At 43.7% G+C, this 72,089-nt stretch overlaps 1 protein-coding gene across 1 annotated transcript; it reads right to left on the reverse strand.

Annotated features, from left to right (window-relative positions):
- Nucleotides 1-5,295: 5,295 nt before the first annotated feature.
- FDXR (ferredoxin reductase) lies at nucleotides 5,296-52,704 on the reverse strand. The gene is made up of 12 exons (XM_018568584.1): nucleotides 52,584-52,704; nucleotides 47,933-48,030; nucleotides 46,679-46,774; nucleotides 30,197-30,319; nucleotides 30,005-30,118; nucleotides 22,744-22,845; nucleotides 22,551-22,658; nucleotides 12,799-12,883; nucleotides 10,720-10,919; nucleotides 8,805-8,976; nucleotides 8,556-8,729; nucleotides 5,296-5,547 (listed from the first exon to the last, which is right to left on the reverse strand). Exons 1-12 carry the CDS (start codon nucleotides 52,669-52,671, stop codon nucleotides 5,417-5,419), a joined length of 1,491 nt encoding a protein of 496 aa, XP_018424086.1. The 5' UTR covers nucleotides 52,672-52,704; the 3' UTR covers nucleotides 5,296-5,416.
- Between the last annotated feature and the right edge of the window lie 19,385 nt (nucleotides 52,705-72,089).

Raw genomic sequence — 72,089 nt, forward strand, 5'->3', positions numbered from 1 at the left:
ATCAACTGTGTGTACTGTAAGTGCCTGTTTTTTCTGTGTTACACTGCTGACCTCTGCACTCTGCTTTACACAACTGACCTCTAAACTTTGTGTTGCACAACTGACCTTTAAACTCTGGATAACTACTGACCTCTGAACTCTGCCTTATTTACTACTGACCTCTGCACTATAGGGGGGGGATTTATGAAAGCTAGAGCAGCAGAATCTGGAGAAGTTGGACATAGCAACCATTCAGTTTCTGTCTTGTTTGTTCAATTATGATTTGAAAATGAAAGAGAGAAGCTAATTGGTTGAGCACCATGAGCAACCACTCCAGATTCTGTCTGGGCCGGTTTTAATAAATTCCCTTTCATGTGTGTTACTATGGACCTCTGCACCCTGCATTACAAACTCCTCACAGAAGAAGCAGAAGGGGAGTGGAACAAGATTGGGCGCGGTTGAGGAGCCCTGAAACCATGCTGGGTGACAGAGTCCTAGCTAGTGTTATTACACACAATTTTTGCTACCTACAAAGGCCTTCAAACTAGGGATGCACCGATACCAATACCAGAGCACTCGTGAAAATGCTGCGATACTAAAAACTGATACCGGCACTTGAGTTTTTCAAATTGATTTGGTTGCCTTCGATCTGGCACCTGCTGGGGACCTCGCGGCATCCTTCTGGGGAACCACGCGGCGCCTGCTTACAGTGCTTCTGCCACCCGCACATCCTCCCTATGCTGAGACCCTCAGCACTCCTCCTAATACCCTCCCCCACCTCTCCTGAGACACTCTGCCTAAGACATCGGGCCGGCACCCCGGAGCAGAGTGGCAGCACAGAGTATGTAGCAAATTCATATACTATTATTCTGCATTGCTGGGATTTGTTGTTCTCTATAGCCGCCGCCGGTGCCATTCTGCATTGCTGTATAATGTATTGCTGGGATTTGTTGTCCTCTATAGCCGGTGCCATTTTTCATTGCTGTATAATGTATTGCTGGGATTTGTAGTCCTCCATCACTGATATTATTCTGAATTGCTGTAAAATGTATTGCTGGGATTTGTTGTCCTGTATAGCTGGTGGTATTCTTTATTGCTATATAATGTATTGCTGAGATTTGTAGTCCCTCTACAGTTTGTGGTCAGTGGCAGAACTACCAGGGATGCAACAGTCGTGTGCATGCAGAGCAGTAACGAGGGATCCCTTCTCTACCGCTGTGATATAATTTTCTTCTGCCCATAAAATTTTAGGACCATGTCACTTTCAGGTGCGCATGAAGAAAATACATCAGGAAAACAGCTGATTTGGTTGGCCTGGCCGCACCGGAAGTGATACAATCGAGAAATTTTATGGGGTTTGAGAAAAATTATAGGACACCCGCTGTGAAATTGTCAGGCTCCTCCCACAGCTCACAGTCCAGAAGTCTGGACAGCCAGCGGCGGCCTACAGCTGGTGAGAGTGCCTAAGTACTGGGCATGGAGCGTAGAAAGGATGGTCCCTGGGCCAACATTGCCAGTCAGCCCCTGGTATGGAGTTGAATTGTTGAGGTGAAATCTTCTGGATACTATGCTTTCAATATGTTTGTTTCCATGCCTAAGCGTAGCAGTTTCTTGTCCAGACTTTGGTTACTCCTGCTGTATGTGACCCTCGAGGGGTCTTTTTAAATAATTCACAAGAAAGAATTTCAAAATACTAATTTTGCCATAACGGACCTCTTATGAAAATGCTAATGGGTTTGGCTGATTCAGAATGTCACGAATAGAAGCCTCCACTTTTCTATGACATGACATGACAGGTTAACTTTCAAACGGCCCTGTCAGGGTAAAAATCCAAATAAAGCCAGGGGGTCCTGAGATACTCACGGACGGTGATATTCTTCATATTGGCAGCAAAAATGTCTGTAGCAAGAAAACCCCCACTGTGTCCTTATCATTCAGGGTGCAGGTTGAAAAATGCATCTGGTGTGTAATGGGCCTTAATCTAAAATTTCTCAGATAATGACACATGAGGAACTTGCCAATATACTTAAAGGTAAACAACACTTCGTAAACACCTGGGACCCATCGATACAATATATCAAAGTGCAGACTGGTCCATGAGAGAAGGCTATTGTAAAGGCTGTTCTAGGTCTTCGTCTAACACACCATCCCCACCCCTGTCCTTTCTTTCATTTGTTTGACACTTTATCTTGTTGTTGTCATGGCTCTGTAGTTGCTAACTTGATGGCAGCACCAGTACATGGGCCCAGCACTGAGACTGGTATACAACAACATTAGGTTTTCCTGTTTTGCAATTTCAGAATGTACAACATTGCAGTGAAGATCGATGTCCTCACTGTTTTATTTATTTGACAGCTTGGACCAATGGCGCTTTGCCATTGGTCCAAGCCATTCACAGAGCTCTAACACAAAGTAGAGGCTGTTGCAGCTCTTGCCTCGCTATGTTAGGTTACACAAGCAGTGTGGAAGCCCGCTGCTGTGTAACCTAACTTAGTTGTCAAAAGCGGATGCAGCGCCGCCCGTAATTAACAGGCAGCGCTCCGTCCATGACAGGTTACACAGCGGGGAGGCTTTTTCTGTTGTGTAACCTGTTACAAGCCACTCTGAATGATTTGAAGCTGACAGCTTTTTCCTTCATAGTACAGAGCCTCACCTGCCTCCCCAGACTGCACGTCCCTGCAACATTGGTCCATGTACATCTTAACCAGTTGACATCCGCGGTGTTAAACCCCCTTCCCATCCAGGCCATTTTTCAGTATTCAGCGCTGCGGTACTTTAACTGACATTTATTCCGTCATGCAGCGCTGTACTGAAATGAATTTTATACCCTTTTTTGGGGACAGATAGAGCTTTCTTTTGGTGGTATTTATTCACCACTGGGGGTTTTATTTTTTTACTATATTAAGGAAAAATTACCAAATTTTAAAAAAAAAAACAGTTTCCCCTATATTAAATGATAAAACATTTATTATTACCCAATTTTTTGGTAAAATATAAAAGATGGGGTCACGTCGGGTAAAAAGACACTAAACATGTCAAGCCTTAAAATTGCGTGCGCGCGCGAAACCTCAAAAAACGATAATACCCAAAATTGGCCATAGGCGACGCTTTAAAAGCTGTTACCGCTCATCAGTTTAGTGTTATCAGTGATTGATGGCCCTAAAATGATTGCTCTCACTGCGACGTTCGCGGCGATATGTAACATGTGTAGCGCAATTGTAATTTTTGCGCGCTGGGGCACCGGACGCGTATTTACGTTTATAGGCGCGTAAACGTGGGGGTGGGGGAGTTAAACATTTTGGGGGGGTTTTTTCCCCTTTTTTTATATGTGACTTTTATTTTATTTTACTTTTTTATGTGTTACTTTTATTTTTTTTTATTTATATTTTTTTTTTTTGCACTTATTGTTATTGCTATTATATAGGGGGATAACAACCCCCTATATAATAGCAAAGGCACACTGACAGGTCCTCTTTATGGAGATATTAGGGGTCTCTAGGACCCCTAATATCACCTATGGACCCCAAAAGAAGCTGATAAAGCAGAGATCTGCTTTATCAGCTTCTTCTCTCTCCAGATGACTGACAGGTGAATGCGGAAGTGATGTAATACAATCACTATACAGTCAATACAATCAATACAGCCGCGAACGAGCACATATAGGCGATCGGCGGGCTATGGACCCGCTGATCGCCTATATGTGTAACACCCGGTAACGGGTGTGTGCACTGATCGGGTCTTTTCTGCCCGTGCGTGCCCGCTAGGGGGCGCGCGCGAGCAGAAAAAAATTGCCGTCTGGAGACGGCAACCCGCAGATGCAGCAGTGCCGTCCGTCCGTTTTTTTACTACGGGCGGACGGCAAGAGGTTAAGCATTGATCATTCTGCTACACGACTGGTGTATACTGTATGTGCATTAAAAAAAAAGAAAAATCTAAAAACCCAGATAAAGGTGTCTTGCAATAGAACTGTAGAGGTGCACAATCAACAGTATCTTTTATGGAAGGGATTGGGGGAAGGGAGAGCCTACATTCTAAGGATAACAGACTAATTGTGCACACGGTTATAGGAATATGGTGGCTGTTCCCTAGAGTGTGCTTTGTCTGGTTTTATTTGTCACCTCTCCTTCCTGCGGCTTCTGAAAGGCTCTTCAGCATTCAACACTTCTGGGTTTGTAGGAGGCCTTTGTCCCCTGCCACATGCTGTGATTCCAGCCTCCAACCCCTACATCCCTGCTGAGTTCTGTAGTCCACATTTTTGTTTTAACTTTATAAGATCGCTTTATCCTTTTTTAAGCGGGCTGCAGGGACCCGTAAGAATAAAGTAAATTACAAGTTGTACCTCTTTCACAGGAATTTTATAGACTGGGGCCTCTGGGAAAACAAAATATGGACTTTATATTGCAATAAATAAGAGGTCAATCCGGTCTTCACTTCAGCTCCCTCTAGTGGTGGCCCAGAGCAGCTGCTACAGGAAGAAACGATGTAAACAGACTGCTTTACAGTGTATTTCCACTTTTGCAGTCAAATTTGAGAAAACCCCTCTATATGTTTGTTATGTGTTCTCATTCACACAGCATAACTAAAAATAGTTCTAACCTTTCAGATGTTTTGTTGTAGCAGGGAACATGGCTGAATTGCATTTTTTCTGAGCACCTACACAGTGATCTGCCCATATAGAAAGACATAGGATTGACATTTGTCGATTGCGTTTCTCTCATTAAACTGATATTAAACCTTCATCTTTTGTTCTTTTTAAGATTAGGAGGCCCACACTTACATGAATTCACTGTTCTGCTTTAAAGTTTATTTATTTCCTCATCCTCTAGTTAGTCCTCAAACCCCTACCCCCCATGGCCTGTTTAGGGGTACCTATCAGGCACGGAATGGAACAGCATGCACACCCAACCACAATCAGTACAGATACCAGTGATTGCTTAATCTCTAGTATAGCTGACCCATGGCTACTATGTGGCATGTGCAGCTAATCCCTAGCCAAGCTGAATGCAAGTAAATGATCTGGAACTGGGGTAGGCAAACTCGGGCCCTACAGCTGTGGCCAAACTACAAATCCCATGATACCCACCATGCATCTGCTTCTGGGAGTCATGTCTGCGACTGTCAGAGCCTTGCAATACCCAATGGGATTTGTAGTTGCACCACAGCTGGAAGGCTGTAGTTTGCCTACCCCTGCACTAGAGGCACATAAATAGAAGCGTCCTTAAAAACAAACTGTAAATTAAAGTTAATAGATTTTAAATGCATAACATTGATATGGTGGCAAGTAATGTACAAGGAATCAAATATATTTATTATTTACAAAAAAAAAAATAGTTGAGGTAATTTGGTCCTATGAAGTCTGATGCTTTCCGTATTTATAAATCTAAAAAGGCAGTTATTGTAAAAGCTTCCTCGCTATAATAGTGATTCGCTGTGCACGTCACTGACAGACTAGCTGTAACATCTCCTCTGTATCCAAGATCTTTTCACGAGGCTTTCCTACTTCCGCACCACGGGCCGTCTCTACTGCATCTATCTTCTCCCAGTCAGAGAAAGACACGGGCTGGATACCTGTAAAGAGAGAAAAGTTCCTTCATAGTTCTTTATTTTACTTTTGTACAAAACGTAAAAAATATGCTAAGAAAGGAAAAAAGAAACATAAAAGAAACAAAAGTGAGAGGAAGGTAGATGTCACAGCAATCGGGGAGAAGTGCCGGTATATTTTTACAGCAACTAAACTGAAAAATTCAGTAAATTCATCTGTAGGCTTATGTCAACTCAAACAATTTCTTATAGTAAAGTGAACCTGGGTTCATGCAGGGCAAATCAACAGTTCCATCTTAATGGACAAGTATTGGGAGAGTGAAATGCACTCTTCCCAATACTTAGAGCCGGTATGAGACACTGCAATTGTCACACGCTAGCTCTAAAGATCGAGAGCTGAGTGAACACAAACCACTGATCGCTGTTTTCTCCCTGCAAATAGCGGTGACTATCAGTCACTGCTCCCTGCAGAGATTACCTCCTTTACTCTCCGTTCTTCCAGTGTTCTTTGGAGAGACAGAAAGGGGAGGGGGCGGGCAAAGCTGACTCTATAGAGACACAGCCAGCTGTCAATCAAGCGGCAGGTTAACACTGACAACATTGTTGGGATCCTTCTCGGCTGCAGTGGGCAATAGCCCACTATATTCTAAGTTTGGGAAAAAGGAGGACATTACCCCGTTTCCCCAAAAATAAGACCTACCTCGAAAATAAGACCTAGTTGTGACCATTCCCGGGGCCAGTGGTGGCATACGGGGCAACTTGAAGAGCCGTGGGAGAGAATCAGCGGTGTCAACTAAGCCAACCCTAGAGGAAGCGAGGCGGCAGTGAAGGGAGCAGAGCCGCATAAGCCGATGCTTCCTCTATAGTGCCCACTCCTGTCACAGGCGGAGTGATACTTTTGCGGAGTGTATCACTCCGCCTGTGGAGTGATACTCCGCCTGTGAGGAATCGATAGTGAAAGCGCGTTTCGCTCATTCTGGCCAGCGATTGGTTACCAAATTGCTCTCGGAAATGTACGACACCCCTGATCACCCTATTCTTAACTTTGCCACTCACTCCTGTCTTGTAAGTCTTCTACTGGTAATACGTGTGGATTGTTGTACATTAAAAAAAAATAAGACCTACCCCGAAAATAAGACCTAGTGCGTTTTTTTGAGCCAAAAAAATATAAGACAGTGTCTTATTTTCGGGGAAACACGGTAGTAAATGTCCTCCTGTGATCCAAAAGAGAACTAAAAAAAAGGTTTGGCTATAGTTCTCTTTTAAAGCTAACTACCAGCTAGCTAACTACGCATACTTTACTTTTTCACAGCATTGTTCGGCTGATTGGAGTTATAAATAGAAGTCCTATATAAGCTCTAAGTTAGGATTTTCACAGGGCTGATTACTCCTCCACCCCCGTGTAACAGCTATGAGTGCCTGAGTGGCCATTTGTCAAGCACAAGTGCTGTCACATAAGAAGGGGAATTTATTACATATTCCCCAATACCTGGAGGTACCAGATATTTTTTATCTTCGCTCTAGGCAGTGAACTAGCTGTGGTTGTAAGAAGGGAAGGCGAGCTGCAGCAGGGGCTGTCATGAAAAAGGTTAAAAAAAATCAGTACCCTTGCTGCAATACATGCAAAATGTTATCATATTCGGTTTCTTTAAACATGCTACAACTGTTAAAGGCATAGTCTTTAAAAAAATAAATAAAACACATTAAATAAAAGAAAAAAAAAATAGCTTTATTGATTTTTTTGCACTGCAGCCTGCAAAGCATTGCAACAGCGATCAGTGGGTCCATGAGTGCAATGCTCTGGCTCCTGCAGACTCTTTCTCCAGCCCCTGTCCATACTGAGGTAAGGACCTTCAGTTGAAGTAACGGGAGGAAGTGTCAATGAACTAAAAGTGCCGTGACGTCACTGCACTTGTACTCCATTGGGAATTACAAGTCCCACTGTTGAGCTGGTGATGAGACTTGTACTCTCTCCATTTACAGCTCCTGGCAAAGAATCTGAATGGATGACATAGCTGTGCATGGCTCCACACCAATTTCAAACATATATGGAATCACAGTGAGCTAACATCCTGTGGAGGAACACCTCTGCCTTATGTAAAGTAAATGTGCTCTGTAGTCCAGCAGAGCAGAACCAGACAGGGTTGATCACAGTGCAACTAGGAAATCAATGCAGCAAAGGCACCATGTTTGGAAGGTATGGAACCATAAGATCCCTAAAACAGCTGGTTTGGTGTTGCCCAAAGCTGGTCTGTTACTGGAAATTAGTCACATTGATCTTGAATTCAGTATTCACAGTTTCATTTACGAATCCTCCACTCACCTGCATTCTGGGATCATTTGACTCATCCCCACTGAACTCCAATACCACTACTGCTCTATCTAGAACACCTTTTGACGCAACCAAAATGATGGTTCTAAAATGGATCTCTGATGTCCCACCATCTGTAGAGGCATGGATCTTGCAACTCGATAGGCTATTTGCCTTCAAGAAACTTGCTTATCAACATCAAGGTATCTTTAAAAAATACTTGTTATGTAATAGCTGCTTGAACTATAGGGCTGGTTCACCAACTGTATTATTCTTTATTCCCCAGTTTACTATTTAAATACCTATATGCTTGACAACAGGTCTCTGTAATATATCTTTATAACATCCTTATACTATCTATGTACCCTGTAACTGTATGACTTTTACACATCAAAGAATACTGTATTGATTGGCAACCTGCCCTTAGTGTGCGAGTAACACAGAGGATTGTTCTCTTCTTTGCACCGAATGTGATGACTCTGTTCTTATTTTCTCAGTTTTTGTTTATATATGCAGAACTCTTTAAAAAAAATCTGAATAAAATAAAATTATACCTGCCATAGAACAAATATGGAAGCTACAATTGCTCACTGTTCTAACCATCCCCTATTCTATTCAAGAAAAATTTTTTTTTTTACTTTAGATAAATTGTAGGAGAAAAGAAAACACAAGCAGAAATTGAGAGCCACAAACATAAGCGTTGTTCTATATTTATTCTACATACCTCTGAGAAGAAGAAGCTCACTGATCGCAGAGGCTCCAAGTCGGGTCCCTGAACAGTCCAAAGCACCCGATTTTATGTCCTCCAACAAAGACTGTGCTGTGTCAAAACTGTCATTCATTGTTGTAGCGATGACACCGGTTGGACCTCTCTTCACCCAGCCACTGCAGTAAAGTCCTGCCAAAACAGATCACGTAACCAGCCAGAACACATGACACCATGGTACCAAAAGGGATATATAAAAACACAAACCTGGAGCACCCTGCACTCTGCCCAAGCTGTTTGGGATGATCCCATTCTTATGGAGGAAAGGAACACTTGGAGAGATCGGAACACCTATGTATCCAATGCTGCTGAGAATTAACCCACAGGATATGTCCTCCGTTTCTCCTGTAGAAACAGCAACTGCGTTCTCCCCATTGCCCTAAGGAGCACAAATTGTAAAGTTAACTTCAACTTTCCACTTCATCGGAATCTTTAATAACAAAATATAACAGTAAAAATTGATGATGTATGTGGGGGCAAACAAAATATTTGGAATGATGGATGCACTATGTTGCAGGGCCAGGGGGGAAAAGGATGGAAGGGAGCAAACAAGCTGTTTACTTTGCAAGGGAATATTCCCAAAATGTAGTGAATGAGGTAAAGCTTTGCTGATTTCCATCATCCAATAATGTGCAAGCTAAACAAAATAATTTTTTTTTTTCTTGCACACAAATTCTTTGCAATTTTTACCACATTCCCTCAGCTAAAGAAAACATCATTTAAAAGTAAAAATTCCCTTGCAAAGTGAACAGCCTATTTGCCTTTAAATAAATCAACCCCCAAAAAGTCCTCCATATATGTACAGAGAGGGGACTCATACTGGAAAGGTGATGTACCATATCAACATACCCATCAACACAGCAGTATAGAGCAACAGGCATGAGCTCTAACTGTTGCAAAACTGAAGGATCAGTTAAGATTGTGTCAGGAGCTTCAAACATATCCTTAGTCTTAGCCCTCAAGGTCTGGCAAATGGCCGCGATAGCAATGGCAGGTTGTAGATGTCGTCAGGTCCAAAAGAAGGAATGCTGCAAGCTTCTCATGAGCCATTAGTGGAGCAAGAGCTGGAAAGGCCTCCCATGCTGCACCACCCGGCTGCATAAGCAAGAGAAGTTAGGTGACCCTTGCGGGGAGTCGAGTGCTTCTACTCAGACCAAAAGTGGGGGAGGCAGAGGAACAGCATGCACATATAAAAAAGTGTGACGGCTGCAAAGTTCTTGTGACATAGATTGTTTTCTGGCATTGGACTTCAAGCTTCAGCCACATCGCGAGGGGAATCGCGAGGGACTAACAGCACACTCCTAGACGCTTGTGACACAGTAAAGACTGTTGCAGCGGCAGCCCCATAGAATGCTTGTGACACAGAAGTACTGCAAGCATTAACCCTAAATAGATAAACTTAGGAGGCAGAGTACACATGCCAGGCACCCTAGAAAAAATGGACTTAAAGCAGCAATGATAGCGCCCTGTGGATAACAGACACCTTCCAGACAGTCTTCATCCCTGCGGTGGGCATACTCCAAAGGAGTCTTCAGGGACAGTCTTACCCTGGAGGTGTATCAAGGCTCTGCCGTTTTTCAGACCTGCTAATGAAACGCGGGCAAAACCAAGCAGAGCCCAGTGCCCTAGTTTTACCTTACAGGTCAGTCCTGCATCTCCCTCATAGTGGGGTCCAGGTGCGACCTCGGAGGCAACGCCCAAGGATCAGTAGAATCCGAAAACTACAAAAGGGAGCTCTCTTGGTTCTACAGTGAACAAAAAAGCTTGATAACAAGTGAAAAATGGTTGGCGCTTTCCTTTGAAGAGACAAGACTCTCCTAGGACACTACCAAGAAACTGAAGCATGATGGGAGGGGTTATGCTGGCCAACAGTTTTTTGTTACCATTATTAAAGTCTCCTGTAGGTGGCAATACAACGCATATGTGTCAGAATTCCTTTTGACTTGTGTCCCTTAACAAATGATTCAGAAATAAGGTTTCTGCCTGTGTTCAAAGTAAGTTGTACAGGATGTTTGTGTCACAGATTGCCGTGTTCCTGGGGCACAACAGCACTTCATATACATATATACAGGCATTTTACAATAGCTTGTAGACCAGATTACATTAAAATAATTATCCACACCTCAAGTCTTGTGACAGACAACCTAACACCAGCAGCCCTTTTTCCATCTTCACTCGGCAAAACAGTCACAGGACTCCGGAGAAAGCGCAGGCCCCATTCCCGATCACTTTGGGATCTTCGCATAGCCTCTTTCTCTCCAGGTTTCTCCAATGCTGTCTTCATTAGTAGCTCTGTAAGACGTTTTCTGGGCCGAGGGAGATCTAAGGTAATAGAATGTTAGCAGAGCATGATGCAGCAGAAGTAATTATCACCATACACAATGTGGTTTTTGTTACAATGTAACTGCTCAAACAGATTTTTAAGCATGCTTGATAATATCGGTAGGGCAGGTTAAGAACAGCAGTGAGCGGGAAGGGCTGAAATGTTTGTGGATACCTGATAATCGCACATAACTATATGGACAGAGGTATGTGACACACCACCAAATTTTTGAGCTCAGGTGTTTCCAGAGGAGGCTAAATTATACAAAGTGATTTAAAACAATTCTGGCTCCAGTTTTGGGAACACCATTTTAACATTTGTTTGAACATGACTGAGTCTCCATGCACAAAGCCAGCTCAATAAAGACATGGTTTGACTAGTGTGATCTGGAGGAACTCTAGTGGTCTACACAGAGCTCCAAACACAACTCTTTTGAACACCTTTGGGATGAATTGGAATGCTGATTGAGAGTTAGGTTTCCAACAATTAGTATGTGACCTTACAAATACTCTTTTGGCTGAATAAGTACAGATTCTCACAATCTCCAAACTCTTATGGAAAACCTTCTCAGAAGAATGGAGGCTGGTATAGCTCCAAAGCTCTACATCAATGCTAATGGATTGGAAATATGATGTCCAGCAAGTTCATATAGGTGTGGGGTCAGTTGTCCACAAACTGCTGGTCATATAGTTTATTTAAAAATCCAAAACTTATTTTAGTTTTGGATAACGATAACGTAGGAGATAGATTTTCGGCTGTATCCCACTGGAGAGATTTCTCCTAATTTCCTGTACCGGAGACACAACAGGAAGAGAGAAGAAATATCCACTAAGCAAAAGGCAAAATCCCCTTAGACAGTTGTCACTGAAACAAGTGTTCCCATTGGAAGATCTCCCCTCTATTCTTGTAAAATGTGGGATTTTACCTCACATTCTGTACTTCTGGACAAAGATAGGGTGACTCTCCAAAGATAGCGAAAAAAGTGTCGGGTTAACCTCTTGCCGTCCGCCCGTAGTAAAAAAATGGACGGACGGCACTGCTGCATTGGCGGGTTGCCGTCTCCAGACGGCAATTTTTTTCTGCTCGCGCGCGCCCCCTAGCGGGCACGCACGGGCAGAAAAGACCCGACCATTGCACACACCTGTTACCGGGTGTTTCACAAATAGGCGATCAGCGGGTCCATAGCCGGCCGATCGCCTATATGTGCTCGTTCGCGTCCATATAAAAAAGTAAAATAAAAGTCACATATAAAAAAAGGGGGAAAAACCCCCCCAAAATGTTTAACTCCCCCACCCCCACGTTTACACGCCTATAAACGTAAATACGCGTCCGGTGCCCCAGCGCGCAAAAATTACAATTGCGCTACACGTTACATATCGCCGCAAACGTCGCAGTGAGAATCTCCCACACCCACTCCATCCAAAACTAAAATAAAAGGTTTTAGCCTTAGAAACACTTTAATGACCAACCGCTCAGTGTCTGCAACCCCCCTCTGTCAATCCCTGCACAGGCTTCCACTCACCCAGAGGATAAAATCCAAAATGTTAACAGTCACTTATAAAGCCATCCACAACTCTGCCCCTGGCTATATCTCAAACCTTGTCTCAAAATATCACCCTAACCCTCCACAGTAATAATAATAATGACCAGACATCAGATCTTGTAGTTTCGAAGAACAGAAACAAAGGCAAATTTAACATGAACACCCCCATAAACATAAAACTGATATACCTTTACCAAGTAATGTGTCACACAGCATAGACTTGTTTTAAAAAATTGAAGAGTACTCCCTAAAAAGGACAGAGCACCCTATAGTGATGTTCAAAAAGCAGAACATCTACAAGTGGAACAAACACCTAGCTGATCAACACTCCTTACCCTTTATAAAGTCCCCAACATTCTGATAATCAGAAGGATCAGTTACAGGACGGGTATTCGGCAGATGAATCATCTCACGCAACTCCTAAAAGATAAAGTCCAATAAATAAGTTTGTACTTTACTTACTATTAGATGTTATTGATTGCAAAGATTTACTTATAGAGCAGGAAGATCAGACTGGTGTGACTGGGCCACATGTGGCCCTCTGCCAATTTAGGGAATTAAACTGAATGAGGCACCATCTGTTCTCTAGGTGATAAAGGCTACACTTCCTTATGATATTTTACAGATGAATTCCTGAAATACAAATCCTACCAATACTTTTTATTAGTTTTGGACACAGTGAAGAAAAAAAAAAAAGAACCTGTCGGGTTTTTATATGCAGATTTTTGAGAGAGGATTTGTCAATCGTTCTCATCTTTAAAATGTCAAATGTTCTTGGAGTGGCTGCTCCCACAAAATACTAAGGGCCCCCCTGACCAGGGTAGGGGGTCCCAAGTGGAACGGAATGTAGAACAAAACGTATCTGATAGTAGAGTCCAATATGTTATTTCTTCCTAAAAAGTGAATAAAATGTATTATATTAATTTTTACAAAGAAAATACCGTATTGGAATCTGCTATCAGCCGTGGCACCTCCATTTTGTTCCACATTTGGGTTTAATATATGCAGACTGTATCCCAAATGTGGAGGTTTCTCTTCACTTTGTCAAGACATGAAGAAAGAAGAAGAAACATTTTGTGCAGTAAAATAAGGGTTAGAACCTCTATCAAGTTACTGAATGCGTCTTCCTTCCCAGCAACAACCACTCCCCCCATTTCTTGCCCTGCTACAGCTAGCAGCAGTCATATTCAACTGGACATGTTCTGTAACATCAAAGCCATTTCAAAATTAGAACAAAAACAAATATTCTCCTACGCTCTTTACTTCGCCATCACAAAAATACGTAATTAAATGGTTTCATCATTTCTCTTAAATGTTTTTGTTGCATAGATTTCCAAATACATGCGACATTTCACCACTGGTCCAAATGGCTTCCTTAATTCAAATGAGTGCTAGGAACATACCAAGCATTTATAGCCACATGGGTTTCCCAGACACCTTACTCCATTTACCAGGGTCCCAATGCAAGCTCCCGGCTGGTTGCATTGACTTACCGTGTCTTTCCTCTTCCCCCCGCCGAAGATCCGTACTGCGCATGCGCCCGCCCGAGAACCTTCAAATCTTCAGACAGGAGTAAGCGCCGGAGACACATGTAAGATTTAACCTTTTTGGTAACTTTTTTAATGTTTTTGCATATATTTACTGCTTGCTAGCAGTAGACAAATGCAAATAGCTCAGAGGGTTTAATTATCCTTTAACCCCTTCATGACTGAGCTAGTTTTTAGTTTCTGTTCGTAAATTACTGACACACTTTTGACATTTTTGCTGTGTGATTCTTCCACGTCAGTAATATACTTTCTTACAAAGTGCACCCACACATATTATATATTGTTTTTTAGAGGACAGATAGGGCTACATATGTATATCACATATGTGTGTCTAACGCCTCACTTAGGACAAATAAAATATAAGAAAAGAGGGAAAAACGTAAAAAAAACACTTTTTTCCCAGTTTTGATTTGTAGTATTTTTTTTAACAAAACCAGCACAGCTAAAAAAAAAAATGCAATAAATACATTCATTTGTCCCTTTTTTAAATTTTTTTACACTTTTAACAATTTTTTTTTTTTACACTTTTTACTATTTTTTTTTTTTTTAAAGATTAAAGTTTATTAGACAAAAAAAGTCTTGTCTTAAATTTAATGAGTAAAGCAGAAGAGATGGGGGGAGAAAGGGGAAGAAAAAAAGGGGGGTAGGGCAGGGGGGTGAGTGTAGAGGGGGATATTAGGTAGGCGGGAGCACGTCTGGGAGGCAGCAAGTCCCACCGAGTACCAAGAGGTCCGGGCAAAGTTGGCAGGACTGGGAAGGATATTGTGGACAGTATTAGGCTAGGCATGTGTCTGCTTGTAGGATCCACGGCGTCCAGATGGCAACGAATTGGGGGTATCGGTCATATAATTGCGCAGTCAGTTCTTCCATATGCATGATCTTATTAAGTTCCGTGACCCATTCTTTGGTTGATGGCACAATATTAGTGTTCCAATGTCTGGGGATGAGGATCCTGGCTGCAGTAAGGAAGTATCGCAGAAGGTCTTTTTTAATGGATTTAAAAGATCCTGGGAGAATATAGAGAGGAGCGCAACCTGAGGGGTACGTGGTGGGTCGCTTGCCATCACCTTGTGATATATGTCGAACACTGTGGTCCAGAAGGGTCGTAATTTGACGTAGTCCCACCAGACATGCAGCATAGTCCCCACTGCCGAATTGCAACGCCAGCAAGTGTCAGGAATGGTAGAGGAAAATTTGTGAAGAAGATGCGGGCTTCTATACCATCTGGTAAGCAATTTGTAGCTGCATTCCTCAGTGGAGCTGGACATAGAAAGTTTGTGGGTCAGAGAATAGGCTTTAAGTTTGTCGTGCTCAGAGAAGGAGCAGCCAAGGTCCCTCTCCCATGCCTGCATGAAAGGTGGGACAGCGTCAGTTGTGAGGGTCAAAATCAGTTTGTATAGGGTAGATATCGTGCGTAGGGGACCCGAGGGTTGGGCGCAGATGGATTCGAAGGCCGTGAGGGTTCTGTGTGGGTCGGAGCGTTTGCAGATCGAAAGGTAGAAGTATCTAAGTTAGAAGTAACTCAACCAGTTACCAGGCCGTTTTTCATCAGGAGCGGAGAGTGATATCAGGGGTTTCAGACCAGTGGGGGGTGAGGGCTGATGATAAGTATGCGTGGGAGCTAGTGGACCAGTGGAGGAAGGAGGGTCCAGAACATCCCGGTGGGAAGTTAGGGTTGAGCAAGATAGGGGTCATAGGGCCATCATGTGTTGATATGTGTTTGTGTTTGACCAACCCGTCCCAAACAGAGAGAAGAGGGGGCACCGCAAATGGCAGATAAAGTTGCCGGGGTCTAGTTGACGGGGTGATCCAGCAGAGGGAATAGATCGGCAATGACAATAACGAAAATTCCAACTGGACCCAATCCTTATGGGATGAGTTGTAAATTGCATCTAAAATTCTCGTTAAGTGTGAAGCCATGTAGTAGTATTCAATGTGCGGTAGTCCAACACCTCCATCATGCTTGGGACGAGTAAGAATGTCATATCTAACACGCGGTCTTCTACCTTTCCAAATATAGTGGATTAAACCTAGCTTAAGAGAGCAGAAAAAGGATTTAGGTACATCTATGGGGACGGTCTGGAACACAATATCTTACCATAAAGTGAGCATCTGAGGAAACGCCCGAACTCGTCCACCAGTGTGTCCGTAACCTCCACTGGGAGGGAGTTATGGAGGCCTATGGCCACTCCTCTGGTTTAACGGTCAGGATTATTGCTGGTGTACCATGTACGGTAATATTTAGTGGGGAGATTAGGAACCGCGCTGGATTTAAAACGTGTTTCCTGAAGGAAGAGAACTTGAGAGTGTTGTTTATGGAGATGATATAATAATTGGGATCTTTTGGATGGGCTATTAAATCCCTGTACATTCAGGGAACAAAAGGTCAGTGACGCCATGGCGTTGGTAAGGTCGGGCAAAAGCAGAAAGACAAGTGAGACTGCATGCTCCCAGACATGCTCCAGGAAGGGGACGAGGGAGAGGAGGGTAAAAGCAGGGGGGCTATTAGTGGGAGAGAAGGGCAGAGAAGGAGAGCAGGTAGAGAGGGAAAAGAAAAAAGTAAACAATACAATCGTATTACAACTAACATAAGGGAGAAATCCCTAAACATGCGCACCGCGAGTCCCAAAATCCAGGGATGGTCACGGTGAACAGAACCTATGGGGGTAAACATAGTTGAGTGTCCTCGTCGACCCGAGTCGTGTCGGATCACACCAGGACAGTGTGAGTAAGGAGGAGGAACCGATACACATATAATCAAATCAAAAAAGGATCTAACAAGCAATGTAGCCTACCATCACGCATTGGGGAAACAGCAAGTGCATTTATCAAGAACAATGTTAACCCTATGTGGGAAAAAGTGATTGGAGGGAAAAACCTGTGTCCACCTGAAGGAGGGTCGCGGGTCACCACTGAGTCCAGTAGGCGGTATCCGGTGTGCAGACTCAGCGTGGGTTGAGGTATGCAGAAGAATGACCCACGGCATAAAACAAGTCGCTGGCAGGGACATCAGTCATCCTCCCGGAGGGCATCAGGGAGATGGTAGAAGGTACGACAGCTGTAACGGTAAAAACAAATCAGACCATATGGTGGATAGCGACAGCTGCGTCTGACAACAGATCGCCTGTGTTCCTGGGAAGGGGCAACAGCGCATCAGAGAGTCCTGCAAGTGATACCCGGTGTGCAGTCTCGGTGGAAGCCGAGGTGTGTAGTAGGATGATCCAGGTCAAGGGAGAAGTCTATGACAGGCACACCAGGCATCATCTGATAAGGCAACTGATGCGAGGTAGAATACGAAGGCAGACTACAATCCAGGGTGTGGTATATCTGGTCGCAGGTAAGATCCAAGGATGTGGTGTAGTCACCTGTAGGTAAATCAAGGAGGGGAAGAGGAAGATGTGGGTCTACGGTCTCCGCGGGACCTCGGGGCGACCGTTTCCCAATCCAGGGTGGGTGGCGAGAATGGCTGGAGGTGGAGACCCGGGTCCGGCCATTGACCCAGGGTGGGCGCCGTGATTCCCATGGCTGCACTAAAGCTCTCCACGTCTGAGAGTGAGCGGAGGGTATGGAAGCGTCCGTTATGTTTAGCCGTGAGACTAAAAGGATATCCCCAGCGCTAGGATATATTGGCTTCTTGTAGTACTTTGGTCAAGGGGCGTAGGGCCCTACGCTTGGCTAGGGTGCGCCTGGAGAGGTCCGGGAACAGAGATATGTGGGCGCCATCGAAATCCAGGGACCCGATAGATTGGGCTTTAGTCAGGATTTCAGATTTTAGGCCAAAGAAAAGTACTCTGCAGAGTACATCCGTGGTTGTGTGTTGTTGGGCCTCCGGAATCCTGGGGTGCGATGGACTCTATCAATTTCGATATGGTCAGTCACTGGTTTATTTAGGATAGTATTGAAGATCCCTATCACGGATGCTAGGAGGTCGGAGTCACCCGTAGCTTCAGGGAGGCCGCGTATCCTGATGTTATTGCGGCGGCTACGGTCCTCCAGGTCATCTAGGTGAGTATACAGGTCAGCAATGTGGGAATGTTGAGCAATGACCACTGAACGGAGCTCCTCCACTGCAGATGTAATGGGGGGGAGAGTGGATTCCATAACATCCAGGCGGGAGTGGAAGGACTGTAGGCCCTCACGGATCTCTCTCATGTCGGCCTTATGGGCGGATTCCAGTTTGGCAAAGAGGGCCTCAATGTCACTTTTAGTGGGTAGTAATTGGAGGCACCCCTTGAGAGCAGGGGGAAGCACATCCCCGTCCATGTCCTCATCTATGTCCGACCCAGGGGGGTCCCCTGGTGAGGATGTGTGGACTGATGGCAAAGACTCACGTGGCGATGAGGATGGAGCTCCACGAGGGGATCCGGCAGCCATCTTGGATTCCTATGCCGGGTCCGGAGGCCGCTGGAAGAACGGCGGTCTCGTGCCGGTTCTGCGGGTGTATTGCGGCCCATCAGGTGTCAGTTTGGCGGCGTGTATCGGTTCGGGTGAGATGTTTCTCGGGTCGGCTGCGGGAGCTCTCAGTAGACGCGTCTACACGGGTCCATCGGCAAGCCACGCCCCCTTTTACTATTTTTTTAAACTTAAAAATGTTATTTTATTTATTTAATTATATCAAGCAGTCATTGTGAATTAATCTCACTATTACTGCTTGATAAATTAATACATTTTTGGTTATTATCAGGCTGCTTTAAACTTCAGAACAGCCGATAATAAGTTAGTGACACTGATCCTGCAGAAGTTCAGGATTCAGCTGTCACTAGTTTTCTGATTGTTACAACATTGATCAGCAAACTGAACATTCTTATTTCAGGAATAGATACATTATGTATCTATTCCTGAAAGTGAAAGAAAAAAAAAAGCCAGTATAGCTTGAGAGAGATATCTCTCGATCTATACGAGCTGTCAGAATGCCCGCATGTGTGCCCGCTCTGCTTTGGCTCTCAGACAACCGATATTAAAGGTATCGGGTGTCTGAAAAAGGTTAACCCTTTCATTAATGGATGCCTCTAAACTGAGGGATACATTAATGAATGGTAACCGCTGATTCTCAGCGGTTACCAGCCTTCTAGTGCAGCAAATAACTCGTCACGTACAGTGTACGTGACAAGTCATTTGGTCCCTTTGTGGTGGGACGTACAGTGTACATCTCCCGTCACGAAGGGGTTAAAGTCAATAGGTTTCAAATGCTGGTGAAATCACTTACAATGGATGCTGCTCCTTGATGTTAAAAAGTTTTACTTTCCTGCAGAATCAGCTGGTCCGGATATCCTGTTCTACAGTGACTCCTTTCTCCAGCACAGTGCTATGCAGTCACCATTGTGTGTGCTAGTAAGCTGTAAGTGTCTACACAGACACAGCAAATCAAGCTACCCCCCTGGTCCCATCTCCTCCCTTCTCCAAGTTAGTAAATTAACAATTAGTGGAGTCTGCTCTTTTCCTTGTGATCTTGTACTGGACAGGAAGTTCAGGGAAGCTAAGCTGAGAGACTTGGAAGCAGCTGATTGTAAGTGTTTAGGCAAACATGAAAAGCAGTGCTTTGCTGGGCAATGTATATTTGTTTGATCTAGATTCCTTATTGAAAAAAGTTTGTGAGTGTATTACTAATTTAAAGAGGAACTTCAGGATTTTTTTCAAATTTACCATTGCAGTGCGACTACCCCAGCACTGCAATGGTTAAGTGCTTTTTTTTATCTAGGGTCCAAAATAAAGTTATATTCACCCGATCCTCCGTTCCGCCTGGCTACTAGACTGGTACCCATAGCCTCTTCTCCTCCAGGCTCCGGTGGTCTAAGAACCCGAAATGTCATCATGTCTAATGCAGGTCCATTAGATGTGAGGATGGCAAGGGACATACCACAGCCGAAGCGAAGGGAAAGAGTGGTGAGCCCTGACTGATGCAGGACCAAAGATCAGGTGAGTGTATCTTCTTTATTTGCGCCCTTAGACCAAAATGAGCAGTTACCCCTTGCAGTGTGGGAGTAGCTCAACTGCAAGGGTTCATTTTAAAAAAACAAAAACTGGCGTTCTTGTTGAAGTGTGATAAAACACACTGCAAGAACATCTGCTACGAGTACTACGAGTCATTCGTGTTCATACTATCCTCATGTCCCTAGTGAAAAAATCTAAGAACATCTCTCTATCTATAAATAAAAAGGACCAACAGACAGGTGCTAGAAGCTGTAAATTCAAGCCAGATTTTACTTGACTAATCAACAATCTCATAGTTGTGGGGGCCCCGGAGCCACATGGCTGAATGAGGTGAATACATTTGATCAGATAGATAGGAAAACCTGTCAGTCACTATTGTTCCCCCCTGAAATAATTGTAACCAGCAGTATCAGTCCAGCATTGCTCACCTCTTATCCCCTATCTACATGAACAGAAATATTCTACTGAGCAGATGGTTCCTGTTCATGGACCCAACAGCTATTACTGTTGCCTGTAGGTGGTTGGATTGTGCATGCAGATCTAAATATTCATGTATGTATACTGGTATTACTGTAAAACATCCATATAAACATGACTGTAAACAACCCTCTGAAGTCACATAGGATTATAAGTCAATTATGTACTAAAGTGCACTGTTCAGGTTACATCAACAAATTATTGACAACTCTTTCCCTGTGTGGTTTATATACAGCACAATGTCATGGAAGCAGTCTAATGCATAATAATTAAAGCTAATGCATACATCCTATAGTTCCTACACAGGGACTATGCAGTTAATTGACCGCAAGAAATGTTTTCAAGATTTGCCAATGGAAAATCCAATAATTACATCTAGGCACGTTACTATTGCTATTAACAGTTTTAATGCAACATGGAATCATTAAACGTTTCCCCGCCGGCCGTTGTAATTAAACGGCCGCCCGGGAGCTTCTTGGATGTAAGCAGGCGTCTAAAAACATCCCGCTCGTGGTCCCCGCTGTTTAAATGATGGCTGTTTACATACAAGCGGTCCAGCAGCTGTAGAGCTGCTGGATCGCTTGTATAATGCGTGCTGGTGTGCGCCCCCCCCCCACGTCGCTGCCGATCCCGAGCTCCGCTGTGCCAGGTGCGGGCTGAGGACTCACAAGGCGTCCCTATCACCAGAGATCAGTGGGAGATCTTCCTTGATCACCTCCCTGTTCTCTGAATGCCGGGTCCTGAAGCTGGAGAGAAGCTGGTGAAGCAGAACTCTGCTTCATCAGCTTCTTTGGGGGTCCATAGGTGACGTTAGGGGTCTTAGAGACTCCTGATGTCTCCATAAAGGGGACTGGTCTGTGTAAACTGGCTATCATATGGGGGATCGTTAGTCCCCTATGTGATAACAATAAAGTTAAGTGGAAAAAAAAGGTTTTCCAAAAATTCAAGTTATAAAAATAATTGTAAAGTCAGATATAAAAAACAATTTTAATTTTTTTTAAAGTCGCTCTCATATACATACAAACATGAAGGGTGCGCCTACGTGCGAAAATGACGAGTGCGCCCATTGCGCCACACGTTACATATCACTGCGAACGTTAATCACGATTAACATTAAATTGATGAGCGGTAAAAGCTTTTAAAGCATCGCCTATGGCCAATTTTGGGTATTTTTTTTGCGATTTCATGGTCACACGCAATTTTAAAATGTGACATTTGGTTTCTATTTACCCGACGCAACCCCATCTTTTATATTTTAACCAAAAATATGAGTAGTAATAAACCGTTTGTTTTTTTCAAGATTTCCTGTACTTTTTTCTTATATAGTAAAAAATAAACCCCCCAGTGGTGATTAAATACCACCAAAATAAAGCTGTCTGTCCCCAAAAATGGTATAAAATTCATTTCAGTACAGCGTTGCATGATGGAATAAATGTGAAATGTATTCCGTATGTAAATAAATTATGAATGAAGTCAAAGTACTGCAGCGCTGAATACTGAAAAATGGCCTGGACAGGAAGGGGGTTTAACACCCTGGTCATGAAGTGGTTAAAAAAAGGACTATGGCATCAAATTTAAAAAATAAATGTGCTGCAGCACTTAATTATACTTACTGTATATCTACACTTACATTTTCTCTCAGTTCCCTTGAGTAGTCTCACAAATAACCTGTTCAGCCTGTAAAATTGCACCTAATGCAGCTTCCTGTGATCGGGTGTGAGAGATGCTGCACTAATCCTGAATTCAGAGCCCAATGTAGGCTGTGCTTGCTGTACAGCGAGACATCGCAGGGGGCGTGACTATCAGCATTGTCATCACCTGGCCACACCTAGTCCTGCCCACTGCTTTCTGAATTGACAGCTCTGTCTCTGCTACTTAAACCCTCCCACCGTGAGCTGCAGTGTCTTGGTTGGGAAGCATGTGAGACACCAATAGAGGATTTGGCTTCAGTTAGAGAAGGTAAAGGGAGTGTTTAATTTACTTCATGAGGCCTGTGCATCACATAGTAACTGGATCTGGGATTTGTTTAGCCTGTCATACAGGATCCTTTAGTTGAACTTTACTGGTTTACAATTAAAGATGTTTTGCTCTATAATAAAGCCCAAAAAAGACTGAGAATTTTGAAAATGCACCTTAATGGTAAATGCCACTTGCAAAGGTCCACGACGACCAACAAGCCAAACCTTCCTGATTCGACTGTTAGAAAGGCTGTCAAGGGCAGCCTGCGTGATATCCGTCTTCTATAAAATAACAAATATAGAAGTCAGGGATGAGACCAGTCACAATGCTGAGCAACTCAAGGGAGGCAATTAGGGCATCACTAACCTTTAATAGATCTATTGGTGACAGCAGGATTCTTGCGATGTCAAGTGCGACATTCCCATGTCCTAGGATGATGGCTGTGTCTGTGCTGAAGTCTGGAGACAACTATGACACAGAAAGGGTCATTTACATTTGGATAATCTGGTCCTTCTCACTCTAATCACTGTAAAGCCCAAGAAAATGCAATGTAGAATCTTAAACTAGCCTTCACCGAACAAACTGGGAATTTAACAGGTTTTAAAGGACATCAAAACCCAACCCACAAACAAAGATGTAATATATTGCATGTTAACTGTGCTTAGATGAAGTAGCTGAATTGGTTTCCTTTTTTTAGGATTTTTTTTTCACCTGTTGGTCCTGCCAATAACACCCTGTCCTATGGTCAGGGCCGAATTCCCCACAAGGCCACCAAGGCTCGCCCTCGGGGCGGCAGCGGCGTGTGGAATTCCCCGACGCCTGGAACATGTAGTTCCGGGCGCCAAGTTGCTTTCTACATTTAGTCCTGCTTTGGGAAGGCAGGACTAAATGTAGTGTGAGGATGCCGCATGTTCGTTTACAAGTGATCTCTGCGATGTCGCCGAGATCACTTGTAATAAGTGTGCAGCCTGTCCGTCTTCCACTCCACCTCCCGCACCTACCTCTCTCCTCGCTGGCTCCGCCCTCGGGACTCCTCCTGCCGCAGAGTCTCTCTCTCTTCACTGGTGGCCGATGCTGGGAGCAGAGCGACAGGGTTAAAACTAACCCTGCCGCTGCGAGTATACAGTGAGAGGGGAGAGTAGTCTTCCCCTCTCACCTGTCACACAGTGCTGTGCTAGAACTCCTGTCCTGGAGGTGACAGGGTCAATAAAGAGAACCGGTCACCTCCAAATGCTATCACACAGGGGCTTGTTATCTCCTGTGTAATAGCAATAAAGTTAAGTGAGAAAAAAAAATAATAATTAAATTTAAGAAACAAGGTAATTTTAAAAGTAAATAATAAAGAAAAAAATTATTAAAAAATAAGAAAATAATTATAAAAAATAAACAAGAAGATAAATTATAAAAAAAAAAGTAAACCATAAGATAAATAACATTTTAAAAAAAGTAAACAAATATAACAAATTCCTTTTATAGTATAGTTAACATACCAAAAGGAACAAAATAAGATACGTTCATTTTTAGGGTTTTATATACCCTTTAACCTTTATAATGTTCACATGTTCTACCCCAGGTGGCCAATCCAGCGTTCACACCTTCACACGTTCTAATAAAATACATGTCAGACCTAAAAATATACTAAAGCCTCCCAAAGGCAAACATTTTCTAAAAGAGATCTTACAGAATTAACATAATATCATAAATGTAGTTCTCATTGCCATAATACTCCTTCAGATTTTGCATGTAGCTTCAGCTGTCTATATATCTGGTTCATTTCAATGTGAAGGTAATCCCAGCTGACATATTTTTTCATATTATCCTCAGTTTGTGACAGGTTTACTTTACAATTGTGAACTTGGGAAATGATGAAAAATGAGGGTATGCAGACTTGTTAGCCTGGTTCTACAAAATTCATACCAGATTCTTATTTGAGGTAGGGGTCTTTTATGGCTTTAATGAAGGGATCCTACGCAAAAAAAAAAAAAGTTGGGATTCCCCTTTGCATCAGAGCAGGCTTGGACAGAGGCAATTTTTTTCCCTTTTCTGAATGGATACCACCCTCCCTGGATTAGTATCATTCCTTTCGATTGTGCTGCTGGTCAGCTCTCCTGCTCCATGGAAAGGAATGATGCTACGGGAAAATTTAGAGGCACCCCAGGGAGCCACAGCACCCTGGCTGAGAACGGATGCACTAGCCTGATCACCAGATCACTCTATCCTAGTTGCTGTCCTATACTAATGGGCATTTGGAAAAAGGAACATCTCATTTTAGTATTTATTACTTACATTCATGATAGCAGTGACTAGTGAATTAATGCCAGTGTGGTGCTGCAGAGAAAGGCAGGACCAGTACTTTATTTTTCTATTAATCATTATGAACATTTGTCTGTGATCAAAAAGATTTATTTATTTACAATAATTAATACTGAAACCAATATTTTTTGTTTTGGATAGTGTGAGGGGATAGAACCTATGTCAGGCTTTCTAATTCAGTCTGTATTCCCTTTAGAGCTGCAGCTAACGATTATTTTCAAAATCGATTAGTTAGCCGATTATTAAGTTCGATTAATCGGTTAATCGGATAAATAAAATACATTTTAAAAAATGGCTCCAGTGATGGACTACTAGTTTGTATTGAGGTTGTAGTCCATCACAGGAGCAAGCTTGGAGCGGTGGAAGTAAAAAAAATGGTGTGGTGTGCAATATAGTGAAATGGAAAGTGTAAAATTATACAGCAATGAATGCAGAATGGCAGCGGCTATAGAGGACTACAAATCCCAGCAATAGTACATTATACAGCACAATGCAGAATATCACCAGCTATAGAGGATTACAACAAATCCCAGAAATAGTACATTATAGCTGGCGGTATTCTGCATTGCGCTGTATAATGTACTGTTGCTGGGTTTTGAAGTCCTCTATAGCTAGTGGTATTCGGCATTGCACCACTGTATAATGTATTATTGCTGGGATTTGTAGTCCTCTATACAGCGCAGTGCAGAATATCACCAACTATAGAGGAGTACAACAAATCCCAGCAATACATTATACATACAGTGTATAATGTATTGCTGGGATTTGTATTCCTATGTATAATATACAGCACAATGTACCATCAGCTATAGAGGAATACAAATCCCAGCAATACATTATAGAGCACCATGTGGGTGGGGGGGGAGTGCAGGCTTACCTGAGCAGTCTTCCAGCAACTTGCTTCTGAGATCTGACCTGTCTATCGGCGGCTGTCATCCCCCCACACCTGCTCCTCCTTACTACATCTCCCCGCGTCCCTGTGCCAATCGTGGATGTGGGCGGGCGGTGAGTGTGAGGCGGGAAGGAGGTGCGGCGTGTAGAGCGTGGATGCGGGCGGGTCTGGCAGCGGGGAGCGTGAGTTGGGGAGGAGGGGCGGCGCGCAGCGTTTGTGGACCCGTGAACAGGGCCAACTGATCGGAAGCCGATTAATCGATTATTGAAAAAGTTGACAACTTTTTCAATAATCGATTATAATCGATTATGTCGATTAGTTGTTGCAGCCCTAATTCCCTTATGCTCCATCCTCTCTAGACATATCAGGAAGTTAGAGGCAATTGTGAGAAAGTTGTCACTGTGCAATGTGTGCTCATTGGAGGAATTCTCCAGGGAAACATTTGCCTCTCCTGCTCTGGTGACAATTATTTCACTGGGATGAATTTCCCTTTCCTTTCTCAGTGACAATGGCACTAGGACAAACAGAGAGGGTAAATCAACCTGGTGGGGAAACAGACAACAATAAAAGCCAACGGGGAAGAAAGTACTTCCTTCGATTTGCGAGCTGGAGCCATGGAAAACCTGATTCTTGTTGACAACCAATCAATCTGTCAAAGACAGGACTCACTTCTTCCAGAACGACAGAATGTTGCATGGCAGAAGTCTGGAGTGGAACTGGGCAAAGGGAGCTGCCTCTAAAGGCTACCATTAGCCCCAAGAATCTCATGCAAAAGCGGAGAATGGGACGACTTCTAGACTGGAGAGTTTGGACTTGAGACAGGTCAGTCTGAAGCTTGTTCTGTGGAAGACACAGTGGCAGGAGATATGTCCAGTATTGGACCCAGATACTCCAAGTGATGGGTCTGTTCCAGAGAGCAGTTCTGAAGGTTCAGGATACACCCAAACCACATAACATCAGCACAGTTAAGAGACACGTCCATTTGAGTCTTTGCCACTGTTCTCTTTACAAGAGGTTGTCTAAGTATACGTCTATGGGCAGGGCTAACACTGATGCCAGCAAATAGTGAACACCGAGGTGCAGACAAGAGGCCGAAGGGCAGGGCCATGAGCTGGTAGTGTATGCCCCATGGCAAAGTATAGGAATTGCTGATGCACTGGAAAGATGGGACCATAAAAGTGAACATCTTTGATGTCCACAAAAGTCAGAATGCCTCCAAATACCAGGGAGACTATGACAAATCTGGTGGATTCCATTGAGAATTTATGGACTCAAAAGAAAACATTCAGGACCATAAAATCCAAGATAGGGTGAATGTGGCTTGGTTGTGACTCCTTAGGGACTAGCACATTAGTCAAAAATTTAAATGGCTCAGAATCACACTCTGCATCCGATGGCTCGGAAGTCGTAGAGCTGGGTAAATCTTCTGGCCTCTACAATCAGAGTCAGCAAATAACTGGGTGATTCGGGTCATAAAATCTTGCATAACCGTGGTAAAAACTTTAGTGAGAGGGAAGAGCACCCAGCCACACCCAGAGCCAAGGATGGAAGAGACTTTAACGTTACAGGACAGCAAATGTCAGCAAGATCAAGAAGCATGCAGCAAGTAGGTACAGAGCAGTAAGACTCTGTTCACACCTAGGCGTATCGAATATGCGCATCTGTCGCGTGTTTCGTGACGCACGTCACCGCAATTCGCTGTAAAGAAACGCGCGACAAACGCACGTTTCCGGGGCTACTTGGCTGTATCCCAATGGAAACACGCGACAAAAACACTGCAAAGAAGCTCATGTACCTTTTCAGGCGTAGGCCGTTTTGTAGCGCGCTCAGACGGGCTGAAATATGGCAAGGTGTGAACCATACCCATAGAAAACAATGGGATTTTCATGTTTGAGCGTTTTGTAGAGCGTTCATAGAGCGTTGAACGCTCTACAAAACGTACAGGTGTGAACCAGGCCTTAGTAGAAACTGAACTGGGGGTACTTGGTACAGTGGGACTATTCCCCCCATATCCTAAAACAGACATGTTGCGGCCGCATGGGGGGTAATACAACATACTGGCTCAGGGTAAGAGGAGAGGCCTCAAGTGCTAACAAAACCTATACAGCTGTTAGCAGGTGACAGTCAGATGGCTGGAGGTGAAGACGGGCAGCAGGAATGAAAGGAGGATCAAAGTTCCACATGGCTCTTTGCAAACTGCAGTCAGCAGCAGTGAGGAGATGCTTCCTTGAAACTGTATGGTGAGAAAGAAAGTGAAGTGCTTGTGCAACACTACTCCCAACGGATGATGTCAGCACGGCGCCCCATAGCATTAACTCTTTTTTTAGGTGGAAATTGGGAATAATGGGGATTTATTGTATTCCTATATAGCTAGAAGTATTCTGCATTGCGCTGTATAGAGGACTACAAATCAAGGAATAGTACATTATACAGCGCAATGCGGAATACCACCAGCTATAGAGGAGTACAAATACCAGCAATAGTACATTATACAGCGCAATGCGGAATACCACCAGCTATAGAGAACTACAAAACTCAGCAATAGTACATTATACAGCGCAATGCAGAATACCGCCAGCTATAATGTACTATTGCTGGGATTTGTTGTATTCCTTTATAGCTGGCGGTTTTCTGCATTGTGCTGTATAATGTATTGCTGGGTTTTGTAGTCCTCTATAGTCGATGCCATTCTTCATCATTGCTGTATAATTTTACACTTTTCATTTCACTGTATTGCACACCACACTTTTTTTTTCTTTTTTACTTCCACCGCTCCAAGCTTGCTCCTGTGATGGAGTGCAATCTCAAGACAAACTAGTAGTCCCATCACTGGAGCCATTTTTAAAAATGTATTTTATTTTTTATCGATTAACCGATTAATCGAACGTAATAATCGGCTAACTAATCGATTTTGAAAATAATCATTAGCTGCAGCTCTAGTTTGCTCCAGTGGGTTCTGGATGCCATACTCCAAAAGCCAGGCTGAGAACAATCACACTGGACATCTGCAAACAGGGAGAAAACTCCAGCAGTGATATAGAAAACAGTCCTGACTGTAGAAGAAAAAAATAATAATAATAAAAATAAAAAAAAGCTAGCAAAATAATGGTCTTATCACATCAAAGCTAAAAGGCAAGAAGTCCATCCTCCTAGGACACTAGCAAAAAAAAACAGGAGGTGCTGATAGTAGCTGGGATTATCCTGGGCCAGCCTTGAGTTTTGTGTGTCCTGTAGAGAGCAACATAACCTGAAGGTTAAAGACTTTCTTTGTCGCTCAATGGAGGAGAAGGATATACAGTTTTGGGTTGAGATGCACTTTAAAGTCTAAATCAACCTTTTAAAAAAAAATGTTTTGCCGTAAAGGGGCCCCAGCAGCGTAAAAAACATTGTCCAGCATATAAAAATAAAGTTTACTTTATATGACATACCTGTAAGCCAAAGTCTGCTTCCCCAAAGCCTGTCCAAAATCTACCCTCCTGACAGATTTGCCCCGTACTGGCATAGAAGTTGGAACACGTTGCCCATGGAGTATGCTTCCAGCATAATAAAAATGAGAGGTCTCCCCCTGTCACTGCACTGCTAGTAATTTATACCAATAGGTAACCTGCAAATCTTTTGTCACGGTGCCCAGAAAATTACAAAAACATATAGACATATTGAAACATGCATACTAACACCCACACCTACATACACTCATGTGCATAATCTTACCTTCCATGCTGGCTGTACAGCCATAACATTTTTTACTTTGCTAATAATACTACATTTTCTGTTAGGGGCTCATTTATGCTTCTGACATAAAAGTAAACACATGCTTTGCCCATGCAGGGCAAAGTAAAAGTATCACTTTAATTGCGGCCCCACCAGTTACACATACTAATCTTCCTTTTACTCCCCCAACCCTCAGTGCAGGAAGAAAAGAGAGGAAACATTACACAGGCCTGAAGACTCTCCAACCATGTGACAGCTCTGGATACTTTAGCAGGCAATTTTTTAGCACTGGTACTATGTCAAAAGGAGTTAGGAGAATGCGTCATATGCTCCCTCATACCCAAAAGTACTAGCAGAATTCCTGGAGGCCCAGCTGCGCAAGGAAAGAAAAAGGAAGGAAGGTATGTACTGCTGGGGAGGGTACCATTAAAGTGAACCTATTTTCTGCTGCATTGGGTAAAGCACAGGTTCACTCTAACATGCATCTTTTTGTGTGCTTCTTCCTACATACAAAAGTCACATACTGCATGCTTTACATATGGTATCATTTGTTTTTATGGCAGATGCGCTTTCTGGAACATGCTGGCAAACTAAAGCAAACATGATTTCTTAAAAAAACACACATTGGTAATAACTGTACATCTTAAAACAATAGTAGAGTACTGTCCGTGTGCAGAAGTGTAAAAAGCCACGTTCTTTGCTGTCACTCACATGTCGGTTGTCTGGAAGGCCGTTGTACCAGCCTACAAAGTCCCTGGCAGAGTACACGCCTGGCAGCTCTTCTCCAGGAATCCCCAGCTGCCGCTTGTCTTCTGCCCCATAGCTCTGTCAGAGATAACGAAAGCTTAGTAGATAGAAAAAAAGCAAAACGTACAACTACCCACTGTCCTTCTCCTCGCTCACCAGTATTACAGCATGATACGCTGCCTGTAGTTCCTCTATTGTTACATCTCTCCCGACAGTCACATTGCCCAGGAAACTGCAGCGCTCTGTATGGGCCGTCTGTGTAAAAGTGTTGATAACATTCTGTATGGAGCAAAAAAGAAATGGGTAACAAAGGGGAGTTGAAGCAGGACACAGGTCAAAAAGATCAAACTATTTCAGTTGTATTTGTTATAACTAGGAATGCACCGATACCAAGTACAGTACTCAGTACAAGTACAGATACTTTTCCAGCTCCAAGACTAGACTAGAGAAAAATCCAAAAGTTAGGAGGCCGCCGTCATTTGTAAGGAGCACACGGAGCTCCTGGGATTTGTGCATCTCTGTTTTAATGTATGATTTTGTTTTTATAAATAAAAGGATGCACCAATACCAGTTTTGCAAGCACAAGTACTGGTACTTGCCCAAGTACTTACCAGTACAAGTACCGATACATTTTTGTTTGTCATGTGACAGTTTTTCTAAAACAATACAGACTAATGATTTCAGGACAGTGGTGGAGCGCCAGAGCCAGGTCCCAGCTGGAACCGCTGCAACCCTGGTAGTTCTCATTAAAATGCCATGTATCGGCATTGGTACTTGAAAAGTATCGGTGCATCCCTAGTTAGAACATAGGGGACTGGATCATTACAATTATTGGTTTCATTTCTATCAGTACAAAACATTGTGGTTGTCTGATTCAAGGCTTATCAACCAGCAATATGCATCCTTGTAAGGCTGCCTTCAATAACTGTGCATGGTGATTTTACTTATCGAATGAAGGGAATTTCTCATGAGAGACGAAGGCTGCCAAGCTCGACTTCATTCACATAGGACAATGCTAGTTTGTTGGATTTCATGTTAATTCTCTGAAATCTATACTCGAGTCACTGACCAGAACACTTATGCAGATCAGGAGCTCCAACGTCACTCTTCGGCACAGAAAGTATTAAAACCAAAGAACCACATGACAGGAATAAACTAACATTTTTTTAAATATGGTCACTAAGGGCAGCTTAAGTATGTTTTATGACAAGTCTCCTTTAAATCTGTCTTCATTTTCGAAAAGCAAGTAATGATTTTTGCACAAATAAAACTGCTTATGTAAAATCTAAGAGAATAAAGGACATGCCGGTAAAGACTCATATTCAGTATGTCTGGATACTGGCAATAACCGCACAGCTTACAGAGCTTACCTTTTTTGGCAAGTGATGAATATTAAAAAGGTGACTACTTAAAATTGCAATCCGGTTTCTGAACCAACCAAACATCCCACAAGCCTTCTTTATTACCCATATTAATTTGGTCCAGTGCTGCTACTTCATTTCTTAGGAAGCCAAGCTCTCTTGTCTAAACCTCAAAGATTAGCCTTTCAGCTGGGCTGACCATAGGGCTCTGCAACCAACTAATCGGTAATAATCAATGAGAATAGTTGTCAACTATTCTAATTCACTATTAGTTGGATCCTCTCGCTCTCTCCTCCATGCTGGGAGGAGGGCACAGTAAGCAGCGGGTGCGTGCAATAGCCAGCCTGCTAATGGCTATTGCAATTTGAAATGGCCAATAGCAGGATGGCTATTGCAGCAGCACACTACCTGCTGTATTCACATTCAGCTGCCGTCTGCGGAATCTTGCCACTGGCAGCTGTCATTCTCTTTTCGGTTTCGGCCTGACAAATTCTGATGCAGGAGGTGCAATGGCACCCCAAACGTACCTCCCACCCAGTGTGATTGCATGCACAGAAACGCACGATACCGCAATGCCCTGCATTCCAGTGGAGTGCGATTGCACAAATTGTGCATGCTGTTTTATAATGAAGTAAACTTTGTAACACTGCATTTGTGTATTTCATTTTAAATTAATTAAATTAACTTCCAGAAAGAAGTAGGAAGACTACTATAAATCTTTCACTAGTTTATTGCTAAAAGAACCTTATGGATACATTTCGTGTGTATATAAAAGACAAAAACAATGCACTGGCCTTGTGAAGAATATTAAGACACCATTTAACATAAAAGGTAAAAAACATTCACAATCCAATCAAAAGGACTCATCCAACCGATATCAGAATTCTTTCTTCCAATTCCGAATCTCTCAGTCCACAATCTGACACAACTAAGGACACTGTTACTGCTCCTGTATTGTGTGTTGCAAGTCGATATGTTTCTGGGATGAATTCTCTCCTTCAGAGGCTTTTTGATATACTTCACAAGTGCGTTTTTGCTGTTTTTATATTCTGTAGTGTAATTCTCCAATTTATGATCTAAAGCTGCAGAATGAAATATTTTACCAGCTGATACTAGTGGAAGGGGACTCATTAGCATATAGGTATTGCATCAGTATCAGTACCTTTTGATTGTGCTGAGGATATTGTTTTTCTCTTGTGTGCCACCCCCCCACCACAACGTCTCGCTCTCTCTAAAAAAAATTCATGACCAATAACTATGCTTCATTCTATAGCTCCATACACACCGACGCTAATCAAGTTATCAACCTTTTTTTTCCTGTGCATGTATTACTTATTCTTAATAAATAGTAGAATGTGATTCATGAGGCCAGACCAGCAAGATCCAGTTACGAATCCCAAAGTCACAGAAATGGGTTACCGATCCGGAAGCTGCAAAGTAGCAGACAAGCCTGGACGCAGCCACAAGCATTTGAGAAAATATCCGATGAGAAAAAAAAGTAAAGTACCACACATCTCCATCAGCACAGAAGAGACATCCATCCCCTACAAACACAAGCAGGAAATAGGATTTACTGGAGTGGAAGGGGTTATACGAAGGTCCCCACAATGCTGGCCAGTGTCCAACCACCTGATGATACCTGGATATTACCCATTTGTCTCAGTGTCCTGCACTGTACGATCAAGAAATTATTTTTTAAAATAAAAAAGTACAGTTGTCCTTTAAACCAGACAAAAATGTATTTTGTTTTTGAATAGCAATAAGAAGAGTTACAGCCGCTGTCAGGTTTTTAATGCTCTCTATGTGCTAGGGAAATTTCCCATGACTTCCTCTGAGGACAGGAAGCGGTGGCTAAACCCTTCAACAGGATCACAAACAAAAACAATGTTTTAGTAGGGTAATGATGGGTTATAATGTTATGCAACCTTTTCATTGCAGTCAATGCCTTTCAGGTGTACATAGAGACAGGGAGTGAAAAGTTCTTAATGAAGTCCCAGACAAAAATAAAAATACAGACATTGTAATTCTTTCAAACTTTATAAAAAAAACGACTGGCGTTATGCTTTAAGGATCAACAAGTTCTATAAAGTTGGATATGTTGCCCCTTTCCCCACCATACACATTAATAGGATGCATAAATAATACATGGAACCACACAAGGAATTCTGCTCACTCAATATAAGCCACCTGCTGAGATTTGCAGTGTGAGCAGACTACACATATATAAAGGGATAACAGGAATGTCATCTTTATCATACCACCAGTGCACACTCTTAAATTAAAGGAACATCCTGGGGATAAAAATAAACATCTTATTCCCACCCTGAAGGTAAGCCAAAATCTTACTATGCATATCTTGTGTTAGCTTGCAGCTGTACTTCATTTCACAGATCCGTTTACCTAGAAATCTGCAGCAAATTTGTATTCAGCAGCAACTGGTATAATACCTGCATAAGTCTAGATATTGTTTTAAAAAGTAGTAAAAGGTACTGTATGTGGACAAAATGTTTACTATTTTTTGATGAAAAATAATTGATACATGGATGATCAATACAATTTATATTGGAAGCATAATTAGTCAAATGTTATATTGTAAGCTACAATTTGTTTATTGGACGTTGTGAGCTACTTCATGCGCAACCAACGGAGAATAGAGTGCTGTGATGTGTATGTGCAGGTATAAAGAAGCACGACCTTTTCCCAAACGCATACAGTACATTTTTAAACCATATATACCGGGCTTCTTCATTTCCACATATGCGTCCAGTGCACAAATCTAACACCATTAAGCACAATTATAAATCTCTTTCATCACTGCAGAAATAAGCAGATCTTTCAAACTCCGTGGCATTAGATACAAAGCTGTGATCTTACCATCTGTCACCTCTATTACTTTGGCAGAAATTAGATCCATCCACTCACCATGGAAGTGGGAACGTTCAACTTGCTAACAGTCCACACTCAGGGCCCATTTACACCAATTGCGGTGCGTTCAAGAGCGGTAGCTGCTGGAACGCACAGCAGTCGCACACTAAACTCCCCCCTTCGTTCTGGGGCAGGAGGGGGCGTGGAGGTGCATTGAAGTCAATGGCACCGCAGTCACGACAAGCCTTCCCCCCCACAGTGCGATTGGACGTGTGGCAAAACACTGCCTGCGTTCTGGTCCAGTTCGAATGCAAAAAAAAAAATAACATACAAGTGCTCCGGCAGCTGTCCCCCATGCAGGCACGGGACTGGCATGGTGGGTGTTGGTGGCTGAATTAGAGGCAGATCAGCACAATTCCAGTGGCTGAGCTCCCCTCTGCTTACTGAAACCGAAAGCAACAAGAATGTTATCACTTCGTTTCATGCTGTCATTTCTCTGGCTGCTGTAGCCGAAGAAGAAGCTGGTGAAACACCATTTGTGCTTAATCAGTTTTTTGAGGGTCCATAAGTGACCCCTGATATCTCCATGAAGAGGACCTGTCATGTTTGTGCTATCACATAGAGGGGGGCTTGTTGGCACCCTATGTGGTAGCTATAAATTTAAACGTTAAAAAAAAAAAAAGTTTACAAAAATTATAGTGACATAAAAAAAAAGAAGCCCTTTACTGTCACATACCCACACAAACGTAAATGTGCCCACGTGCACAAACAAGAATTGTATCAATACAGGTTACATATTGCAGAGAACGTCGGAGTGAGAGCAATACATTCTAGGGCCATCACTCACTGTGAACTCTGAATTAATGAGCAGTGAAGAATAAAGTGCCGCCTATAGGCAATTTTGAGTACTGTAGTTTTTTGTAATTTTACGAGCGTGCACAATTTTAGGGCTTGACATGTTTGGTATCTATTTATTTGATACAACCCCATCTTTTCGATTTTACCAAAAATAGCTATTCTATTCTGTTTGCGTTCACTAAAATTGATTTTAGTGTATTTTGTCCTTAAAATATCGATGTGATAAACATTTTAACAATTATAATGCGACTTAAAAAAATACAACTAGCATTTTTTATTCTGCAGGGCCTCTGCTTTCAGAAAAGATATAATTGTTTGGGGGTTTTAGGCAGTTTTCTAGCCACAGATTCAGATTTTAACATGTGTGTGCACAAATAAAAAAAAAATGTTCTTGATACGGAGTGGTTATTATGTGGTTAAAGTGATATTAAAAAAGGCAAAAAAATGTTTCCCTCCCCCCGATGTTAATGTTAGCACTTACCTTAAATGATGTCTCTTTTTCCGATCTTCCTCTTCTTTCCCCATGTTTTCATGTGTCCCTCAAGCGGTGTGACATCACTCCGATCCAGCGCTCACTGCTCTGTCTCTCCGATCCAGCGGTGTCTGCAGGCGGGTGCACGCGTCCATAGACTTACCTTGCGTCTCTGCTCGTCTCCCGGCCGAGAATCGGAACTGCACATGCGCCCGCCCCAAGATCTTTTGCGGCCGTACGAGCAGTTCCTGATTCTCGGCGCGCGAACGAGCGGCGATAACGAGGTAAGTTTAAATGATTAAGCGTTTTTTTTACACTTCTTGCCTATATCTACTGCATGCTAGCAGTAGATATAAGCAAAAAAAAAAACGGAGGGTTTAGAACCCCTTTAATTATCACTCCTTTCTGAGAATAAATTCACTCCTGTCTACTGGACTTGTGACATACACAGGGAAGATCATACCATCGCACACCTGACCGGAAACAAACCCATAGGTCGGGTGGGTGCTGTAGTGACCACAGATGCCTCCGCCAGTAGCATGAAATCGATGAATAGTCACTCGCACGCCAATATCATACCAAGCCAATTCCTTTATTGACTATAGCAGTGTCACAATCATAGCAATGTTTCAGAACCAAGTGGTTGCTTCTTCAGGCACACATAATTATCTTTTATGTTTGCCTGAAGGAACCACTTGGTTCAGAAACGTTGCTATAATTGTGACACTACTATAGTCAATAAAGGAATAGGCTTGGTATGAAATTGGAGTGCGAGTGACTATTCATCGATTTCATACACAGTGAAGGGGTGCCCACTAACGATATGGTATAAAGGAGAGATTCCATAGAGTAGAGTAATCAGGACTGTAAGCAGAATCCTCTTTTTAACTGGACCAGGGATAAAACCTGCTGGAGATACGAACTGAATGTGAACTGTCAGCAGGTTGAAAGTTCCCACTAGTGAGTGGCCGGATCTCGTTTCTGTTATAATAGTACAGGCAGTCCCCGAGTTACATACCGTATATACTCGAGTATAAGCCGTCCCGAATATAAGCCGAGGTACCTAATTTTAGCAAAAAAAACTGGGAAAAGTCTTTTTGGGTCTGGTTCATAGTGCTGTACGTACATTACAGGAAGTTGGCTCTTGTTAGACGTACAGATGAGGGGTGCCCGCCTCTTCTTCCAGGTCACTGAGGTTTTTACTGCTGTCTGTATACTCATTAGAAAGATGTAATCTCACTTCCTGTCCATGAGACAACAGGAAGTGAAAGGAAATCTACCAATAGGAAGGGAAATTCACTCCTGTAAGAGTGATCATGGGAAAAATGTGTCTCCACTGAAGCTTTATCACAAATCCTTGTTTCCACGACAACCCAAAATTGTCAAAATCCAATAGTCACAGGGACAGAAAGTGAGGTGAAATCTTCTGAACAGGGGCACACACAGCAAAACAAATGTTACAGGGGGTTAACCCTTCCCTATGCTATCCAAAACAAACAATGGAACTGGTGGCCTGACCGTACAGGTTTTAGATTATACATTTTCCCATATTGAGTATCCTGCCACAAAAATTTGGTCTATTTGTCCAATACCAATTAGTTTGAAAAAGATTAACTTATATTTGTTGCAGTGATGACAGAAATTCATATTGGGCTGAATGATGTTTTTGATGTGTTCCCCTGCATAATATGTTGGATCAGCGAGGCCCTGCATAGTGATACAATCACATCCCCATAGGCATTGCATTGTGAAGCGTACAACATCCATTAACTGGCCTACCGGCATCCTCTGTACAATGCTTTCAGATTGACAATGCTCACCTTTTAATAACCCATCAATTCCTGAATCCTAGCATACCCGGCAATGAAAAATACCAACCAGATACGTGGCCACTGGCCCTGGCCTGCTCCATGTGTCTCACTATTGTTGATTCCAATGTATGCCAAGCCAAAAACTATTTCTCTAGTTTTGGATAAAGTGGTGAACGAACAGAACTCCAGGTCGGGCTTTTTTTTTTTTTTTTACTGCTGCCTAGGGCTCCATTAGAAAGGTTTACACTAACTTTCTGTCCTGCTGACAATGATTTATCAGACAGAAATTGGAGAAAAATCTGCAACAGGGACACAGACAAATGATTGATGATAAGGCAATTTCCTTGTATCTGTATAATTGGATCATATGTAATAAATCTACTATCATTTTAAATATTTCTTCTGAACAAGATGTATTCCTTTATAGCTTTTTCGTTTAGTCTTCCTTTAATTCTTGTCAAGGTTTCTTAAAGTGGAAGTAAAGGCAATTATTTAAAAAAAATTCTGATTGGTAGGCTTATTATGACAGAAGAGACAGTGCAAGTCCCTCTGCCATGAAAGTTTCTTTCTACCATACGGCATTTTATTTTATTTTTATTTCTGTACTCTGACCCAGGCATGCGTAGCTCAGAACACAAACCCAGCATGTTGAAATGAAGTAACTCCCGTAGGAATGCACGGAAGTTATGTCATCAGGGCCCAGCCAATCAAGGTGCCGAAAACTCAAAACCCGAAAGAAGACCGGGATGAAGATGAAACCACTGGAGAGGAAGGAACGCAGCGCCGGAGGGGATTGCTTTGGCAGCCAAGTCTGCAATATTGGCTAAAAGCTCCAGGGTATTTGGTTTAATTTTAGGTCACTTTACTTCCACTTTAAGAAGCATATTGTCACAATCTCTAGAGTCTAAATGAAAAAGAAAATATGACCAGGTAATGTAACTGAGTACACAATCTGATTTATGTGTTTTTAGCCCTGAAGAAGGGGGGGACACTTGCAACCCCCAGAATTCATTGGCATATCCTGCTGATCACAAATAAGCCTATTTCAGACATCTTAGGCTTTATTCACACTGTGAACGTGCATTTAGGTATACCTGTAACAGAAATCCCAAGTATGCCATTTAAAAGCAGCCGCTGTCACCCAATCAATTTAATGATCGCCAGCACGCTGCATGTAATAGGATAACATGCGGTTAGGAATAGATCACTACCTGGATGCATCAATCGCATCTAGATACAGAAAAAATCTGATGTTTACTATACGACACCAACATCTGGAGGTTCACGGTGCGCTCCAGTAAAAAAAAAAAGCCCCAACATACTGTAGATACAGAGCATACAGTGTGTACTTGTCCCGGCATTATGTTATTGGTTACAGGTATAGCTGTAATGCTAACAATGAAAACGAATCTAAAGCGCCAAACGTTGACCAACAAATGAAAGGTAATTGCAGGTGAGGATTACTAGGGGTGCTGCCCCACTTCAGCCTGGGAAGCTGCAACACTATGGGAGAAAACAAAAGAGAAGGGCGCCCACCCTAGTGTAGATAGTTTTTAATGATATATGTTGAAGTAACAATAAAAACATACTCGCAAAAGTGAATCAAAATAAAAGTATAATGGGTAAGCCTGGATGACATCTGAAACAAGCTGCACAGAAGCTTGTATAACAGCACAGGACTCCTTACGATGATGCGTTTCCGGGGCCACGCCCCCTTCATCAGATCTTGTCCTCTTCCTCACTCTCACAGCAATATATAGAAGTATGTAATGTTGTGAAGCCAATACGCTCTGCTAACCGATGTGCTAGTCCGCCTCTCAAGGACGCCGTCCTTAGCAGATCGGTTAGCAGAGCGTATTGGCTTCACAACATTACATACTTCTATATATTGCTGTGAGAGTGAGGAAGAGGACAAGATCTGATGAAGGGGGCGTGGCCCCGGAAACGCATCATCGTAAGGAGTCCTGTGCTGTTATACAAGCTTCTGTGCAGCTTGTTTCAGAAGTCATCCAGGCTTACCCATTATACTTTTATTTTGATTCACTTTTGCGAGTATGTTTTTATTGTTACTTCAACATATATCATTAAAAACTATCTACACTAGGGTGGGCGCCCTTCTCTTTTGTTTTCTCCCATAGCTGTAATGCTGTGTTATAGTAGAATTCCATTCATAATATGTTTCTAAGTACCCTCTAAGGCTTGGCAGCTTAAATTAAGTACTCTTAAAACTCTGCATAGCTATCCCTACTACATTTTAAATGTACAATAAATTCCTCAAAGATTTAGGTGCAAGCGAGAGAAAAGGAGCAAGAGAACGAGCGAGTGAGCAAGAGAAAAAGGAGCAAGCCAGTGAGCAAGAGAAAAGGAGCAAGTGAGCAAGAGTGAGAGAACACGCACAAACGAAAGTGAGAGAAAAGAAAGCTGGAGAGAGAAAATAAAGGAGAAAGAGAAAACTAGTGAGCAAGCATGCAAAAGACAGCAAATGTGAGAGAAAGCAAACAAGCAAAAAGAAGAGAGAGAGAGTGAGCAAGAATAAGAGAGAGAGTGTGAACGAGAATAAGAGAGAGTATGAACAAGTGAAAGAATGAGAATAAAAACACAAAAGAGGAAGAAAAAGAGAGCAAGAGCACATACAATAGAATTAGAAAAATGGGTCATGAGAGAATACAAGAGAATGAGAGAGAGAAGAATTATCAGAGAGAGCAAACAAAATAGAGAGTATGAGAACCAGTACAAAAGAACGTTAGAGAGCAAGCGAAGGAATAAGAGTGAGCAAGAGAGAGGGAACGAAACCTAGAAGAACTGGGTTTAGCAAAACTCAGATAAAATGGACTTGCTAGCTTTACCCCAGTTGCAAGGTTTCCTATTTAGTATTAGCATGTTACTTGTTGCCTGAATTTGTTCTTTAAAAAAACTACAACACATAAATCCATATCTACAGAATACTGACGCAGCTAGAAATCTCTTTAGATCTGCTATGTTATGGTGAGCGACTTCAATTGTGCACAGAAGTCCTTGTGAAAGGTCTGCCTGTTATCTGCAAGGCCCCTCTATCTACACAGACATTCAAGGGCTCCTTTTTCTTATCTCTAACACACAGCCTTTCATCTGCTTTAAACCCCTGAACTGCTGGCAGGATACCAGGAAGATCAGATCTGTGGGTGGCTCAAGGTGACACACACAATGCCATATTTCCTTCAGTAAGATTAAAGAGGATGTATAGTTTTTTTTCAGTGATTTGTTTTAACAATATATGCCAAATATCATTCTCAGTTAAAAACAATTATATCAAGGTATGTCAATCATCCAGAAAGCTTTGAGAGAAAAAAAAAAAATCACACACACACACACACGTGTAAAAATGCCAGGCTTTTGAGATGTAAAGAAAAATTAGACAAAGATAATTCACTTTTTTTCCCACCCTTAATGTGACTACAATAACATACAATTAATTTATAAAACAAAAATTAAATGTTTAAAAAGGGGGGGGAATAAAACAACAAAAAAAGTACAATAACGTGGTTGCATAAATATGCACACCCTTAAACTAATACTTTGTTGAAGCACCTTTGGCTTTTATGACCGCATTCAGTCTTTTGGGGTAGGAGTCTATCACCATGGCACATCTTGCCTTGGGAATCTCTGCCCACTATTACTTGCAAAAGCTATCCAAATCTGTCAGATTGCAAGGACATCTCCTGTGCACAATCTTCTTCAGGTCACCCCATAGAATTTCAATTGGATTCAGGTCTGGACTCTGGCTAGGGCAATCCAGAACTGTGGTCGTCTTCTGGTGAAGCCATTCTTTTTTTTGATTTGGAGGAATGCTTTGGGTCGTTGTTGTGCTGAAAGGTGAAATTCCTCTTCATCTTCATAGAACAGGCCTGAAGGTTAGTTGCCAAAATTGACTGATATTTGGAACTGTTCAAAATGCCCTCCACCTCGGCTAAAGCCCCAGTTCCAGCTGACAAACAGCCCCAAAGCATTACGCTGCCACCACCATGCTTCACTGTGGGTATGGTTTTCTTTTAGTGATGCGCAATGTTGTTTTTGCACTGGTTGGTCTCATCAGACCATAACACATTTCTCATATGCTTTTGACAGACGTGTAGGTTTTTCGATGTAAAATGGGTCTGCCACACTATTGATGATGGGACATGTCAGGGTCATGCAACCATACTGTGCTGAGATCCTTCTGAGTGGAAGTGTTGTATGGTCACTGAACCTCTACCTCTGTGGCGTTGTTATATGCTCTTAAATACTGCTGCTGCTTCTCCTTTCCCTCCATTGGCCATCACTATAGAGCACCTCCCTCCTGAGGAAGTCCCCTTCGGGGGGCAAAACGTGTAGAGAATTAGGCCACAGCACCTCACTGATTGTTGAATATTGGAATACAGCTGTGATTGGTGTGTGTAATATAATATATATATATGTCTTATGAACTATGCTATGGATGTTGCTGATAATCTGATGGTCTCCAGGAGAATGCTCGGCTAATTTTGAGGGAATGCCTTTTTTAATACTTTCCTTTTTGTATTTAATTATGTTTATGGAAACTAATAAATTATGTATGTTGCTCTAACTCTCACTTTGCAAAATGCAGCCAGGCTTGGATGTTTTTCTTAGTAAGAAAAGGTTTCCATCTTTCCACCCTACCCCACACAACAACAACACTGCACATCACCAAAAGAACACCATACCCATAGTGAAGCATGGTGGTGGCAGCATTATGCATTGCTAGGCATACTTAATGTCCACAGAAGCAATGACAGAATTAGTGGGTTCCATGCAGAATTTCTGGGCTCAAATAAAGCCATTGAGAGCTTTGAGATCCAAGCATCTCCCAGTAGGTGCTAAGGAGGAACAAACAGCTTGTGAGGGTGTTTCCAGTCTCTAGAGAGAAAGAATTAGAAAAGCAGGTGCAATGCAAAAGTCTTTGAGACCTTAGCAGCTTTAAAAGGACCCAAGACCGGAAAGTAGAAGCAACAGACTGATCCTCTAATCTCACAGTGGTGCACACTGGATTAATAAGAAATGCTGAAACAATCTCCTTTAAATTTGGGAGTGATAGCAGTAGATGGAGACTCCACAGGGGCAAGCACCTTCGTCAAAGATTGAAGAATCTGACAGAGTCTCTGTGGCCAATAGCTCAGAAGTCCGCCAGACCATGGGTAAATCAGATAGAGAATCTGCAGGGCGAGGTGCAGGAATGCGTTTGTGGCCTCTGCAGTCAGCAAATAACTGGGTAGTCTGGGCCATAAAGTCTTTCGTGACTGAAGTAAAAAACCTCAGCTGAGAGGACAGACCTGCTGAAGCTAAGGTGGACTCCAAAGGTGTTATAGACTCGATCATTGGCACCATCAGTAGGCATGCTGCATGCATCACTGAAGCCATTATCGGAATGATAGCTAATACACCCAAAACAGTATGACCGTTGCCCACCACATGTTTAGAGTGAGACATGTTGCAGCCGTATGGCAGTAAGACAATGTAAGGCTAAGCGTACAAGGCAAAGCCTTCTCAGATACCTGCAGAACCCACACAGCTGGCAGGAGACAAGGTTTTGATGGCTGGAGGTGCCCAGAGACCTAACAAAATGAGGTAGTTCCAACTGATTGGCCAAGCCGGACTACTCACAAAGTGAGTCTTCAGAAGTCCTCAAGAGACAGAGCAAGCGCTAATGCAATGCCACCATTGCCAGACCTGGAATGGCTCTGCAGCTAACCTATATCACAACAGAGTCTGGAAAATACCCTACACAGAACCCAGTGCCAGGAGGTCACTTCTAGGCTATCCCTGCAACTTTCAATCCAGCGATATTCAGACATAGTTAATCTTTAACACTTCATAGCTGAAGAAAAGATGTCCATCCGCCTAGAACACAAGAAAATAAATGATACGCTGGTAGTAGGTGGGATTATACAGGCCTGTTTTTTTTCTTTGCCAGGGTCCAATCCTCCCGTAGGCAGCAGTATAACCTGAACATCTCACAGCATTTGTCATCAAGAATGCATTGACTGATATGACTGTGTTCTCCACTGTCTGATAAGATCAAACTGACATATACATTGTGAAAAACCCTTTCAACTATAGCCCTAACTTCTCCAGCTTTGGTTTGAGAAGGGAAGAGAGTATAAGCTCTGTTAGTTTTGTTGTTCAGGTCCTCATTGGAGAGAGTTTTAGCAGTGGTTCTGCTGACCACACATGAAGTTAAGAAAAATCTCCCCAGTGGGGTCACAGGCAGCACTGAAAATCATGTGAGAGATTACTCTATGCAAAGCTAGAGGGAAAAAAAAAAAAGGTGTTGCTTCAAGAGTTAGATTACACCAAAGTGGACCTTTACCCATATCTTTAAAATAACAACAACCACACCTTTAGAAATGTTTAGTAATGACAACCTACAAACACATACTTCTAGATCATTGCCGGCTTTGTATTCTTTGCATTCCTTATTTCTCTTTTCTTCCCCAGTCTTCTCACAGTGGTCATGTTTACTAAGGGCAGATTACTCCTTTTACTTCCTGGATTTCGGGCATATGTGACTAGACATGTGACAAGGGCATGTGACTAGAGGTGCATTGAAATGGAAATTTCAAAACCGAAATAAAAAAAATGTCAGGCCGAAACCGAAAATGTTTATTTTAATTTTTTCAAATATTTTTAATATTTTATAAACTTTTTAATTTTAGAATCCTCTATGAGTGTTCCTCTTCATTGATAGCATGAGAACAGAGTATGGTTACTATATCCACAACTATGAATGAACAGGAGGCGATGTAGATCACTCCCATTCATTTGTAAATAAGGATATAGCCAACATGCTATGCCCTCAATTACGTACAAACACTCAGCGATCACTGATGGCTGAGTGTTTGTACCTCGCTCTCCTCTCTGACACGCTGTCACAGGAGGCTGAGCGATCAGTGCAAGGAGGAGAGCTCAGCCTCCTGTGACAGCGCCGGCTCTCTCCCCCTACACACCGCTCTGCCGGACTGTGATAGGAGGCTGATCGGTGTGGGAGGAGGGACGCCGGCCGTTCACATCGCTGTCCTCCTGCAGCGCTCGGCTGGCTGTCACACTTTCTCTCCTCCCCGGTGGGACACAGAGCAGCGCCCAGCGGGGAGGAAAGAAAGCAGGGATGCGCCGATGTATCGGCACAAAAATGGCACTTTCGGCATTTAGCCAAAAGTGCCATTTTCGGCCGATATGTTTTGGCGGCATATATATCCGTGCATCCCTACATGTGACCATGCACATCATCTCAGGGGAGGAGAATTCCTTTCCCTGATATATTGTGAGATTACAGATGAGATTTCCCAGCAATGCTCTGCTAATGACAAGGCAATCCCAGTGTGCATTGCTTTGGCAAAGCAGATAGTGGACGTCATCTCCCCTGCTGGGCTATTGTATTCAGACAGTCAGCACCCGGCACTGTCACAATACAAAAACAATGACTCAAGCTGATGGCTGGCTGCAGTCATTTCTCAGCCAACAATTTGTGACCCAGTTCCATTGACAAAATTCAACGTACGGGCAGCTTAATACTCTGGTCCACTTTAAGTAGGGCAGGAGTAGGTAACTTTAGCACTCCAGCTCAGTCCCATGTGGCATTGCAACATTGGCAGCGACAGGCATGACTCTCAGAGGCAGAGGCATGATGGCATTTGTAGTTTCACCACAGCTGGAGTGCCAAGGTTGCCTTGTAGAGATTAGGGGAATGGGCAGAGGATATAAATGGTACCTATTGTGTTTCTCAAATATTAACCTTTTGTGTATTCTACTTAAACAGAAATGAGATCCAATTCTCAGAACACTAAATCAGGAATAGTATTTTAGGACAGGGCTTGACAAATTTTCTTTGAATACAGGAGCCAGCAAAAAAGTTAGGAGCCAGGGTTTTTTTTCGCAGGGGGCAGGGACTTTAATTTTCTTTTATTTAACTTTTTTTTTCTACTTATTGGCAGTGACAATTTCTCTTTACGGTGGCATTAGGGGTCTATTAGACCCCTAGTGTCACCTTTTCACTTCAATAGCTTTAGCTGGGCAGCTGAATGTAAACAGAGCAGGCAGTGGCCGGGAGCAATAGCCAGCCTGCTATTGGCTATTTTAAATTGAAGTAGCCAATAGTAGGGTGGCTATTGCACCCGCCCACTGCCTGCCATCAATCAGCAGAGGAGGGGCCTTAGGGAGAATAGCAGGCTGGCTATTGCTGCCGGCCGCTGGATTGAAGACCTATAGCGGCCAGCAGCAGGGACGCAGAGGGTGGGGAGGCAGCGGGCAGGGGAACAGCACCTCCCGTTTCTTTTCTCATCACCGCTGCTGCCGCAATAACCCTGCCGTGCTTTTCCCCATTGCATACTCACAGCGTCTCTCCGTACAGGTTGTAATTGGCTACAGTAATCTGTGTCCCCTCTGACACAGACATCTGCAGCCGATTTTGGCCTGTGAGGAGAGACGCTGACAGTCTGTGAGTCTGCAGTGGGGAAGAGCACGGCAGGGTTATTGCGGTAGGAGAAGAGATGGAAGTAAAGTGAACAGGCTGACAAAAGCGCAAGGAAACAATTTCTAGTCGGATTGGCAACCTGGCACCTGGGATTTGTTGAGCCCCGTTTGTAGGAGAGGGGGGCGTGTTCTGCAATCCAAAAGCAGAACGTCCAATGCACGTGAATGGGCGTGATGACCTCATGGGTCTTGAGACCGCTGGAGTCCAGCAGGGAAGAGGCTACAAGTACTTTAAAGAATCCAGAAATCTAAAAATGTAACCCTTCTAGTGGGGCTACCCCCGCACTGCAAAGGTTAAGTGCTTGTCTTGGTCTAGGGGCTGAAATAAAAATATATACTTACCTGAGTGCTGCTAGACCAGCCCCAACAGCCTCTTTTCCCCTGGGCTCTGGCATTTTAAGGACCGCTGACATCATCACGTCTAATGCCGTGCATTTACCCGAGTTAGACAATTAGACGCTGGGAGACAAATTACAGCTGAAGCAGATGGGGGGGAGGAGGGGGGGGGGGGGGGGGGAGTGGTCAACGTCACGGGACCAAGGATCAGGTGAGAATATATTTTGAATCCCGACCCCTACACCAAAAAGGTTAACCCTTGCAATGCTGGGTAGTCCCACTGCAATAGTTAAAATTTTAAATAACTGGAGTTCTTCTTTAACCTTGTAAGCAGATTAATAACAGGCACATTGATCACTTGTTTTTATAGACACACCAACGTTCTTTACTATCTAGCTTTTCTCATACTGCACACTGTCAAGAGTCCGCTCACCTTCACTTCGGGATGATCTGGTGCTACCCCAAAACGGACCAAGCCAAAAGGGACAGGAAGTTTCTCATATACGTCCACCACTGTCTGTGTGTGATGCTGCAAGAGAAAAACACTGCAAATGTAATCAGTGATAGTATGACACACAACTACATAGACAACAAAACATTTACAGTCCAGATGTTATGTATAGAGGGGAGAAAAAGGACAAGTGCAAGGCAGACACATCCAGCATATATGTAAGAGCGGATTACACCACTTTATGCTGATCTGGCTCCCTGCACCACTTCACTGCAACCGCTGCGGGCTCCTGAATTGGAGCTACGCTACCGGCACTCATTAAATAGTAGCCAACATATCACAGATGTGACAAAAGCAAGGTACGGTCATGTCCTTTCCAACAAAGCTCCTTTTATCTTTCTGATGCTGCGAGCGCTAAAGGCTTCTCCAGCACAACATGACAAGCCACGTTAGTATCAGGGAGAAATAAAAACATGGACCACAGGAAAAAGAGTTGTTTACTTGGTGGCCTAAAATAGAATGATTTCCACTTTAACACTGTGATACCCAGAATCCCAAGGCCAGCAACTGTGCATTCCACTGAATGTTAAAGGAGAAGTGCGGAGAGAACCTATGAATACCTGTGGCATTCAGATGTGGCCGCTGCACCCATTGAAGTAAATGTGGTCAGCAGTAGTCTGCATTAAGGATATCATTTTCTTTTAAGAACGAGTACAAGTACCAATACTTTTCCTCAAGTAATCGCCAATACCAATTAAAAGATACCTTTTCTAGTGTCATGTGACAGTTTTTCTAAAACAATACAGACTAATGATTTTAGGACAGTGGTGGAGTGCCAGGGCCCAGTCATAGCTGCAACCCATATGGATTCTGGTAGTTCTGCCACGTATTCCAAGCTGTATGATTACAAATCCCAGCAACACAGAATACCACCAGCTATAGAAAAATACAAATCCCGGCTACATACTCTGTGTTCCTCACCAGGGCTGCAACAACTAATCGATTAAATCAATAATAATCAATTATGAGAACAGTTGGCAACTATTCTCATTATCGGTTAGGAAGGGAGAGAGAGAGAGGGAGAGAGAGAGAGGCCACAGCTGATTGGCCAGTTGGTCCAATGTAGCCTACGGGTGCAGAGGAGCTCAGTTTCAGACCTGGTTGGGCTCATCAACTACACAAGGGAACCGGTTCAAAGGTTTGTACACATATGAAATAAAACCAGTTCATTTTTACCTTTAACAGGTGCTGAGCTGTGTAAAATCCAGCAGGACCACTGCCGACAATGCAGATTTGTAGCGGGTGCGTTGCTGAGGTCAGAGTTCTTCCCAGAACTAGATTTAATCATATATAAAAAAAGACATTACTCATAATGTTGGTAAACAAAAAAAGGACACAGATGTTGCAAGCACATTTATAGTAGATGTAAACCCAATCACTGTGGACCACTCACACTTCCCATGCTGTGTTTTTCCTGCGCTATGTCAATAAAATAATAACCCTGTGATCCTGTGTCTTTAGGCACTTCCTGTTATACAGTGACAACATTCTATCCCTGCTCTCCTGTGTTGTCACCCTGTCACATGCCCTTCCAGTGGAGAGGTGTTAATGTCCATTGCACAGGCATGGGTCACCACTGCCACCATCAGGCAGCCTGCCCTGAGCAAGGACAGGAAACCTCCGAGGAGTGCATGCATGTAGACAGGAAGTGGCTTTTAAAAAGGCTGCAGGAGATCTGCAGTCCTAAAATGCAACTAAGGACACATTTTTTTTTTTTTTTAAAGGGGTTGATCTACTAAAGGAGTTGAGAATCTTCACTCAAATTGTAAATGTGATCGCTTTGAATACCCATGTGCAGATGAAACAAAAATTAATTTTCTTTTGACACAATTGAAGAACTGAAGTGAATCCTCCCTCCATATACATTCGTGCTTTATTGGACGTGTGTTAACGTGCGCTGTGACATGTATTACTGTTGTGCGTTGCATTAAGTCAGCCCATTGAGATCATGATCCCAACAATTGGACGTCACAAAATATTTACCACAACGCACTATGATGCATGTGCGATAGGGTGCTATTAAAAATGAATGCTTCATCGAATGTAACGTGCATTGTTGCATTGAGGTACCGCGCGTGTTCCAGCACCGCATAGATGTAAAAGGAGGGGACTCCTTCAGCCAATCAGCCTCAGTAATTCCTAACAGAAAAAAGACAATTGTTTATGATACACGGTGCTTCAGCAAACTAAGGCCCGGTTCAGACAGGCAGCAGGTTTCACCGCCCCTCTGAAATGTGATTCACGCAGGATCGCTTTTCAGAGAGCGTTAGAGCGGCGGCTGCCCGGCGCTCAGGAAGTGATACCGCCGCCTCCTGAATACGTTTTATTTCGATGGGGTTTTTCGACTGCAATACCGCAATGCCACACCATGGCACAACCGCCATACCCGTGCAGTTGTGTTTGGGCCCCATTGATGGCAATGATTGTGTTTGACAAGTGGTGCCGCCTGGCAAATGTGACATGCTGGTTAAAATTTGCAGCAGCCGCGCCATTTATACAAACCCGAGGGGCCGCTATTTTAGCCGTTTCCTGTGGCAGGAAACCCAGGTGTCCCGCTCAGATGCAACCGCTGTTTCCATTGAAGTACATGACCGGGTGACAGCGGCCGCATCTGTCCGCATGTAACCGTTTGTGATACAATTACATGCGGTTTGAGATAGGCGACTGTCCCCGGACGCATCTATCCTGCATCCAGGGACAATCATCTATCCTTGGACAGAGATAGAGATGCAACCACTGTCCCCCTGTCATTAACTTGAATGTGTACACTGGCCACATCTCTATCTCTGTCCGAGGATAGATGATTGTCCCTGGATGTACGATAGATGCGTCTGGGGACAGTCGCCTATCTCAAACGGCGGATTGCCGCTGACAGATGCAACCACTGAACGGGGGACACCTGGGATTCCTGTCACAGGAATCCCCAAACGCAGCAAAGTCCCCGTGTCAATGAGGCCTCAAAGGGAAATTCCACTTTGCAGGGCAGATTGGTGGCGGTAACTCCATTTTCCAGACATCTGCCTGAGAAAGTGGAATTACCCTTTAATCTCATCCAGTGGGGTTCACATCTACTTTAAATCCAGTATTAATAATTGTGAATAAGTCACATTTCTGTCCTAAACCCCCCCATATGGATCATTCCCGTAACATCTGCATAGGAATCCATTGGCAGGGACAGCCTCATCCATCTTATGTATGGACGACAAGTCAGCCCAATTTACACAAGGGGATCGGAACTATTCCACTCCGACTCCGAGCAAAGGGCAGAGAAACTACCGCCAGCCAACAATCCGATATGGGGGGAAAATCTTCCTATGAATGAAATACGATTACATGATCCTTCACATGACATCGCACGTCCACCCAACAGTGATGCTGGTCATAAACTAACAATACATCTGTATGTCCATATGTTCTACCCCACTCCTAATAACCACATCCATCTAGAAGGGTGTAAACTTACCTAGTGACGGGTGTACTTCCAGTGACACAATTTCACTCAGTCCTGTCAATATGCACTTCCTTTGTCACCACTCTCACACAGCCTGCCTTTTGCAGAATAGTATATGCTGGGACTTTATAACCCCTCTAGCCTATTCTTGGCATCCTGTGGGCTGAGCCCATCCCCTGCTTCTTCTATATTGATAGCTGTAAGATCTCTCTACCTGGAATGCTGACTGTCATGAAAAGTGGGAGTAAATCCCTGCAAAGAGTCACCATAGACGTTACAACTAACGTTAGATTTACCAAAACTAAGGAATATGAGCTCATACCTAATCTATCCGATCAGGCGGGCCCTCGTACTACATAGTTGTTGGTAAATCTAAAAGGAGATTTTGTGTTGTCACCAGAACAGGAATAGATGAGAAATCTTCCAATGGGGACACTAGTTCTGGTGAACACTAGAGATTTCCTTCACTTTGGAAGATTTCTTCCCACTTCCTGTGGTGTCTATCAGACAGAAACTGAAGGGAAATCTCCCCAATGGGACACAGATGGCAAAAAAAAGCTGACAGGGGTTATAAAGCTCCTTTACTATATCCAAAACTGAGAAAAGGTTTTGGCTTCAGTTCTGCCTTATGGGAAATCTGCTCTTAGTTGTCACACAAAGTGGTGTCCCCAATGGAAGACTTCGCCTCTATTCCTGCTCTGGTGAAAGCTTAACATTTGGGATGTTCACTCACTCTCATTCCTAGTGATAATGATCACCGGGACAGAGAGAAAGAGTCTCCTTACCATGCGTTGTAATCCCTCTGCATGCTATCCAAAACATTATGAAGGGAATTTATCAAAACTGGAGCAGACACAATCTGGAGCAGCTGTGCATGGCAACCAATCAGCCGCTCTCATTCATTTTCAAAGCTTAACTGAACAAACTGAAGGGAGATGCTGATTGGTTGCCATTGGCAACGGCTCTAGATTCTGTCTGCTCCAGTTAAATTAAATTCCCCCTATGGCTTCAGACACACTAAGGGCCCATTTAAACCATTGCTTTGTGTTTATTACACAATAAGGTGCAATTAACGCACACTATCGCTCAATCCACCTTGTGTGTATTACTGTGCATTGCGTTGCCCTTCGTTTATACACAACGAAAAAGCTACTCGCACTCCAATTCGATTTCCATTCAACTCGCTTATTCGCTGAAGTGGTATAACATCTTAATGCAACGTTTCGGAACCCAGCGGTTCCTTCATCAGACAAATGCCCTTCGTTTATATGGCACCTCCCGGCCACCAAGCACAACGTGCGGTACCGCAATACCCTGAGGTGCAGTGGGCAAGAGTAGTGCATGCAATATTTTTCACTGTACCGCTACACGTGGTATTGCGGTACCGCACGTTGAGCTGCATGACTGCGCTCGGTGGCCGAGAAGTGCATTGGGGTGCCATTTAAATGAAAAGCAAAGCAACGCACCTTGCGCACAGTAATGCACACTATGTGGATTGAGCAATAGTGTAAATGGGTCCGGCCACCATGCGCTATCATGCAGCTCAACGTGCAGTACCATGTGTAGCAGTACAGTGAAAAAAGTATTGCATGCACTACTTTTTTTCCAACGCACAGTACTGTGCTACCTTCTCTGGTGCTGCATGACAGTGCTCGGTGGCTGGGAGATGTGTTGAGGTGCCACTCAAATGAATGTGCAGCTTCTGTCATGTATACCGGACAAATAAAACCAATGGGATTGTGCTGACTTGTGTTTGACCTGCATTCCAAACACATATCAAATGCAGGAAAACAACGCACATCAACGTGAGCCCATCCAGACATATAAATAAAGACATGGTTCTGCTGAACGGAGCCATGTATTCAGAGGATTGCTGATCTCCTTCTGAAAATGCTATCAGGCTGGCTGTCACTGTGATCCAACAGCTTCCATACTTTCTCAGTTATTGAACTGAAACAAATAGGCAGCAAGTGACACCAGATCTTAGCACGTTTCAGGTCATGACATGGAATGCAGTGAAGCCATTGGATCAGCATGACAGCCAGACAACTTTAGAAAGAGAGACCAGTAATGACAGCTGATGAATCCTCAGGATGTCTTGAAGCTCTTTGTAATGAATGGTAAAAAGAAGAACTCCCTTCACCTGATCTGTGCTAACAAGCCCCAGGACATCTCTACCCTGGAATGATGATGAGGAGGAGGGCTGTGCATGACATCTTCTCCTGCCAGTACCCTGTACTGACCCCAAAATGACACCCTGATAACAGACACGGGGAGCCCAGATATTACTCCCTGTCACCCCATTCTGCCCATCTATAGGGAAGGTCTATAACTGTCTCCTGTGCTGTTACCACCCCCTGGGTCTCCCTGTCTCACCCGGACATCTTGTGGTTGGCACGGTGCGGATTCCGCCAAGCAGCGCTCTGCGAGGAAAGCGACACAACCAGCTGCAGCGAGGAGCCATGGCGAATGACAAGCCAGAAACCAGGCAGGAGCAGAAACCACGCCCCCATCAGACCCCGCCCCCAGCCCTTATCAGGTGAAGTGAGGCATCCACTGCACTCCTGTAGACGTGTCCTGTAGAAGAACACACCCCGGCTCCCCTGTAGACGTGCATTTTATGCCGTCTATGAAATGTACAAATAGAGATTCTATTATTTAAAGCAGAAAACTCCCTCTGGCAGTGGGGCTCCCCCTGCACTGTAAGCCTGGGTTCACACATAGGCATATTGCAAAAGCGCGTCTGTCGCGCGACCGTCGCGGATTCCAAAGGCTACTTGGCTGTATCCCAATGGAAAACGCCCTACAAAACGGCCCACGCCTGAAAAGGTCCCGGGACTACTTTGGGCCGTTTTGTAGGGCGTTAGGGACGGGCGGAAATACGCCTAGGTGGGAACGAGGGCATTGACTACAATGCTATTTATTTTTTTGACCGTTTTGTAGAGCGTTCGGCGAGCGTAGAACGCGCTACAAAACGGTCAGGTGTGAACCCAGGCTGAAAAGGTCCCGGGACTACTTTGGGCCGTTTTGTAGGGCGTTAGGGACGGGCGGAAATACGCCTAGGTGGGAACGAGGGCATTGACTACAATGCTATTTATTTTTTTGACCGTTTTGTAGAGCGTTCGGCGAGCGTAGAACGCGCTACAAAACGGTCAGGTGTGAACCCAGGCTGAAAAGGTCCCGGGACTACTTTGGGCCGTTTTGTAGGGCGTTAGGGACGGGCGGAAATACGCCTAGGTGGGAACGAGGGCATTGACTACAATGCTATTTATTTTTTTGACCGTTTTGTAGAGCGTTCGGCGAGCGTAGAACGCGCTACAAAACGGTCAGGTGTGAACCCAGGCTGAAAAGGTCCCGGGACTACTTTGGGCCGTTTTGTAGGGCGTTAGGGACGGGCGGAAATACGCCTAGGTGGGAACGAGGGCATTGACTACAATGCTATTTATTTTTTTGACCGTTTTGTAGAGCGTTCGGCGAGCGTAGAACGCGCTACAAAACGGTCAGGTGTGAACCCAGGCTTAGGGTTAAGTGCTCCTTTTGTCTAGGGGACATTATGTAAGCTGCTGTGTTTACCTGAACATCTGGACCGGTCCCTACAGCCAGGAACAGCCTATAATGAGGCAGCCTGAGGCTGTTGTCTCAGATGGCATCTCTTTAGGTCACATGGGGGGACAGCAGGCAAAGCAGCATGACCGCTCTGCTGCCCAATGTTTTTATTGTGCCGCCTGCTGCCCCCTTTCTGGCCAGAGCATCCCGGGAGCAACCTGGGACGTTTTTGCCAGTGTCCTGCCCAGCTCCTAGCACCCAATAATGTCACTGGTTACCAGCATCTGGGCGGGATGCAGGCCAGAACTGGGTGGAGAGGTGATGCAGAGGCCCCGCTCTAGCTACCCCTCCTCTCCCGTTAGCAAGCACGACCAGCACCCCCCGCCTCAGGCAGCAAAAAGGCTAGGGACACTCCTGCCTCCAGCCTCTTCCCCCAATCCCCTATGTGAGTGCCGACCATCACGGGATCAGGCAATTAAAACAGCTTTATTTAAAGCTAAACACAAGCACTTAACCCCTGCACTGCCGGGGCAGCCCCACTGCAAAGGGTACGTTTTTTCTTTGCCCGGAGTTCTTTAACCCTTTCACTGCCAGAGCAATTTTAGCTTCTCTTTTTTTTCACACGCATGTCAAATGCACATTTTAGGCATGTAGAGTTACCTAAAATTTCATAAAATGATATTCTTTCTGAAAGCAGCGACCTTGGTAAATACATGGTAGAAGTTGCAATTTTTTTATGTCGCACAATTTTAGCTTGTTTAACTTTTTATCAAACCCAAATTTTCAGTAATAAATAGCGCAAGATAATTTTATGGGGACTTTATTGATAAATGTACCCTGTTCATATGTAAAACATTCACAGTGCTAATGAGTAGGGATGAGAGCTAGGGTTGGTCTGAGATTCAAACCAAATGGGTGTTTGGCTGCGCCAAAGCTCTGGCGGGAAGTGACCGCTGCTGAATGTGACAGCTTCCCGCTCAGGCTGGTTGCTAAGGAGTCGTCCTAGCAACCAGTTGGTCATCCCCACCGGCCCATTGTAGGTGACAACTAAATGTAACAAAGGGGTGGGGTGGTGGATGATATGTAAAAAAAAAATTTTTATAAAAATTCATACCAGACTCTTATCTGAACAGATTGCCTGGATGACCAGAAAAGGGGGGAGAGGGACAAGCGTGCTCCCTCCTGAACCATGCTAGTACACATGCCCTCAACAAAGGGAGGGTACACTATCAGAGGGGACGTGGTTAAAGAACCTTGCCCCCATGTTGAACCCTGGCTCGATGGTGCAGGGGGTGAATCTGATCAGAATCTGGAAGTCCCCTATAAAATAAGGAGGCCCCCCAAACATTGCCCCCCCTCCATGTGAATGGGTAAGGGGTACATAGTACTCCTACTCATTCACAAAAAAAATGTAAATAGAAACCACACACTTTACTTAAAAAGAAAAAAAGTCCCTACCCTCATGGCACTTTGGGGTGCCTCCTGGTTTTGTCAGGGGTGCCTTTAAGATTTGCTAAAGGGGAGACTGTGATGTGAAGGAGGTTCCTGATGTGGAGGGAGCTTATGATGGATAAGGGGGCTTATGATATGAAAGCCTGGGGTCCTCCTTAGAATCTTTACGAGACTCCTGTTTAGGATAAGGGTCTGGTATCGATTTTTTTTTTTGGGGGGGGGGGACTACATATAGTTTTGTTACATTTAAACTTTTTTACATTTTGCACTGGACTGCCTCAAGATTTTGATAGTCAGAAATTCATTTTTTATTGATAGAGAGATTTCCCTTCACTTTTCATTGGGACTACAGAAAACAATAAAAGTGTAGTAGAGGTTGTAAGCTTTTCTATACTCATTATCATTTTTTTTTTTTAAAGGTTTGTCAGAATTCCAATATCATATTGAATCCCTTCTTTTATTACTCAGGCTACTGACCATTTCACAGACGTGAATTAGTGTCTAAGGTTCAGAGCACAGATTTGAAAAGTCCTGATTGTTTTTCTTAAAGAGTGAACAGCCTTATATTTGTGTACAGAGTCCACTTGACCTGTATGTAGGATGAAATAACTAACATACTGACCTGAGGTGTGCCATGGTCCGGATGGACAGCAATGCCAATAAGGGGGCAAACTCTGAGTATGATGTTGTGAAAAAAAGGCAAAGGGTGGGAGGGTCATGCTGAAGCTTGCCGTACCCAGGTGAGCCTGTCTGCTCGGTTTAAAAGCGCGATTTAGGAGCAGACTCCTCACACAAATCCAGGCTAACAAGTTAGCCTTCAAACTTATATTTATTTAATAAAAATTGATTGACAAATGTAGCCCCTATAGATATACATATATACCGGTAGGTGTTGTTGCAGTGATTCATGTTTCTGACTGCGAACAGTTAATTGCCTCTGTGTGTCCTGGAGTCGGAGACTTATGGCGGTTGGAGTACAGAGCAGAGACAGGGACATTTGCAAGTATGTTCTCTGAAACTGCAACTCCCAGGAGGCTGTGCAGGAGAGAGGGGGAGACTTAAGGCCGTGACACACTGCAGGCGAAGCAGCGCAGAGCGGTGGCGGGCTGCCTTTGCGAGCAGTGTGTCATGTCATTTTCTCCTGGGCACCTCAGCTGGCGAGAGCTCGCGGAGCTGAGCGTGCCGAGATGAACAATTTAAACTTCAGCCAATCGGCTCGCGCGCGTAAACCAGCGCTATGCTACGTCTGGCCGGTTGTTAAGCACGAGCCGATTGGCTGAAGGTGCAGTCAATCATCTGACTGCACTCAGCTCACACACTGCACGCAAAGCTCCGTGCCGGATAGCTTTGCTTCGCTGTGCAAGGCTTCGCGTGCAGTGTGTCACGGCCTTTATGGGCGTTGGCTGCTGTACGCGCTATGTCTGGGACAGCCATCTGAAGAGGACAGATCGGTGCAACCCTGTGTGGGCTAAAACTGTGTGCAACAGAGCTGTGTGGTCGCCGTGGACATACAGGGACACACAGGCTCTGTGCAGCGGTGTATAGAGAGACTGAGTTTAGTTTGCTGAGCCAAAAAGGTTCCGATCGAGTGCCTGAGGTGAGGCCCAGTGACGCGGTTGCCGCGAGGATATCGAGGCCTTGTCGCACGGCCGAGCCAGCCGCCGGGGTGACCCAGCCAGCCCAGCTGAGAGAGCGGAGTCAGAGTGAGCTGACCGAGACGACTGCCAGTACCTTGGAAGAGTGAAGACCTCCTACAAAGGACCTAGATGACTTCACCCTCTTCGCAAGAGTCGACTTGAGAGAAAGGGAACGTCCGGTTTCTGCTAGCAGACTTCATCTCTTCCAATTGGCCTTAGGAGTGGTGAGAGGCCTTTGGCCACAGTGACACCCTGGTTTTTTCCATACCTGCACTACAGTAACGTTGGCTAGCCTAGGACATTACTACTGGTCAGTAGTCTAGGGAGGGTCGGACATTGTTAAAGGGAGACCTTAAAGGCACATACACCCCTTTCAAGGGAAACGCTTTGAGACAGCCTCTCACACAGTCAGTGCTGGCAGCAGATAGCTGCAGTTACTGAATTGCAGAGTGCCTCAGCCTGTTGCTAAATATTATTCTATGTGATTGTTGGGTCTACTACTGCCTCATTTGCCTTCATATCTTGTGTTGTCATTAAATCTGCCATAAAACTATTCAAAGGTGTGTTGGTGTGCTGTGGATCCACGATTTGGGCGGTACATTGGTGTAGGGGGATAGAAATATCCGGTTATTCAGCGGCTCCTTCGGGGGTGAGCGCTACACAATTAAATGTGTTATATCTTGGGGTTCCAAAAGTTCTTCTGACACAAATTAAAAATGAAAATAAAATTAATCTATTAAGCCAAAGTGACCAAAAGTATTATTCTTGCATTGCCGCAATCAATCCGACATAAATATCGAACAAAAACTTTGTCCACTGAAAAAAAACATACATTTTCTCTGCTATTGTTGGCAAACACTTAACATCCATGATGTTTATTATTTTCCACACATTAGATTATAGTAAAAAAAATATATACATTTTTTCCCCAGTATTAATTAATCAGACAATGTCCTATTGCAACGCTTTATCTGATTTATTTTTTATTTATGGTGGATGTTCAATTAATATTTTTCTTGGTTTTTATTTGTTTGTTGTTGATTTTGACCGGTTTTCTTCCTGTGAGAGTGTCTTAACATGATGTTTATATTGTTATATCCAGAAATAATAAAGAAATATTAAACTCATTTATTTTTATTACTGTTGCTGTTGGACAATATACATTGCCTGTGTTGGATGTAATTATTGTCCTAAAAATTAAACATATATTTTTCAGACTTTCAGGTCAAAGTGAAAAGAATATTTTGTTGGCAGTTTTTAGCATTGCGCCAACAAGCTTCAGTGTCTCTGTCAGTCAGATAGTCACTCATGCAGGCTGTGAAATATACATTTATAGTATAAAAAAATACAAAATCTAAAATTCTAAATATAAAATGTATTTATACTGTACATTATTTCTCTCATTTTTGAGGGTCAGGATGTCTGTTGAACTATCTCAAGGCTAAGCAATACACAATTGTTTGGTTTATTTGTATTCATTGCATCACAATACATAACATATTCTTGGACATAGAAGAGACATTTCTGGACACAGGTGGTTGTTTATATATGAATAGCACAGTGGTGTCACAAGGGGGGTGCAGGGGTGACACCAAAATGGCTGACAGTGTCACCCCCTCTAAAAGGTGGGGCACTTGGTCATGGACCAATAGCCCGACAGTGTCAGGAGAGAGGAGGGGACCCGGCAGCATACCTCATGCCGCCGGGTGAACGTCCCCTCCTCTCTATGCCGGCGTCCAGCACCAAGATGGCCACCGGCAGGCTTCAATCAAATGGCCGTGCATGCGTGTTGACGTCACGCGCAATAACTACACAGCACCCGGCCTCAGGATGCCCCTGGAATAGCACCAGCCAATGAAAAATGTAGCTGCGTAAAAAAAAAATGTAAAAGAATGCCTGGCTTGATAATTGAACCAAAATACAAAGAAGAGGTCACAGTGTACTCATTGTACTTATTTTGCCCATGTTTTAAAGTGACATTAAAGCCAAAAAAAAATTCCCCTCCCCCCATGTAAATGTCTGCACTTACCTTAAATGATGTCTCTTATTCTGATCTTCCTCTTCTTTCCCCATGTTTTCATGTGTCCCTCCAGTGGTGCGGCGGCTCTCCGATCCAGCGCTGACTGCTCTGTCCCCCCGATCCAGCGGTGTCTGCAGGCGGGTGCACGCGTCCATAGACTTACCTTGCACCTTTGCTCGTCTCCCGGCCGAGAATCGGAACTGCACATGCGCCCGCCCCAAGATCCTTTGCGGCCGTACAAGCAGTTCCTGATTCTCGGCGCGGGAGCGAGCAGCGATAACGAGGTAAATTTAAAACTAGTTCAAGTGGGGGTTTGTGAATAGCCCATAAACCAGCCCTTCTATTCCACTGAACCGAAGGGCAGAGGCGGCCGAAGTGAGCCGAAGGATCGGCCGAAGCTACGGCGGCATCCTTTGGCTCTTTAGTGAATAACCCTCTTAGTGTTAACAGTGATTGATGGTCTTAGAATTATTCAACGTCCACAGTGATATGTAACATGTATGGCGCATGTAGACGCACCCAACACGTGTTTGCATGAGAATTTATTTTTTTTAAACTTTTTTTTATTTACACTTATCTTTAACCCTCCTATGTGATAGCAAATATACAGTGACCGGTCCTCTTTATGAAAACATCAGTTTGAACACTAGTGTCGCCTAGGGACCCCCAAAGAAGCTGATGAAGCAAAGATCTGCTTCACCAGCTCTTCTCTGGCTACAGAAGCTTGAGAAATGACAGGCTGAAGGCAGAAGTGATGTAATACACATCGCTTCTGCCTTTAGAGACCGGAGGGGGGATCAACAGGTGGACATGTGCTGATCAGTGGTGCAGGGCAGATATAACTATAAAAGCTCTTCTATACAGGAAAATACTTTTTCTACTTTTTAATTTTGCTACAGGGTCACTTTAAGGCCTCATCCACACGAGAAAAGGCTCCGTGCTGCGTGCACGGCCGTATCGGGCAACTCCCGGGAAGGACAGCTGCTGCGTGTTATTAGTACACAGCCCCCGTCCTTCTCTATGGGAGTACACTGCACTACACTCACGCGCCCTGCACGTCCGTGCAGGTGCGGGTGATCGTACTCGTACGCTGACAGGATGGATCCTGTCTGCGTCCGAGCCGGGACACCCGCACCTGCACGGACCTAAACTTGAGGTGAGCATAGGGCGACGTATGGCCGCGTACATCCAAAGAAAAGGACAGGGGCTGCGTACTAATCACACGCAGCACCTGTCCTTTCCGGGACCTGCCCGATACGGCCGTGCATGCAGCACAGAGCTGTATGTGCCAGCCATTTCCCGTATCAGTAAGGCCTTAAAAACAAAATCATTGACACACAATTGGAGGTCACATTTTCTTCCCTCGCTCCCTCCAATATTTATATTGATTTAAAAATGATTTTGCAAAGCCTTCTAATGCTCCCCAATGCACATCTTATCTCATACAATCTAGATGATTATTTTGTTTTATGAAGTGAAAGCAAACCCAACGTTTAATTTTATATTGAAATGCTACAGAGCGCGGCATATTGTTTAGCGGTCCCTAAGAAGGAAGTGTCAGAACCTTTCAGCAAAGCAATAAGAAATGCGCCCGAAGTGATCATATGATAACAGTGTTTTCTCCCCTTGGTAAAACGTTTTAATGACTGCTTTGTGTAAATTAAATAACTATTGTCTCCACTGGTTATGAAGCAGAGGCACTGGATGGCATCAGCTTGGAAGGATAACCTCTGTCAAGGTTGTAAACAGAAGAAATATACAATGAAGATAATTTAAAGGCCACTAACAATAAAGTATTAGGTAGTTCATATAAATGATATACAGATAATGGGTAACAGAAAGTGCAATTAGGGCGCATTCTCACTAGCCCTCGGAATGTTTTAGCAGAAGGGCTAGAGCAAGGGCGGGCAAACTCTGGCCCTCTAGCTGTGCTTTAACTACAAATCCCATCATGCATCTGAGTCTCAGAGTCATGCCTGTGGCTGTGAGAATCTTGTAATCCCTTATGGGATTTGTAGTTCCACAACAGTTGGAGGAACGGTATTCTGTTGTATTAGCAATTTAATGCTTGTTTAGACCTCTTTGCCTGGCCTGTATAAGCAGATATAATCACTGCGGACAATCCTTATCAGATAGCTGAACTCACCAAGCTGAACTTCGTCCACGAAGTTCTTTATTGCGTGCAGCAGGTTACAGATGAATGAACAGAGGGTATTTGAAAGTCAGAGGTGGTAATGCTTCCAAACAAACATATGCATTTGCATGTGGCCATGTTACAGTCAGCCATGACACCAGAAAAGACTACTTCTTGAAGAAGTGGGAAATACATCGTAAATGGGAGGGAACACAGAAAAAGTGGTGCAGTAACCAAAATGCCCACAAGATGGCAGTATAAAAACCAGCTACACAACCAGCTATAATACATGGCTTAAGGAAAATTAACAATGTGATTCTCATTTCGCATTATTATAAATATTAACCTTGGCTATGCATTGTGTCATATTTTTACAACTGTGTGTTGTGACTGCGGCCCAGTGCTCTGAGGAAAAAATGTTCCATGTTGTGGTGTGAAGTGGGCACATAGAAAACTGTTTTCTACGCACCCTAGCATTGTTCAGTTGCTTAAAAAGAGCCAGTCACGGCATAAAGTGTGAACGAGTCCTTTTCTTTTCTGCCTTCCAGACCTACATTAACCCAGTTTACAACAAGATGGCAGCACACAAGGAATCTCCTCCGAATGCATCTTTCATTTATAGTGTAAGGTCCATAAAATGAACACTCGCTTACAGGTTTCAGCCCCGCTGGGCCTTGATTATAGCATGGTTACAACACACTGCGCAGGTTTTCAACATATCCGCCCCACCCCACCATGCCCCCACATGTGTTCATGTGATTTGCTTATTTACTGAAAAACCTGAAACAAACCAGCATATGTTAAAACAAAAGATGGGTGCACTGCTTTTGGGGCTCTGGGCTTCATTATAGTGTTCGCCAATACATGTTCTTAATTGCCTTGTTGACCCCCTGCAGTGCGATCGCCTGCACTAAACATGTGCGATTCGTTCCGAATCGAAATTCGGACGAAATTTCGGAAATTCGGAGATACGGATGTATCCGAATTACAGGTATAACGAATGCAAACGAATTTGAATTTCCACTTCCGAATTTCCGATTCATTTTTTTGGACGCACGTTTGTTTTTGGGACGAAATTTCGTTGCAGCAAAGTGACATTTGGGAACAAAAAAACTTTTTTCCCCTCTTAAATGTCACTTTGCTACAGCGAACAAACAAAACGAATTAGAAACGAATTAGAAACGAAATTTCGTACGGATTTCCACTAACGAATTTCGTCCGAATAAAAATTCCGAAACGAATTGACTTTCGGACCCGAATTCCGAAAAACAAAATAAAGCAAAATCCGAATCAAAACTAAACAAATGTTTTGCTGGTGCACATGTCTAGCCTGCACCTGAACGTGTGGCACAACAATGCCTGCATTCCGGTCCAGTGCGATCCCAAGAAATGCTGCATGCATAATTTTTTGTGATTGCACTGGACCAGAACGCAGGCATTTGTGGCTGTAGTGCCATTCAATGCACCTCCACGCCCCCTCCCGCCCCAGAACGCAGAGGGGAGTTTAGTATACAATACAATGCGTTCCAGCAGCTAACCTCGCTGGAACGCACTGTGATGTTGTGTGCACAGCCTCAATATATCATAAAGTCTGTGCTCAACATAAAGGAACAGAAGATTTATTTTAAAGATGGACTCCAGTTATTTAACTTTCAGTGGTTACCCAGCTGCTTGTTTTGGTCTAGGGACCAGAATACAGAAGGTATACTCACCTGATCCTCGGTCCTGCCGCGGTGAGTCTTCACCTTTCTTCCCCAGTGGGTCTTTAGACCGCTGGAGACTGGGGAAGAAAAGGCTGCGGGGACCTGTCTAGCTCAAGGATCAGGTGATCAGTTAACCCTTCCACTGCGAGGGTAGCCCCACTGCAAGGGTTAATTTTTTATGTTCCTGTTGTCCTATTGTCCTCTTCCTTAAAGGAGAACTATGGGGTCAGGGCTTTTCCCCATAGTTCTCCTTAGGGTAACGGGAGGACACAAACTAGCGTCCTCCCGTTACCCTAAGCTCAGTATACCGCGAGCTACTGCTCACGGTATACTGGGACGCCGGAGCGGATCCCGACATCGATGTCGAGATCCACCCAGCTGCGTGACTGACAGCTGGCTCTGCCTATCTAGAGTCATAGGCAGAGCCAGCTGTCAGCACTGGCGAATCGGAGCGGGGAGGGGGGAATCCAGCCCCTCCCCTGTCACGGCAGAGAGCTGTGACAGGATCGAGAGATGAGCGAGCGCCGGTATATGTTCGCTCACCTCCCGATCTACTGAGCCGACCTGTGACAGTCTCATTGTCACAGGTCGGCTAGAACTATGAGGTGAGTGAAAAGCACTCACCTCATAGTTCTCCTTTAATGATTCATAATATATGTTTATATTCTCATGAAAGCGTGGTTACACATGTCCTATAGATTTTGAACCTTTTCATTTGTTCTTCTTTCTAAACAGGTGTTCACTCTGAGTCCTAAGCAGTGCCTGCTGTTTTCCCCTCTGAATAACACGGTCAGGGTAACCTCGGAATTGAAGACGTGAGCAGACACTGTTTTTAGCTTCAGCATTAAACAACTCATCAGACGAGCAATTCCTTTGTGCTCTAATAAACTCACCTACTGGGATGGCCCTGACCATGTGACCAGGGTGACAACTGCTGGCCTTAAGGGTAGAATTCCCAGCTGTTGGTTTTTCTGATCACTGCGCTAATTTCAAGATCTCCCACTAATGCCAGATCTAAAAGAATGATGGTATGGGAATCCCAATTACAGGTCAAAGAGGGATTGCAATCATTTTTATTAACATTATCCACAAATGCAGGGATTCTGTCTGTAGAGAAATTGCGCTCATGCCGACGTTCTCAACGATACCTAACATGTGTGGCGCAATGGCTGTTTGCATACACCTGGGTGCCCTATGTGCGCATTTTTATTCACATGTAGGGGGGGCAGCAGGGTTGCTTTTAACTTTTTTTTATTTTTATTTAATTTTTATTATTCTTTACTTTTTTTTAAAAAATCCTATTTTTATTGCTGTCACAAGGGCGATAACAAGCCACTATGCGATAGAATTGGCAGGTGACAGGTTCTCTTTATGGAGACATGTACTTAGAAAACAAATGCCGCCACCATATCTAAGGACCCGTAAGCTGCAATATGCTACTTTTTTGTTCTTAGGTATAGGTATCCTTCAAGAGTGCAGGTGTACCTTGGGTGTGGAAATTGAAAAAAAAAAAAAAAAATCTACTTGTCCAGGGATTAAAGTGGGGGACCAATCTACTTGTCCCCCATGACAATCTACTTGTGATCCAAAAAATATTTTTAACCAAAACCGTATTTAACTGTGCTAAGAAGCATTTTATTATTGGTCAGTGTGGTCAGGTAACCACACACATTGTGTGTGTGTGTAGATTGGGGAACAAGCAGGCTGCTGCAAGTGATCTGGGCCGGCTATACAGATCACTTGTACAAAGCGAGTTGCGGCTCCCTTCTCTACATTTAGCCCTGCTTGCCCCCAGCAGGGCTAAATGTAGAAATAAAACACCTGCCCGCCACCCGGAACTGCATGTCCCAGGTGTCAGGTGATAGGAATTGTGAACCCCTCCTAAATGAGACACTGATGGTTATAACATGGAATCTATCATTCTCTGAATTGTATGTCCTTGCTTTTTAATAAATTCCACTGATCAATACCGATTTAGATCAAAGTCAGTCCAAAATCCAGTCAAAGGATGCTGAGTGTCAGGTTTAAAGATTTTTATCCAAAAAGAAAATTCTTTGCATGTTTCATTGCACTGCCCTAATGTATGGAAAAGGGTCACCTGATGCGGTGTACCCGTAATGCATGGAATTGCTTTCGAATAATCCAGAATGTTAATGATAGATTACATTAAGTACATTAATTACACGCAACAATGAACTGCTGTAGTTCATACTGGAACTCCTTAATCTTGTTAATTGTTTTTCCAGATTATGTTCTCAGTTCTGGCCTTAGCAACTGAAAATAGAATTTATGGAAATGCATTTGATGTGAAATGAAATATTAAGTATAGGAGGATTTTCTACCTAGAATGTAACCTATAAGTGACAATAGACAGAACTGTATACAGAGACTTTGAAAATGCAGGGTGGTCCAGGACAAGCCATATAGCTGTGTTGTAGGTTCCAACGTATGTAAATGGGACTGTCTGAGATGAACAATGTACCGTATGTACTCGAGTATAAGCCGTCCCGAATATAAGCCAAGGTACCGAATTTTACCAAAAAAAACTGGGAAAAAGTATTGACCCGAATATAAGCCGAGGGTGGGAAATAAATGTAGGGCTAGTGAAGATAGGCACTGAATGCAGAATTTCATCAACAACCTGTGCCTTCAGCTACACGTTTATCTCAGTTGTCAGCACTTAGGGAGTAATTTGAATAAATAGAAAATTAAGCATCAGCACACTTTGATGCAATAGTTCATTTACATGAAACACAGCATGGCACAAACTGAAGCTTTGCCACCTACCTGTACTCATTGGATCATATTAGTTTAGCCCTAAGCTCCTGGGTGCACTTGGCCCACAACAGGAATACACACTAACAGGGTTATACATAAAAGGGTGACGAGTTTGGAGAAGTGATCAATCTAGGACAAAATAGTTGATTTGGATAAATTCTCTAATTCAGCTCACTTTCCAGTTCAGCGATGTTGTCCTAGATTGTCCACTTCTCCTGTCTTCTCCAAACTCTTCACCCTTTTGTGAATAACCCTGTTAATTCCCTCTTTTAAACTCAAAAAGTGAAGTTTTGTTATGTTATAGGGAACATCAAGGTGTGTTGATTATACCTATGCAGAGCCTTACAATTTGTACCTTTTTTGTCTTGAATTCCTCTTCAAAAATAACATTACATGTCCTGGTAAGTGAGGGAGCCTACGCACTCCTGTTGTGTTGCCTCATAGCTATATATGTGCAGTGTGAGATCTCAGGCACTGCTGCCTTTGACTGCTAGTCTCACCAGATTTAGAATGAGATTTAGTAATGTCATTGTTCTCCTGGCTGGAGGCTCTAGTATCAAAGCAAAGCCCTGCCTCTACCAAGTTGGCACCGCCACAAAGAGACAGTGCAGAATAAGACATAGTAAGTCATGCATGGGAGGAGATCAGATGCAGGGAGAGCAAAGGCAATACTGGTGACTAGTCCTTTTCACTCTGTCTGCCTTTTTTGGGCACAGGTTCTAGAGGTTAGCTTATTTTTAAAACTAAAGTGTGCTGCTCTGGTATGATGTTATTCTGTTATTCCAGTTTGTGCTTGTATTCCTGTGTTCTGCACTTGCAAACTAAAAGAGTAATTGCTGATTGTAAGCCTGAGTGGCCAACCACTCAGGCCAAACACCAGGCCCAATATTGTCACACCAAAGGAGACCACCAGCATAGGAATTTTTGGGTAATCTGGCAGTGGATTCGGGTGAAGGTAAAGTATGGCAAGGGATAACCAGCCTATGGCACCTTCTATGCAGCAATCTTAGTACTGTAAGGAGCATGTCGGTGCCATTCATGTCAATGGCACCGCAGACAGGCACCCCCATCCTCAGTGCAATCGCCCGCACTGGAACACGAGGTACAGGAATGCCCTCCGTTCCAGTGGCGTGTGATCGGAAAAAATGGCAATCGTGCTGCTTCCTGCAGCTCCTAGTTTTGACAACCGCACACATTGTACGTCCTTGGACGCAGACATGATGGGTCCAAGTCCATGCACTGCTCCTACGTCTCCATAGACTTGCATGAGCTGCCTTCACACTTCTACCTGCAGCTCCAGACGCATCAAAAACCAGCCCTCCACACTATGAGGCAACAGTACGGCCTGTGTGAATGAGGCCTCAGCCTGCAATATTCACAAATGAGGGAGCCACAACAAGTGTGGGGCGGTGATTGTTCTTCTTCTACTGTCCATAATTCCAGCACAGATCTGTGGTTTATTTTTTTAGTTAAATCTGAAAAAGCCAACCATTGATAAGCATCAGAAGATGTTCCTTCAAAGTCATGTTTTTAGAAATGATGCATTGAGCTGCACCAGTAATGTCACTTATTTTCCACACATGAAGGACATGAAAGCTATTTGTGTCAGGGTCATCAAATCACTCCCAGCCCAGACCAAAAAGCTACTGATATGAGAAGCTGGCATGAGGTTAATGATTAGGCTGTGTGGTCATATTTAAAATGATTCATATAGTAATCAGACACGCAATATGTTAAGTATCTCTTCCTGCTATTTGCGTGCCCTTGTTAAAATGACACTGGATAGATCATAGGGGCCTATTTATAAAGAAGCTGTGATACTGCTAATCTGGTATACAAGTTCTGCATCTAATGGTGCTCCTCTGGGACACATGTTGTGTGGACCAACACATCGCCGTTCTTCCATGTCCTATGTGGATGTGGGGCTCAACCAGTCCTGGCCAAAAGTTTTGAGAATTACACAAATATTTATTTTCACAAAGTCTGCTGCTTCAATTTGTATGATGGCAATTTGCATATACACCAGAATATTATGAAGAGTGATCAGATCAATTGCAATTAATTGCAAAGTCCCTCTTTGCCATAAAAATGAACTTAATCCCCCCCAAAAAACATTTCCACTGCATTTCAGCCCTGCCACAAAAGCACTAGCTGACATTATGTCAGTCATTCTCTCGTTAACACAGGTGTCAGTGTTGACGAAGACAAGGCTGGAGACCACTCTGTCATGCTGATTGAGTTAGAATAAGGCTGGGCACCCCACGCTGTTAGAAGTTGCATACAACGTGTTCTGGTTACTACTTAAACCGGCGCGCGCTGTGTGCAGCTTCTATGAATATACGCTATTAGCATAGCGATGAAGCCGGCTGTGCATTTTGCATCGCTCCCGCTACGCTAATAGCGTATCTTCTTAGAAGCTACCGTAAGGTGTGTTGGAACCTTAACAGACTGGAAGCTTTAAAAGGAGGGTGGTGCTTGAAATCATTGTTCTTCCTCTGGAACACACGTGCAGTTATCATTGCTTTGCACAAAAAAGGATTCACAGACAAGGATATTGCTGCTACTAAGATTGCACCTAAATCAACCATATATCGGATCATCAAGAACTTCAATGAGAGAGGTTCAATTATTGTGAAGAAGGCTTCAGGGCGCCCAATAAAGTCCAGCAAGCCCCAGGATCGTCTTCTAAAGTTGATTCAGCTGCGGGAGCGGGGCACCACCAGTGCAGAGCTTCCTCAGGAATGGCAGCAGGCAGGTGTGAGTGCATCAGCACGCACACTGAGGCAAAGACTTTTGGAGGATGGCCTGGTGTCAGGAAGGGCAGCAAAGAAGCCACTTCTCTCCAGGAAAAACATCAGGGACAGACTGAAATTCTGCAAAAGGTACAGGGATTGGACTGCTGAGGACTGGGGTAAAGTCATTTTCTCTGATGAATCCCCTTTCCGATTGTTTGGGGCATCCGGAAAATACCTTGTCCAGAGAAGAAAAGGTGAGCGCTACTATCAGTCCTGTGTCATGCCAACAGTAAAGCATCCTGAGACCATTCATGTGTGGGGTTGCTTCCAGGGCCGGATTTCCCACAAGGCCAACCAAGGCCCGGCCTCGGATCAGCAGGGAGTAGAGGGGCAGCAGGGGTGTGGAATTCCTATCTCCCGATGCCCGGGACATGCAGTTCTGGCCACCGGGCGGGTAGTTGTTTTCTACATTTGGCCCTACTTTGGGCAAGCCGACCTAAATGTACAACGGGGATGCGGCCACAAGTGATCTCGGCGTTGTCACCGAGATCACTTGTATGCAGCCTGTATACAGCGGCTGCGCCCTGAGGAACCTGGCATTGGGCCAGCAGAGATAGTAAATCCAGCCCTGGTTGCTTCTCAGCCAAGGGAGTGGGCTCACTCACAATTTTGTCTAAGAACACAGCCATGAATAAAGAATGGTACAAAAGCATCCTCCAAAAGCAACTTCTCCCAACCATTCAAGAACAGTTTGGTGACGAACAATGCCTTTTCCAGCATGATGGAGCACCTTGCCATAAGGCAATAAGGCAAAGCTGATAACTAAGTGGCTTGGGGAACAAAACATCGACATTTTGGGTCCATGGCCAGGAAACTCCCCAGACCTTAATCCTATTGAGAACTTGTGGTCAATCCTCAAGAGGCGGGTGAACAAAAAAAACCCCCAGAAATTCTGACAAACTCCAAGCATTGATTATGCAAGAATGGGCTGCCATCAGTCAGGATGTGGCCAGAGGCGTCCGGAGGCTGGGTGTCACCCGGAGCAGAGACTGGGTGACACCCCGCTGTGATGTCATTGCGCATGCGCGTGATGTTGCCACGCGTGATTACGTCATCTTACTGATGCCTGCCGGTGGCCATCTTTGTGATGGACGCCAGCAGAGAGAGGAGGGGACGTTCACCCGGCGGGAGGTATGCCGCCGGGTCCTCTCCTGACACTGTCGAGCTCTCGGGCCGTGACCAAATGCCCGACTTTTCATAGGGGGTGACACCAAAATAAATGTAAGTCATGTAAGACCAGTGGGCATCCATTTACTGATCTTTGAATTAAGATAATTGCATCACTTCTGGCTTCTCAGCTGTCATTCCCTGCTACAGATGATGGGGAAGAAGCTGATCAAGCATGATCAATGCTTGATCAGCTTCTTTGAAGTGCATAAGTGACATTAGGGGTCTAATAGCCTACATATGAAAACGTTGATTGCAACACACAGGTATCACCACATGCACCAGAGTGAGAGCAATCATTCTAGGGCCAATATTCAGTTAACTCTAAACTGATGACCTGTACAGGATTTTAAATCGACACCTACGGACAATTTAAGGTACTGTATTTTGTCGCCGGTTCACGGGCACGTGCAATTTTTTAAGGCTTCTCATGTTGGGTATCTATGTACTCAGCACAACCTCATCTTTTATATTTTTTTAAAAATTGGATATTATATTGTGTTTTCTGCACTAAAATTACCTTAAGCGTATTTTTTTACTGACATTTTGGGCTTCATAAGGAATTGTGCTAATATCATGCAACATAAAAATGTGCAACTGCCGCCATTTTCTTCTACAGGGTCTCTGCTTTTTGGAAATATATAATTCTGTAGAATATGACATGTGCACAAAAACATTATTGTAGTGAAAGGGTAAAACTAGGGCTGGTAATGATTAAAATTTTTGTGTTTGATTAATCAAATTTTTTTTAAATCGATTAATTGATTAATTTTGATTAATTATAACGCACATACAGATCCAACTACATTGGCCTATACACATACAGCACAGCAATGAAGTAATAAAACGAACTAGGATCACAATAATCCAGCACGTGGAGTCTCATGGGAGCATTAAGCATTCTGCACAAACTACCATCTGATTCTGCAATCTCGTTTACATCTACCACAACTATATAGTACAAGGGTCAGCCTGGGTGAATACAGATTGAATGGATGTGTCACACGCCCTTCTGAGGAAGCCCCAGGTGTGGGGAGGAAACGCGTCAAGGGTTACGTGTGGAAGGCTTCCCTGGATTCTCTGGACATATGAGATACTCACATTTGTTTGCTCATCCCCAGTACAAGTCCAGTTAGGAACGAACATCCTGCCTACTGCCTGCCGGCTTGTGAAATAGAGGTGACGGAGCACAACTGACTGTGATATGGTTTCGATTGGATGGCTACTAAAATCATGCCTTTGCTTTGAAGGTTAGCGGGTGGCTTCCCGCGCCTTACGGGTAAACTCCCGGCTCCAATCTTGCCAAACGCATCTTACCGTGGAGTGTCAAGTAGTCTTTCTCTCTTTTTGCACAGTGCGGCTGCACACGAAAGACCAAAATCTTAGAAGAAGCTTCCATTTCAGTCACTGAAACCCACGGAGTATCTTGTGCCTTGTGAAAGTGCTGGGAGAGGGGCATCCGCAGCTCCTGCCTGTATTGAGGAGCTACATTCTTTGACAGTAATATCGTCTTATACTGGACACCTCTCCCGAAGTCTTTCTTCCATCTTTATACACAGGACTCTAGCAGGTTCATTTTCCCTCGAGCTCTTTGAACTGCAACATATGTGAGTACATTCTCTGATGCATTGTTTCTTTTGAAAAGTACTTCAATCATCCAGAAACCTGCATAGATGGTCCTTTACCACACAGGTGGTTTTTAGGCAACAATTCTTATAATCATGCAGGATATATCCAGTGGAATGTTTTAAGTGTTTTTAAATGTCTCTGGTACATGAGTTTATTGTATATGTCTTTTTCTACTATTAAATATTGTATCAACAATTTTGATTTACCTGTTTTGAACCAATCTTTGTAGAAGGGATTTCTAATTTTTGGGGGAACGTTTTTGTGAATAGTTGTTTGAAACCCTGTAGATTGGTATATTAGTTTATACACTAGCGTAACTCCTCCCCCCTTTTTGTTGCATGTTTTAACTCTCTCAAATCTGCAGTTTGCAGCCAAATATTCTCTGACAAATCAAATCCTTGGTCTAGGTCTCTATAAAGTGATCCTACCCCCTTTCACTAAAAATGCACATCCCCAGTCAGCTCTACATGCTGATAAGAAATCATCTCACATTCATTGCAAACACAAACATATTTTGCTCTTGCTTAGAATTACTGTTTTTCCACTTCCTGGTTGGATGAGGCACTGGTGATGTAGCCCTGGCCACACAGATGCATCCTGGGAAGACTACATCACCAGTGTCTTCCTTTCTTCTGTAAAACGCTCAAAAATCTCTTCTGTAAACTGCAAAAGGAGATCTCAGGGTAAAGATGGATTCATCTGCCCTTAATGAGAATGGCCCCCATGAGAAGAATGGGGAGAAAAAGGTATGCAAAGAATATAACACATGCAATTATCTGTAAGTATCTGTTGAAGATTGCCATTACTAAACATTTCTAAAGGTGCCTTTGTTTACCTTTTGTATTATGTTAGACCCATATTCACCTTCATTTATCTGAATCTTGATACTTCTTTCTATCTGTGTTACTGAATGTTTATACCTCGTTACAGACATGGACGGGAGGAAGAGTTTACAGGAGCCAGAGCACTGCATCTGTGATCCACTGAAGCAAAATAAATAAATGCACACTTTTTATTTTAT

The sequence above is a fragment of the Nanorana parkeri genome, unplaced genomic scaffold (genome assembly GCF_000935625.1).
Source record: "Nanorana parkeri isolate BGI_ZX_2015 unplaced genomic scaffold, ASM93562v1 scaffold1214, whole genome shotgun sequence".
Taxonomy (NCBI): Eukaryota; Metazoa; Chordata; class Amphibia; order Anura; family Dicroglossidae; genus Nanorana; species Nanorana parkeri.

Bases quoted from the DNA above. Each gene is read 5' to 3' on its own strand.
- FDXR (XM_018568584.1), bottom strand. From the start codon at position 52,671: ATGGCTCCTCGCTGCAGCTGGTTGTGTCGCTTTCCTCGCAGAGCGCTG. The intron at 30,320-46,678 runs GTGAGCGGACTC...TGCTCCATACAG, and splicing joins CAGATCATCCCGAAGTGAAG to AATGTTATCAACACTTTTAC. The intron at 30,119-30,196 runs GTGAGCGAGGAG...TATCTCTGACAG, and splicing joins CGTATCATGCTGTAATACTG to AGCTATGGGGCAGAAGACAA.